Genomic DNA, 72,089 nt, shown 5'->3' on the forward strand with positions numbered 1-72,089 from the left:
GTGGGTATATATATTAATACTGCCCATAATGGGCACAAGCAATGTTCACCCATTTATTAATTATATGTTTTAAATGTGAGTGTTTCCTGTCCCCTAAACCTTCAGGGATGTACACAGTTTAATACTGGCAACTTCTTATTATGGGAAATACGAAAACGTCTTTTAAAACTACAACTCCCAGTAGAGACGTGCCATAGAGAACATGTTGCGAAACAGAATAGCCAGCATGTGTAGTTCTGGGGACGCGGTGGACCCGTTCAAATCCAGTTTTGGACAGTCTGCCGTGGTTCCATCCCATTTCAAGTGCTGTTCGAGAATCGGCTTAACCCTCGGAGCACACTCTCCAATCACAGAGCTTGAGGACTATCACGGGGTTTGTCAAGAGCACATGGTGTAGTCCAAACGATAGCTGGGGACTCTGGGTAGTGTAGTGTCTTCTGCCATCCTTTACTCCTGGGAATGGACGCTCACATTACCTTTAAGGGCAGCCGACATAAACGAATGCCGTGCTTCCATGAGCGTCAAATCCCGACGCAGATGGGAATACATTGCAATCAGTTGAAAGCTATTTGCGTCCCTTTATAACGCTGAAGGAGCCTAGGAGCGTCACAATTGGACGCCACGGACACTGACCAAACTTCGCTATTGGACGCTTAGGGAGTGAGAGTGTGTTGCCCAAAGCCAAGCACTAGGCCCTGGGTAAATTAAGAGGCTGATCTCGGGCACTTTTGTCCACTTTCCCTGGTGGTAGAAACTCAAGCCAGACATCCCTGGAATCGTCTTATAGAGTAGATGATCAGTGAGGCCTTGTTTTTACTGAATGATTTGTTTTTTTATGGGGAATTCAAATATGAGCTTATTTTTAGGATTTTCGGAGACTTTGCACACGTTTTCACAAACATTTTCACGCTGGGAGTATGGGAGTACATCCATTCGCTTTATCTTGATCTGTAGATGTGATGTGTCGTGTGTCTCCCAACTCCTCTCTAAAGTTCAGATACTATATAAAAATACTAAAAGGTAAATAAAACATAATGACAAAATAACAACCTGAAAGATATGTATTCTATCTACACATTTCATAATTATCTAATCTAGTGGCCTTATAAAAGTGTTGGCTAAAGTAACGCAGAATATATATATTTTTTTAATTGTAAATAATTAGAAACATTATTTATGTGCACAAGTACATGGGACTCCACCATAGCCAACCCAGTCTCACGGCATTTCGTGTTCACCAACACGATTTTTAATCTATTGATTCGTGTTCACCATCACGATTTGCCCCTTTTTTTCGTGTTGCACAGCACGATTTTAAAAGCAATGTATTTCTACTGGTAACGTGTTTCGTGCCTGCAGGCTGCAGCACGTCTTTTTCTCCGGTCGGGTCGTGGAAGACCGGAAGCTGTGTGGTTCATAAAAACATGTTCTTACTCAATATCAAGCCACAGTTATTGCTTTTATTTTAAATCGTATAATTTCGGACTTTTGTTGCCGTCTGTGAGGAAAATAAATGGAGCTCAGAGACTCAGGATACTGAAATCTGTATTTTTAAATATTTTTTTCTGTTACGAATGGGTGAAGCAGGTAGGACTCAAATGCAGAATAACGAAAAGCGAGCTTTATTAAATAAATTAAAGCTGTGGCAAAACAAGGCAGAATCCAAAATATCCAACACCAACGGGCAGCACAAGGAACACCGACCGTGGAATGACATGGAGGGGAAACAATGAACCGACATGGAGCACAGGGGAAGACTAGACTAAATACACAGAAGGGTAATCACAGAACAAGACACAGCTGGGCAGGGGAGGAGAAACACAAGGACAACAGGTGAACACAATCGGGTAATCAGGGAGGGAAACAGACAGAAAGCAGACAGGCAGGAAACGGGGGTGAACAGGGGGACCGGAGGGAGGACACATAACTAGGGCCAAGAAAGGGTGGGTGGAGGGGGTCTGGAGGACGGGTCTCGGGCGGACGGCCCGGGGGAAAGGCAGAGACCAAGGAGGGGGTCTCGGGCGGAAGGCCCAGGGGCAAGGCAGAGACCAAGGACGGGGTCTCGGGCGGAAGGCCCGGGGGCAAGGCAGAGACCAAGGACGGGGTCTCGGGCGGAAGGCCTGGGGGCAAGACAAAGTTCAAAAAGGGGCGAAGGCCACAGCACTCAGGGGGCCGAGCATAAGGGCGAAAGCAGCGGCAGGAAGAGTCAGGGGGCCGGGCCCGAGGACGAAGACCGCGGCACTCAGGGGGCCGGGCTCGAGGGCTAAGACCGCGACTCTCAGGGGGCCGGGCTCGAGGGCGAAGAACAAGGCTCTCAGGGGGCCGGGCTCGAGGGCGAAGACCAGACAGCTCCGGAGGCTGGGCAGGACCCGGTGTCGGCCGAACAGGAACCGGAGCCAGTGGGACAGGCTTCGGCAGGATCCCCCACGGAAGAGGACCAGGAGTTGGCAGGACCCCCGGTGAGACAGGCGATGGTGGGGCCTCCAACGGAACAGGACAAGGGGTTGGCAGGACCCCCGGCAGAAGAGTTGTCGGCGGGACCCCCAGAGGAACAGGACATAGGATTGGCAGGACCCCCGGCAGGAGAGCAGTCGGCGGGACCTCCAACAGCACAGGACATAGGGTTGGCAGGACCCCCGGCAGAAGAGTAGTTGGCAGGACCCCCGGCAGGAGAGTAGTCGGCGGGACCTCCAACGGGACAGGACAAGGAGCTGGCAGGACCCCCGGCAGAAGAGCAGTCGGCGGGGCCTCCAACGGCACAGGACAAAGGGTTGGCAGGACCCGCGGCAGGAGAGCAGTCGGTGGGACCTCCAACGAGATGGGACAAGGAGCTGGCAGGACCCCCGGCAGGAGAGCAGATGGCGGGACCTCCAACGGGACGGGACAAAGGGTTGGCAGGAGAGTAGTCGGCGGGTCCTCCAACGGCACAGGCCATAGGATTGGCAGGACCCCCGGCAGGAGAGTAGACGGCGGGACCTCCAACGGGACAGACATACGATTGGTAGGACCCCCGGCAGAGGAGTAGTCGACGGGGCCTCCAACGGGACAGGACATGGAGTTGGCAGGACCCCCAGCGGAACCTCCAATAGACCAGGACATTGGGTAGGGACTTGAGACGTGACTCGAGAGGGGAACTAGAGACGGAACTCCAGAGGGGACTAGAGGAGGAACAAGAGGAGAGACTAGAGGAGGAACTAGAGGAGGGAACTCGAGAGGGGAACTAGAGAGGGGACTCGAGAGGGGAACTAGAGGAGGGACTAGAGGAGGGACCTCGAGAGGGGACTGGAGAGGGGACTCGAGAAGTGACTAGAGGAGGGACTAGAGATGGGACTAGGGAATTGACTAGAGGCGGGACTTGAGTAGGGACTAGAGATGGAACTCGAGAGGTGACTCGAGAGGGGACTGGAGAGGGGACTAGAGAAGGGACTCGGGAAGGGACTCGGGAAGGGACTTGAGTAGGGACTAGAGAAGTGACTAGAGGTGGGACTGGAGAAGGGACTAGGAAAGTGACCTGAGGAGGGACTAGGGAAGGGACTAGAGGAGGGACTATGGCAGCTGGGACCAGGACTGGGGCCGGAACCATGGCTGCTGGGGCCAGAACTGGGGCTGTAACCATGGTTGCTGAGGCCGGAACCAGGGCCGGAACCATGGCCGCTGGGGCCAGAACCATGGTTGCTGGGACCGGCACTGGAACTGGAGCCGCTGGAACCGGAACCGAGGCCTGGACCATGGCTGTGTGGGCCAGGTAATCGAGCAAGGAACCATAGCTCTGCGGGCCGGTACTGGTGCATGGATCCATGGCTGTGGAAACCGGAACTGAAGCCGGGATCATGGCTGTTGGAGCACGGGCTGGAATCCTGGCCCTGCGTCTCCTAGAGGCTCTTTGGAGACTCCGTGGACCTCCAACAGGACCGTAGTCGGATCCGAGGAAAGGGTTAGATGTGTCGGACCAGTCCTCAGGACAACTTGTGAAAAGCTGTAACCACTCCGGCAACGAACTCCTCAACCAAGGCATTTCGGCCACCTCCATTCGTGCCCTCTCGAGAATAGCCTCTTTGTCCCTTCTAGAAGAAGTTCCTTTCCACTCGGTATGATAACATTGAAGGGAAAAGTCTAGATCGAACAGATCTAACTCAAAATCTTCCATATCCGCTGGGTCCATTTTTGGTCGGTTCATTCTGTTACGAATGGGTGAAGCAGGTAGGACTCAAATGCAGAATAACGAAAAGCGAGCTTTATTAAATAAATTAAAGCTGTGGCAAAACAAGGCAGAATCCAAAATATCCAACACCAACGGGCAGCACAAGGAACACCGACCGTGGAATGACATGGAGGGGAAACAATGAACCGACATGGAGCACAGGGGAAGACTAGACTAAATACACAGAAGGGTAATCACAGAACAAGACACAGCTGGGCAGGGGAGGAGAAACACAAGGACAACAGGTGAACACAATCGGGTAATCAGGGAGGGAAACAGACAGAAAGCAGACAGGCAGGAAACGGGGGTGAACACTTTACACAATAAAACCCAAAGACAAGAAAAACACCAACACAGACAAAACTACAAACGTGACATAACATGAGAATCGTGACATTTTCCTTCTAATTTGTTATTCTTTTCAAAATAACACACTGTTATTTACTCACCAATAACACACAATTATCCTTGCTTTTATTTATTGGTTTAATTCCATAATCTCGGGCTTTTTTGGTGTCCGTCAGGAACTGAATTTCAAAATAAAAATAACCAGAAACAGACGTAGGCCTATAAGGGACATTTCTGAGTTTAGGATGGCCGAAGACACTACACTACCCATAATCCCCAGCTATCGTTTAGGACTACAGTTCCCGTAAGGTTACGCAGAGCGTCAAACAGCTGTGTGAAATGGAACGAAACCACGCCAGACTATCCAAAACTGGAATCGAACACCCCTCCAGAACTACACATGCTGGCTATTGTGTTTCGCAAAATGTTCTATGGGACGTCTCTACTGAACGTTTTCGTTTTTCCCACAATTAGAAGTTGCCAGTATTAAAACACATTGGTGTTATCAAATGTAAAACATATAATTAATAAATGGGTGAAAATCACTTGTGTCCATAATGCGCAGCATTATATTAATGCCGTATATCCACATGACAGCTCATTGCTACTTTGTAATTCTACTCCACTACAATTCAGAGGTTAACCTGGTATTTTTACTCCACTGCATTTATTTGAGTTACTTTGCAGATTCTGATTAATTATGTGAAATATAAACAACCCTTAAATCAGACTTTAGTTACACCTGAGTAAAATTCAGGTAAGGTGATTGTCAAGTGCCAACAATCAGGAGAGATATTTGATAGTTGGTGCTTGAGAAGACTAAACATGTATCTGCAATTGACATGAATGGAAACAAGTAATAAAGTATATTCATTACTCGTTATTCTCTACTAATAGTTAATTAAAGACTGTATATTATGGCTATTTTGCACATCCCTTTCAAGATTTTCAAAGGTTTATTGACATATCATACACAACTACGGTGTAGTTATGCAATGAATGAAAAAGTTGGGTCACAGGTTCCTCAACAGTGCATTACAAGACATCTATCAATATGTGTGTACCTCCACCATTAAACTGTCATATTCTGCACATTTCTTATTCTATCTACATACATAAGAGTATAATTAATGTGTATAATATCAGTTAAAATAAGTGCTTCAACATAGTTAACATTGCAGGAAAGCAATATATTAGACGTTAATTACTTTGTCAGGCTTAATATTTAATGTTTAAATAAAGGTTAATCCGTTTTTCTGTTTTGCACCTCCTCCTATTAATATCTGTGTACATCCTGCACTAAACTGTTTTATTGTAGAGATCACTTATAGTATCTTCTTGATTTTTGATATTCTATATTTCTATATTTATACTTTCCCCCTATGAAAGTATGTACTCTTAATATTTTAATCAAATATAACACATAAAAACAATAATTCAATAACGTGCTTTAACCACTAGGAGGTGCACACAAGGTGCACACAGCCATAATAACTTTGTATTATTAGTGTGTATGTACAACATCTGAAGATGTATAGTTGTATGCATGCTTTCACATCATTTTACAAATATAACACATAAAAACAATAATTCAATAACGTGCTTTAACCACTAGGAGGTGCACACAAGGTGCACACAGCCATAATAACTTTGTATTATTAGTGTGTATGTACAACATCTGAAGATGTATAGTTGTATGCATGCTTTCACATCATTTTACAGCATATTGCTATACTATTACAGACTCAGTATTTACATTCTTACATTCAAAGAAAATCAGTAATATATTTGAAAACTACAGTCCTTTTCCATCAGCTGTGCACCGTTATGGTGTAAATATAACCTATCTATGAATTAGATCAAATGTAAAAGTCAGCCGAATTAGTGTTGATACTGCAAGGAGACGTATTGTGTGAAGAGAAATTGAAGATGTTGTTTAATTGTTGATATATTTATGATCCACGTCAAGTATTCAGTTTCGGCGCCATTTCTTCCAGTTTTTCCAAAGGTCTTCTCATCAGGGCTCTCTAAATAAAGAACTACGGCAGATCTGTAATATGTAATGCAGCCGAACCGTGTATTACAATGCCGTTATGTGATGACTTTAAAAGAGAAAAGCAAGAGCACTCGGAATTAAGTATTATTGTATACTTTTAAAATGTTTTCCGGATTTAATATAATATAAACACCAAATCCCAGCATGCATTGCGGCTAACACATCCAATCAGCGAGCTTAAAACCATAGCTGAGGATCTTGGGTAATCGCTCGAAATTCCTACGTCTGTTTCCGGTTATATTTATTTTGAAATTCAGTTCCTGACGGACGCCAAAAAAGCCCGAGATTATGGAATTAAACCAATAAATAAAAGCAAGGATAATTGTGTGTTATTGGTGAGTAAATAACAGTGTGTTATTTTGAAAAGAATAACAAATTAGAAGGAAAAAAAGATTTAAAAAATACAGATTTCAGTATCCTGAGGCTCTGAGCCCCATTTATTTTCCTCACAGACGACAACAAAAGTCCGAAATTATACGATTTAAAATAAAAGCAATAACTGTGGCTTGATATTGAGTAAGAACATGTTTTTATGAACCACACAGCTTCCGGTCTTCCACGACCCGATCGGAGAAAAAGACGTGCTGCAGCCTGCAGGCACGAAACATATTACCAGTAGAAATACATTGCTTTTAAAATCGTGCTGTGCAACACGAAAAAAAGGGGCAAATCGTGTTGGTGAACACGAATCAATAGATTAAAAATCGTGTTGGTGAACACGAAATGCCGTGAGACTGGGTTGCCATAGCACCCCACACATAACAAGCTGTCCCGAGTTCCTCCGGCTGCAGTTCCGCAGACGGCCGGTGTGGCAGCAGAGCGCTGGGAGCAGAGGGAGGTGAGTAGACGGATATGACGGACGACGGAAGCGACGGAAATACACCCGAAAATATCTGGTACCCCGAACACATCTGGTACTGACACCGGCCATCGGCGTACCGAGCCGGCCGTCAGCGACCCGCTGACGACCGGCCGTTCTGCGATTCTTCAGAACACACATATGGCCAGTCCTCCCTGGCTGTATTCCACCGGGTCACCGCGGCGCAGACGGACCCACGGCGCAGACGGACCCGGTGGAATACAGGGTCTACCGCGTTTAGGAACCGTTAAGCAGAACCGAAATTGTGTATTTTGTATGGGTACCCGGTACCCGGCATTTTCTTATCGGTTCTCATCTGGAACTGAATTTCGGTTCCCAACCCTAGTGGCGAACCAATGAAACATTTCCTTATCAATGATTTGTGGCCATCAGTAGAGCCATTCTAACTAACATATAGAGTGGTGCATTATTGAGGCCTAAAACCCATATATGAGTTAGCATTTCACCACTTCCGATTCCCTTGTCTTGAAGTCAACATTTTTTTGGTTGTGTTTTTGGTTAGATAGCCTAGTTAGCCTAAAATGTTCTTTGCCTGAAACAAAGGTCTGTGGTAAAGAGTAGCTAAAGAGATGTTCATGTTTTGTTCTACAACCTAAAATATGTCAGTAGATACCTAACTCGTGAACGTCCAAAACTTTTGTCTCTTTAAAACCTTAAAAGATTAGCCACCTTTAGATTAGCGTTGGTTACGCGCAGCCATGCCACTGAGGTAGATTGTTAATAGCCCAACTAGCTTTTTACCTCTGGCATTTGCATTTACGCTTAAAAAAAATCATACAGTTTAAGTTAGTATCATAAACATGTGTCTTTCGATCTTATTTCCTGCAATATTCCAAGAATCTAAAGGAAAAAACCCATTCCTTTTTTCAGAGGAACCTCTTGCGATGCTAACATCTGGGTCGGCCTAAAAAAGACGACACCACTCCACCACGCTATTGGTTGGCGTGCGATTTTTGGGCTGGTAATCGTTCATGACAAATACTTTTTAATCACCTCAAAATTCCTGCCTTCTTACCAATCACAGTCACATTGCAGCAGAGAAAGTTAAAGAATAAGAGACAGATTAGAAAATGTTGTGACACTAAAGATGCTATGGATATGAGAAAAACATAAAGATGTGTAGTAAATGATAGGTTTTAGAATGTAAATGGGCAAGAAGCATTTGGTTGAAAACACAACAAATGCAACCCCAAACCCCCCATCTCATATTGTCCCCTCTGTATCCTTTCCTCTATGCCAATGTCTGCACAATCCGTTGCAATGCTTCAGAGATTTGACACTTGAAGCACCCTTATACACGTATCCAGGAACACACACACTCACATGGCAGATATACAGAACATCAACTTTGTTATGAGGCTATTGTTTTAGAGCCGCTCACCCCAGAAAGCCATCCTGGCAGCATCAGTGTTTATGTTCTTAGAAAGGATTTGACAGCGCATCATATTTCTACACATCTCGGTGGACTCCTCCTATTAGAGGCTGCTTCGTGTTACAGATGAGTGATCACAAATGGAATAGAATGGAACATTGCGAGGTCAACAGGTGTGAATTACGCGTGTTTTATTTCTGTATTTCTGCACACACGTTACCAGAATATATCAGGTTACTTACAATGACAAGAGTTCCTTGTCGAATTTGTTCAGTTAGCTCTCTATACATGAATAAGGTCTATTTTTACAAAAGCTTTTATAAACATGAAATATTATAGACAGAATGCCTTTTCAGAGCTAATTTCAGGTCTAAATACCACTCAAAACACCTTAACACATGACAGCATTCACCCATTTATACTGTGATGGATGACTGAGTATGACCACATCCTAGCAACTTTTTTTGTGTGAAAAGAGTTGACTGCACTGCATAGGACACACTGCATTAGGTTTTCCATGGCCTTGAATTGACCTTTCATTAGCCAGGGGGATGGTTACCAATGGCAGACAGAAAAGCATAGTGAAAGCAAAGCCTTTAACAATATAATTATATAATCTTATATGATCTCAATGCAGATGGTGTAATTATTCCCTTGGTCACATTATGTCCATACATGTCCATTTTAATTGCAATCATCACCCTGCAGAACTAACAATTGTAAAACCAACATATATTTTCAGAAAACCAGTTCACTGCATTAACCCTTAGATGCACGAGTGACTGGACCGATACTCTTCCATAAGTGGGTCAAAAAGGACCCGTATTAGAATAATGTGTTTTTACGCCATTTGTCATTTTGGTTAAGAACAATCAATTGTATAATATTTAGTTGTGAACATATTTATTGTGGTTCACACTAGAAATATTATATATTTAATTTTTCACTATTTATAATTTTATAATTTTTTTTTTACATTTTGAAAAAAAACGTTTTGAACATACAGTATTGATGCAAATATCTCCGCTGTTCTGAGACCCTCACAGTATTCCAGTCCCTTTTCAAAACTCATCTCTTCTCCTCTTGTCTACTCATAGCCCGCCCCCCATCAATCCATGCCGGTTGATCAAGTTTGATAGTCCTATACCCCCTACCCTATAACCTTCCCTTATATTGTTAAGCGATTTTGAGCCCATATACAAATATTATTATTATTATACTGACAGGTATCAGATCTTGTTGTGTAAAATAATCTCCCTGAGAGGTGTCACTACAGTGAATGTATTCCTGACAGCCACAGGTGATAAGAATCAAAGGTTCGGATTCCATAGAAAATGTATGCGGGTCATTTTTGACCCACTTATGGAAGCTTGGGGTAGTAATACAAAAACTACAATTTCTTATCTTTTTTGAGAATGAGTTCTTATTTTATTTTATTTATCTGGGTCTACAACAGATGATACAAATGTATATGTCAGTACATGTGAACTAACAGAGGCAGGGGTGTGTGTGAAAAGAGTTAGGGTTAGAGCTGCTGTCAGACATCAGCTGTGCGGTGTCATCACAAACGGACGTCGCTTCACGTGACGCTCCGGAAGAAAGGACGTCCCATTGCTCTTAAAACTAATTTCCCTGCTTCTTGTGGTTTCCTTGCGTCTCTCCATGCTTCCCTGGTGGGAGGGACTAGTCGCAGGGAAACGACGCAAGTGAGGGATGCAAGGATTCCATTTAATCGACCTGAGATGCAGCCAGAGACCTTTGCCAAAGCCAGCAGTAGGGCTACTGCAGTTCATCTAAGGCAGATGTTGTAGTTCCATTCTGTATCCATCGCCTATCAGTCAGTACATTATAAAGTGGCCTTCCTCTTTGGCACTGGTAATGATTCGATGGGTCAAGTATGCTTTGCTGTGCTTGAATCCAAGAGTTACAGAGATGATGGGTGTCCTTGAGCAGACAGAAGTTTTATGATCCAACACTTTTTAAAGTGAACTTTAGAACATGGTTTCTAATGCGACATGTTTTACAGATAGGAAAGGAGAGTAAAACTGATGTATAAAGATAATGTGGAGGATTGAAAGTATTGCGATGTAAACCACATGTTAGATCCAGAACATCCCTCATTCTTTCATTAAGTTGGCCTCGAAGCACCCTAATTAAAACACATGCCAGGGTCTCTTGCTCGCCTCCTTTCTGCATCGCTGCCAGGCAGTGACACTGTTCTTCCTTGTGTTAAGCTGGTATACTTGATTTGTCTTAGATAAAATGACTGTTGGCCATTCAAACCTATGGTGTTTGCCAATACACACTGCTTTAGATGGAGGTTGAAATGGTGAACATAGTTCTATAACTAGTTTAATGCTTCACAGCTTTAAATTAAAGAAATCCTTGCAAGCAGGATTAGCCGTTATACTGGTTTTCCTTTATAGACATGCTGTAGGATAACACAAACATATTTCATTGGCTCCCGCTGAGTTGATATTTATGTCCGAAAAAGAGGATTATTTATTTATTTTATGAATGCTCTTCCCACACAAAGGTTTGATATTATTCATAAACCCCCAGCACATATACAGTATATAGAGAATCACCCAGCTAACCTTGAGCCAAAGATCCCTCCATCCATTATTATGAAAACACAGACCTTGAATCGCAAGGTCTAATATGGCAGAGAACAAAAAAACACAATGTGTATATGTTAATGTCTATGGTGGAGTAAAGACCACCTCTATACTCAACTAAAGGGAAATGTTGCCAGGCTGATGGTATAGAAATGTGTAAAAGCATGAGGAGTTCTGTGATTCCAATATCCTCTTAAAGAGCCTGTGACACGGTTTTCCCCCATCATCCAAACCCATCAATTTGAGTACATATTGTCCCCTTGAAAACCGTTACTGAACTGATTTTGGATATTTGTACTTTGATAACCATTAATCTGCCTTCAATGTTGACAATTTTCTGGATCTTCTCTGGGATTCTTCAAGTCCCGCCAAATGATGGGTGACGTCATTGCGGGCACAGCGCTCCAGCTGCACCGTCCAGGATCCCAGCATCTGCATGTAAACCTTTATATATATACAGTCAGATGTAAACGCACGACGGCGCACACAGCAGCAAGCTCAGACAGCGATGACAGGTTAATGTTGAACGTGTCTGAGAGCTCATATGAGGCTGAAGGATCGGTTTATGTTGTATCTTCTAAGTTTAGGAATGAGGTGCGTCAATATGGGCGATCATATGGTCATGTAGCCAGTGGTGGAATGGGACTAACAATCATCCCGGGTCTCTCGACCGGCCCACTTCGGTACCGCTAGTAAGCTGTCAACGGGGGGAGTGGGGGATGTAAAATACAAATATAATGTCTGTGTCTTTGACATTAGCGCTGCTAGCCACCTGTGCCCTGTACTACGAAGCCAGTTCAACAGACCCTGGATATGTTTGAGTAACAAACAAACTAACAACAACAAACTAACAAACGAGATCTCGCTAAGCGGTCCTACGACGCTGGTTATCAACTCGGTAAATCAAGCCAGGGTTTCTCTCTCCAGCTGAGAGCGCGTTCACGTCTAAGACACGAGTGGATCTGACTTTCATTACATTTGTCTCGAGTGTTTCGTCAACATAATGTGTTAAATAATACTTCTGCATCCAGTCTGTGACACTGTGAGTGTTGCACGGCCAGATGAGGCTGGAGAAGCTGACTCAGATAAGGAAATATATGATATATTATGATATTATCTGATCGATGATCTGATTGATGATGTAATATGAATGATAAGTGCGACACGTCGGCGTCTTCTCTGCATACGGCAGTTTAAACTGTATTTCCTTTATCCTGTAATATGACTTGAGAGATTTAAACTCCGCACACTGAGTGGATCTCTTTTCTATAGACGCCGGAGGCGGACAGCGTCAGGTAAAAGAAGTTATTTAGCCTTCTCAAACCTGAGCCTCACGCGCCGCCTATGGGGGATGTGCTAGTTACTTATCCGACCGGCCCACTTCGGTACCGGCCCATCGGGATTCGTCCCGATGGCCAGTCCGCCACTGCACCCAGCCCACGTAAACTGTCAACGGGGGGAGCCTCGCTGCGGGGAAACGGTGGACCTAGTGTCCCGATCGGAGTGGGAATAATAATAATAATCCGTGCATTTTATCCATTAATTTCCCCAACATTGTGGTAAAAAACCACACGTTTAATCCTACTACAACTACAAACTACAAAAAGCATCGGTTTGTTTTCTCATCAGTAAATGCAGACCGGCTCAAACAAACGATTTTTAATCATCATCCTCACTCATCATTTAATGTATAATATGTTCGCCGAATTGACATGAAAGCACTAATAAATGTAGTTTCATCCACTTGAGTTTATAACCACAAAAATAATCGATTTGTTTTTATATCACATCCGACGGGAGGAAATTCAGCAGCTCTCACTCCCGATTTGTAATCCTAATGTAATCATCATCTTCACCACGATCATTTATGTTTATATCGCCGAATTGACATGAAAGCACTGACAAATATGAATATACTGTAGTCAACTTCATTAAAACGTTATTAATGTGCCTAAACTCAGTAATTCACCATTTCTACGCATGACACAACACACTTTGTCCGTGTTTGGCTCTCGAAGCGTTCCCGCATTGACGTCACTTCCGGCTTCCCCCAAAACTTCAAAATGAGTGAAGGAATTTCCCCGCGATGTTCGAAATTATTGATATTTAACGAAACGGTATCGCTTTTTCTTTTTTAAACTGACGGTTCGAGATTACTAGTAGCCCAATATTTCATTGCACAACAGTTGTTGGGATGGTGTCACAGGCTCTTTAAGCAATATAAGATAATAATAAAAACACTCCAAATCAATAGTGAAAAGATCTCTTCGAAGCTGAGGAAAAAAATACTTTTGTGACAATAACATAAGTTATTTAAACATTCAATTAGAGCAGGGGTTCCCAAAGTGGGGTACGCAAGATGATTACAAGCGAAACATTTAAAATAAAAAAAGTGTACAATTTCTTTATCAATTTAAAAAATATATATTATTAATAATAATGTGTGCATAGACATTTTTCCAATATATTTAATTTCCACCGCAACTTAAGGGAAGGTGAATTTCAACAATGTTATTTCATTTTGCAGGGAATAACTTTAATTGTTGTATGAATGAATGAAATTGTATTTTATTGATGTGAATCAGTGCAGTTTTTATGTAGTGAAATTTAGAACTGGCTGGCTTGAACATAAATGCATGAAGCCTACTTCATCAACTAACAAATGTATTGTCTGAACCATTCCTCTGAAGTATATTGAACTAGAAGTAAAACGTTGTATGAAAAAAACATGTACTGATTTACAACAATTGAGTACATGTTCTTCTCACCATTCTTTATTTTAGTTATATTTCTTTCATTTTAGTTCTTGTTGTTAAGATTATTTTCATTAATAAGACATGTGCATAGGAGGAGTTTCATGTTCTCAATATTAGCCCAATAAAGATATTTAAAAAAGTTACCTACTTAGGGGCGGGGCTTATACAATTCGCCCGTGAGGCACCTTGCAAGTGGCTGCTAATTATATTCATGCCGCTTGAAAACGCTTCAGAACTGATGCATTTATCACAAAGAATACACGAGTGACAGACAACAACACCAACTGAAGAAATTAGTTGTGAAGCTGGGAGTTCAGAGTAACTGTTTTTTTTTTTGGAGCTGACATTGAAGCTAGCTAGCACTGGTGTTGACAACTGCCCCCAAAGAAGCAATCAACACACCTGTGCTAAGCTAGCTTTAGGACTGCACCTTCGAGAGGGCGAGAGGACAAGTTTTCCAGGCTGGGACAAACTAACACAGGATGTCCCATGGAATTGGAAATTGTAGTGAACCCTTCTGCCGCTGAAAAAGGCCCCAAACAACACCTGGTTCAAGGTAAGACAGCTCGCTTTTCTTTATGTTTATTGCTGGCTTAATGAGCACTGTAACCGTTTTGTCAGGCTGTCTATGGCTTTGCTAATTGGCTCTGCCTCTGGTGGTCTGGATGTACACAGTTTGTGACTGGCAGTTGCCTGTTAGGAGTGATTCAGAGGTCGCAGAGAGCACACTGATTGATTTGGATGGAAAATACTGCAAAAATAGATAGGAGAGAAGGTCACCAGATGGTTTGATGGTGGTGCGTGATTCACTAGTTTTGTAAAGGACAAGTTGCTGTCTTCTTGGATCCTGGCCAGAGGAAGATACATTATGAGTGAATTGTTGCCTACAACGCATCCATCCAATATGTGTCTTTTTGTTGTTGTTGTGGCATACATTTTATTGAGCAAGAACATTTTACATTGTCTGCACATACGTGTTGAACCCACTGTGTTCTGAATATGTGCCTCAATTCTTCACCTTCCAATGTATTTCTTAGTTTCTCTGTTAGACAATCTTGATTGTATTGGATTATTATAAATTATAAATCTAAAAACTGGGTAAAACACATATTACTGTACCTCACTTGTCACGACACAATATTATGCAATGCATGGGCATAGGAAGCATCCTGAATGTGGGGGGGACATTTTTAACGGGGGGTGTGGGGGTCTCCCCCCAACGAAAAAAAAAAATAGATTTCTTGTATTCTGGTGCATTTTAACAGGTGGTTGGGTACATTTTGTAATTTCATCCAGTAGTAAAGAAAGGAAAGATATTTGATTATTAATTCTATAACACATAGGTTTGAGCAAGCTCTCTGATTGGTCAATAGGCGTGTTTGATTCCACGATCAAACAACGATCAAATAGAACGTGCCTAATCACAAAGTATCCAGTGGCCTACACATGCCACTAGCCTACCGAAACTACTTCCATGAGCCTACATCGTGTGGTTTCCATAGCGACGTTTAGCGACACACAGCCGTTACACTGTTATACATTGTCTCTCGTTGGAAATCGGTAGCTACAAAATGTCAGATTTTAAAGTTAACTTTGATTTGTTGGGGGGCCTTAGTATTGATGAATGGTTGGACATGGACACAGACAGAAAGATGTGGAGCAACGCGCTTTTTGCCGGTCCGGGACACGCCATGAAACGGCCACTGGAGGAAAGCTCTTCCTATAACGTAGTCCTACCCGTGAACACCACAGCACCACCTGCAAAAAAGTCTGGCATAGAGTTCATGGAGAGCTGTTTCAAGAATTGCACTTTTAATGGCAGCATGAACATCCACCTTCATTCTGAACCCAAAATGTTTAAGCACCATGGACAGCCTGATTTGATTTGTTCCGCTATTCCCACACAGTGATTACTCAGATATTTAAATAGCCTAATTCAAGGATTGTTTTCAATAAATTGGTTAATAATATATTATTTACTATAATTATATCAATAACTGTAAGCGGGGTAGCAGGAGTGTTCGATTGATCGGCTATCGTTACCATGGTAACTACTTTCTAGGAACTACTTTCTGACGGAGATTAACTCAAGCAGAAAGCGTAGGTTTGGGAGCAAATTAGCCCACATTATGAAATTATTTTACGATATTGTTGATTACAATGATAGTTTGTGTTATAGAATCGCAATCATACACTTGAGGCCGTTCTTGAACGTCATTATTGGTACTCCAGTACAGACGTACGGACTGTCGTACCAATAATGACGTTCAAGAACGGCCTCTCGTGTATGATTGCTTAATTCAGAGCCGTCTTTGAATTAATAAAAAACAGTTTAAATGCCCATTTTTTGTACATTTATATACAACAATAAATATTTGTGAGTGCATTGAGAGATATTGTTGTGGAGAATCATTTATATATAAATCGCAAAATACATTTGTGAATCCTTCTGTGAGCATTTATTAATTTTAAGACTGATCTGACTCCATACCGATGTTAAGTTCACCTAGGAATGGTATCATTAGCCGCGTTCACACTACGGTACTTTTCCCACAAAGGTTCATGCGAACTTAGTTCATGCGAACTCTTTAGTTCGCATGAACTAAGTACAGATCACGTTCACACCAGAAAAAGTCCCTGGGGGTGGATTAGGCAGATGAAGCCGCTGACGTCACTTCTTCTTCTTCTGCTTTGGGTTTACTGGCAGGCCGCAAACCACTTCACGGCGTATACTGCCGCCCAAAGCCCCCGGCCGGAAGTCCCCGGAGTTGGGGACTGGCTTCAGTAGAAGCTGCTGGGAGTCCCAGCAGCTTCTACTGAAGCCTTCCGAGTAAATCGCCAGAACGCCGACACCTCCTCATCTCCACCGCTCCCATGTTTTATTTTGTGTTGCCATAAGTTAGTCTCTCTGCGTTTCTGCACTGGGCTAATGCTAATGCTAATAATGCTAATGCGAGGATAATAAAATGGCGGCTTCACAAAACTTTTTGGGAGTTTTACGGGGCGTGGTTTGCAATCCGCCCAGCCAATCAGAAATATAGCTCTTTTCTCAAAAAAGAGCCGCTTGAAAGTCCCTGCTTTCGAGCAGGGACTTTCGAGGGGGTAAAAAGGTTCGCATTAACTACTTTTAGTACCGGCTCTTTTTGGTGTGAACGCGATCATGAACTAAGTTCGCATGAACCTCTGTGGGAAAAGTACCGCAGTGTGAACGCGGCTAATGACTTAAATGTTCAAATAAATGTTGCTCTTCTGTCTATATTGGTCATATGCCCCTTGACTGAAATGTTTCCTGTTCAATATCCCCACTGATTTCCTTACAATTCTGGGATGAGAGTAGTGCTGCACGATTAATCAAAAAAAGATTGTGATCTCGATTCAGACACCTATGCGATCTCATTTCTAAATTACGGCGATCCTATGACGTCATGCTGATATTTTTTTTGGGGATTTTTTTTTTACATTTTTTATTATTTTGCTTCTGAATAATACCAACTTGCAATGTCAATCATAGTTAAACGATGTAAAGCAAATATACTCTATACATTTAACATTAAAGTACCATGATCGCATGCAAATGGTAGTGTTCTGTCTGTCTCTCCTCCTCTCATGCAGTGTTAACGCTGCAGCCACTAGGGTTGCCAGTTTTTGCGGAAGGAATAAGCAACCAGGTCTATGAAAACAAGCGCAAAAGAACATGAGCACTTTAAACCTATATATGTCAGGTCGGCTATTTGAAAATAACCTATCTACAAGCTCACAACCATTATTACTTACTACCAAGCAACTTCACAGAAAGATAAGCCCAATGTGGCTTATAATAAGTATACCTGGCAACACTCACTGACTGCAGCACGTGAGGGCAGGAGCCGGCAGTATGTTTACAGAAGCGTTAGCATCACTGATTAGCAAAGAGTGACGAGAGCAACTAGTAGTACAAGAAAAACAGAAATGAGTGACGAGGAGGTCGAGGACAATGACAACAACACCGATGGAAAAAAAGGGGGGAACATTGTAACTTGCCAGCGTTCCTCCCTGAAACCTCAGAATGTCGACATGTTGGTGTTCTTAGCCAATAATCTTAAAGTGCAGTAGATAGACTGTGCTAGTAGCTAGGCAGCTATAGCTTTATTTACATTTATTCTGAAGCTGTAACTTTATGTTCTGTTCCGTTTTTATATGCAGTACTGACTGCAGTATTTAAGTTAATCCTTTTGATTCAGTGACATTACTACTCAGTGGAGTCTAGCACTTTGTTTAAGTTTATGTTTTTTTCAGTACAAGAAACTTTAAGTGCAGTAGTTAAAAGTTAAAAGTTATTCTTTCAGTGAGACAACAGAGCAAGCTTCTACAGTTGCACTACGTTTTGTAACAGTTACATATTATTTTGATAATAACATATATTTCAATGTTGATGAACTTCATACTGTTCATTCATAATCTGATTGCTCACCATTAAAATAAAAAAAAAACTTTACAATTACAAAATAATTATATCTACAGCCCCTAAACACACAAACACACCGCTTTCATAAATAACACACTTGTTCTGCAATAATATGTTTCCTGTCATTTTTGTTAGGAAAGGACATGCCTGAAAGACACAACATGTTCTCCTTCTCTGAGGGTCAAGAAGAACATCCAAGAGGAACATTAAAAGCTGATATTATGAGATTTTAAGACCAGTACAGGACATTCACGAAGAAACTACTTTTATTGTAAAAACAGTCAGCTGATCGAATGCAGCTATTTCCACATCTACACTCCATCAGCTGATTATTTCTATTTGCCTCACTTTGAGCTTCACATCACTTGTGCCTTGTACCGCAGAGTTTGCAACGTCACAAATAAATGGGGCCAATCTTCAGTCAGATGTGAATGTGTAATCTAACATTTTCAGTAAGAATAATGGACAAAAGGAATGCAAATACAAATACAATTTATTGAAATGTGAACCAAAAGTTAATCAAATGTTTTAAATAAAAAGTACATATGGACAGAAGGTGTAAACCTATTAAATGTATAAGTAAACACATGTAGTCAAATAACGTGACAGACTAGGCCTGTGCAGTTGGTATCAGCTTTGCCCAGCATGGGCTCCTCCATCAGGCCTGGTCCTCCTCGCTGAGGAAAGACCCTCAGTCCTCTCCAAACCAACAGCCAGGACGTCCATCACACGGAGATTTCTCCCTGAAGTCTCTGCAGCCCTCTGGACACCAGGCTGTCTCAATCCGTCCACACTGAATATAAGAGGGAGAAAATGAAAAATAAGAAATACTTTAGACAATAAGAAACATAAAGTTGACTGTTGAGTTGCTCAGTTTTTTTAGATTGTCAATACTATTACTGTATAACTAATATCTCAGGTTAAGAGGCACCTTCAAATAAAGATTGGTCTTTAAATACATGTTGTCTTTTGAATTGTTTGTCTAAACCAAAAACAAAAACAACGCACGTGCCTTGTTTGCTACCGTCGACAGACTAACTAACCCCCCAGTGTCAGTAGCCTCTGAATTTCTATCCACCAGGGCGTGCAATGATTTTGCCTCCTTTTTCACTGACAAAATTCAGAAAATCAGACAAGCAGTCAGTGCCTCTGCATCAGGAACAGCAAATGTGTTGTCTCTGTATCCACTTAACATCAATTCAGACATCATGACACAATTCCATCAGATTAATGATAAAAACCTGGAGGACATTATACAACTTCTGAAATCCTCCTCCTGCTGCCTTGATATTATTCCAACAGGATTTTTCAAAGATGTTTTGCCTTGCATGGCCTCAGAACTACTTCATATAGTAAACAAATCTCTTCACTCAGGTATTTTTCCACAGGCCCTGAAAACTGCAGTCATTAAACCGCTCTTAAAAAAGAATAATCTAGATGCTTCAGTAATGAAGAATTACAGGCCCATATCAAACCTGCCATTTCTAGGTAAGATCATTGAAAAAGTTGTTTTTCAACAGTTGAGTAATTTCTTGCATTTAAATGGTTGTTTCGATGTGTTCCAGTCAGGCTTTCGTCCAAACCACAGCACTGAGACTGCTCTTGTAAAGGTCTTTAACGACATCCACTTAAACACAGACAGTGGCAGAACTTCAGTGTTAGTATTATTAGATCTCAGTGCTGCGTTTGACACTGTTGACCACAGCATATTACTGGACCGACTGGAAAACTGGGTGGGACTTTCGGAAAACAGTTCTAAATTGGTTTAAATCCTACTTAAAGGACAGAAACAACTTTGTTTCTATCGGTAAATACACATCTGAGTTGACAAATATGACATGTGGGGTTCCTCAAGGCTCCATCTTGGGGCCTCTTCTCTTTAACATCTACATGCTACCACTGGCTCAGATAATGAAGAACAACAAAATAAGTTACCATAGCTAAGCAGATGACACACACATTTACGTAACAATTTCACCAGGAGACTATGCTCCAATTCAAACACTGAGTAAGTGCATTGAACAAATCAATGACTGGATGTGTCAGAACTTTCTCCAATTAAACAAAGATAAAACTGAGGTAATGGTTTTTGGAGCCAAGGCAGAACGTTTAAAAGTTAGCGCTGAGCTTCAGTGTGCAATGTTCAAACCAACAGATAAAGCCAGAAATCTAGGTGTAGTCATGGACTCTGACCTGAGTTTCAACAGTCACATTAAAACAGTTACTAAATCAGCCTACTATCACCTAAAGAACATATCTAGGATTAAAAGACTAATGTCACAGCAGGATTTGGAAAAACTTGTCCATGCCTTTATCTTCAGTAGACTCGACTACTGCAATGGTGTCTTCACAGGTCTCACTAAAAAATCTATTAGAAAGCTGCAGCTGATTCAGAACGCCGCTGCTCGAGTCCTCACTAACACTAAGAAAGTGGATCACATCACTCCTGTTCTGAAGTCTTTACACTGGCTTCCTGTGTGTCAAAGAATAGATTTCAAAATACTGCTGCTGGTTTATAAAGCACTGAATGGTTTAGGCCCAAAATACATTACTGACCTCCTGCTAAACTATGAACCATCCAGATCTCTCAGGTCTTCAGGGACTGGTCAGCTTTCTGTCCCCAGAGTCAGAATTAAACATGGTAAAGCAGCGTTCAGTTATTATGCTCCAAATATCTGGAACAAACTCCCAGAAACCTGCAGGTCCGCTGCAACTCTGACTACTTTTAAATCCAGGCTGAAGACTTTTCTTTTTGTCGCTGCTTTTATTTGAACTATTCATATCTTAAACTGCACTGTAACTTTTATCCATGTACTTTTCCTTTTAATGTTTAATTGAACTATTTATATTTTAGACTGCACTGTAACTTTTATCCATGTATTTTTTTCTTAATGTTTATTTGATTAGCTTTTCTTTTTTAATGCTTAATGTCTTTCATTTTTTTTTTTTTTGTAAAGCACTTTGAATTGCCTTGTGTTGAAAAGTGCTCTATAAATAAACTTGCCTTGCATAAAGTCAAGGATCTAGAACTGGTACTTAGTTTTAATGATACAGTCTGGTTATTATGCTGTTTGGAGGAGGCCTTACAGGTAAGAGCACTAACTAGCTACCATCACATGTACCATAGCTTGACTTAAATGTATTAAACATATAGTTAAGTGATATCAAAATTAGGGCTGTCAAACGATTACAATTTTTAATCAGATTAATCACAGCTTAAAAATTAATTAATTAATTCTTGGTATGGGTGTAGCCTACCCCAGCCATACCCTGGCGCTGCCACTGGTGGCACGTATGGGGCGGGCCATTCTGCACATGCGTTAAATGCGTTAAATATTTTAACGCAATTAATTCAAAAAATTAATTACCGCCATTAACGCGATAATTTTGACAGCACTAATCAAAATATAAATAACTAATGTCATGCAAACATTAATATTTGTTTGATTCCAGTGTTGAATTTAGCACAATTGCATACAAACGTTAAGGGGTTTTAAGATTCTGAAGTATTATGCTAAAAACTCAATAACTTAGATTATTATTTATAGTTTTGCTGAATAGTTTCAAGGCCGCTTACCTTAGAAATGTAAAATGCGACGGCAGCGTGCAGCTGGGGAGCATGTTAGCTTAGCTTGGTAGCTTCAGCTAGCTCTGGAACTTCCAGCTCTGTGGCAGCAGGTCCCGCCTCAGCTCTGCCTCTTTGCCCTTATTTGGAGAAGGCGGGAGTTGAACTCTGGCGTCACTGTTGCGCCGTTAGTGGCCGACTCCGCCTACTAAGGGCTTCACGGCAACTCTGAAGAATCCTATGGGTGACGTCACGGACCCTACGTCCATTTATATATACAGTCTATGGTTGTAACAAGCACCCAGGCAGCAGCAATATCTTTATTTTAGTTACTGTATGTTTTGTTACCAGAGAGACTTGAGTTTAAGTCAAGCACTTTGTTTAAAGCCACAGTAGTTGGCTGTCAAATTCATTTTAGTTACTCTATGTTTTTGCTACAAGAAACTGAGACTTGGATTTAAGTCAAGCACTTTGATGTTGATGTGTCTGGTTAAAGCCACAATAGTTGGCTCCAGGTGCCCCATTTTGAATGTAGTAATGTTTGTTCAGTATTCAGCAACTACAGACTAACGACAAAGTTATGTTTTTGTTACAAGAGAGACAAATGTTGTCTGTTTAAATTCAATGTACTCACGTGACGTCTAAGAGTAAGAGTGCAATACATATTTTCATTGAAACGATGAGAATCGTGTGAGAATCGTGATCTCAATTCTTATGGAGGAAAATCATGATTCGCATTTGAGCAAGAATCGTGCAGCCCTCGATGAGTCCACATCACAATTTACTCTAAACTGTAATTTATCTTTCATCACTCACCTTAGCAACGGACCTCTCTCCACTGTCCCTGTGTTCTGCCTCTGACTCACTCTCAAGCGCCTAGATGTCAAGAGAGGTGGTGAAGTGATAATTATGTATTGAGCAGTATACTCTTTCACATTGAATCATAACAAGTCATACTGAATGTAAATACAACTGACTCTAAAGTAAGTCCCAGTCTGTGACATTGGACATTTTGAAGACTCAAAGTCCCAAGCAGTAGGTAGAATATTAGCTAGTCTATGTAATGTGCACAGAAAATAAATAGTTAACTGAATACTGGGATGGAAATTGCCTATAAGCACTCAGTAAAACATAAACACACACAAAAAGCTTCTGAATGATAAGAAGTATAATTAAAACATAATGCACATTACCATTTTGAGAGAGAGTAACGAAGTTAAAGAACAACTAGTAAAACACACTGACTGCATCTCTACAGTACATCATGGTGTTTACATGAGCAAAGAGAGATCGGGTTATTCATGTTCCCTGTTTACATGATAAATAGTAACCTGGCATTTCGATGCCTTTTCTCATCTAAACTATTCAGTATTTGTATCTCTCTATCATGACATAAAAACGAAACTCCTCTCCAGAAGTGAGACGCTTTTGCCACTGCCGCCATCACTGTTAACTGATTAACTGCTACCAGCTGAAGACTTACTTTCCTCTTCTTTGAATTTTTTTTTCTTATGTCCATGTTGTCTGGGGGAGAAAACATATCAAACCAAGAGATTGTCGGCTTTGATTTTCGCTGTATTAACAATGTCCTGAACACTTGGTGTGTGTGCCTTACCTCCGCTACCGGCATCGCTTCATACAACACATCTGAGCTGTCCAACTATGGCAACACTCCTTAAACATGCACGCTATGTGAGAATCTGCCCTGGTACAAAGTAGGGGTGCAACAACTAATCGACTTAATCGATTAAAATCGATTACCAAATTAGTTGCCAACTAATTCTGTCGTCGATTCGTTGGTGACGTCATCAGGGGCGTTTTACGCGCCGTTAAGCTACAACGTTATTGGTACTGGAGACATTTAAAAAATATATGTCATGTATTATTGATACAAAAACATTATATCGCAGTCTTAGTGTGGCCAGCTCGTTTATAATATGTAAAAAGACAAACAAATGCGTCTATGATGTATTTTCGATCAGACGAGATCTCTCTCCCTGGTCTGTGTGGGAGGGGGCGGGGCGGTTTACACACACGCGGCTGCTACATGCAGCAACACCAGGCCCGGACTGGCCATCGGGAGGACCGGGAGGTTTCCCGATGGCCTGGCCTGTTAAGTGGCCTGCTGGCCTGAGGATTTTTTTTTTTAATGTTGGCTATGAACGCAATGCTGCGCAAATGTGGGTCTGACTCTGCCTCACAGAGGGTAACTGGCTGTCGACACTTTCATACAGATCATACACTAATGCCCTCGATTGGTCTCTGTGTGTCATTCAAGCTGGGGAGGGTGTGTATGTGTGGCGCAAGCGAGAGAGAAAGCGCGCGCACCGGTTACGTGTATTGTTGTTGTTAGCATCTGGTGCTAGCTAGCGGCGCTAACGGATATAATGAGCTGTCAACAAGGTGGAGGAGAGTCCTCTCCTGTCAGACTGAGAGACTGATAACTACAGCTCAGGTGAGGTAAAGGACTCTGAGTGTTTAGATAGTTAACTTAGTCTAAGTTCTCTGTGGGTCTCAAACGGTTTGGTCACCATTTATGTAAACACATATTTACATTTGAGGGGGGAGTGATTAGTAAAATATGCATGAATAATAATAAAAAAAAATTAACGAGGTGAAAAAAGGCAAGATACACTTTAAAAACTTGTTGAGAGCTAAAGCTAGTCTTTGCTGCTGCCTCAAAGAGGAGCAGGGAGAGAGGGGGGAGACAGGAGAGGCTGATTCAGGAGCCCAGGCACACTCACAACTATAAATTAACCAAAAACAAATAAACAAGTTTCAATGTTTTTTCATATTGGGTATGGTATGTTATTGGTTATGGCCATGTTCTTATGATTATTTAAATGTCTACAGTTCTGTTTCATATGGATGTAGTCTCTTTGTTTCCCCCTCAAAATGCACCAGATTGATGCATTTAAGTCCAACATTTAAAAAAAAAATTTTTTCACATGGATAGGTTCCTAAATAGATTTGCACATTTTTTTTAAATAGTAACCCATGTCCATATGTTTATTCTGGGGTAGTAGATTTCAAGTTTAGGGCTATCACTATGGGCAGCAATGCTGTAAATATTGACAAATAAATCCAGGAAAATGGTACAAAAGAAAACTGGTAGTGGCCTGGCTGGGTGTATAATTCCCGGCCTGACTTATTGTCCCAGTCCGGCCCTGAGCAACACACTGCGGAGATGGCAGAGAGAACGCCGCTCCGAGGTGTGGTTAAACTTTACCCATCTCGATGCTCGTTGCCAAAAGTGCAATAAGAGTTTAGCATGTAAGGGTGGTAACATGAGCAATTTGTCTAAACATTTAGCAAAAGTGCTCCACATTCAGATGGAGAAATGCACCGGGTTCGACTGTCTTTCTAGTAGCTCTGTAGCCCCATCCACGAGTAACGTTTTCACGTCAGGTATGCTAGCAGCAACACACGGAGTTAACTCCATTATATAAACATGTAATGATTTGAGATAACTGAATTAGTTAGTTTGTTAAAGTTTCAGCTATTCTGTTTACAATTCTGTTATCACATTATTTATTATTTGCTAAAACACTGTTGTTTCTTTTGATGTGAAATATTATTTATTTAATTTAAATGAAAAGCAATGTTCATTTTGTAAACAATTTGTTTAGTTAATTTAATATGTATTTTTGAATCAAGTATTCATCTTTATTGTCTTCATTGTTAGTTTCCACATGCCTAAAACAACCTCAAGCTAAATCTAAAAGTTGATAGCTAAATAAGAGCGTTTGAGAAATTGTGCAAGGCATAATAGTCCGAATAGTCGATTAATCGTTTCATTAATCGATAGATTAATCGACTATCAAATTAGTCGTTTGTTGCAGCCCTAGTACAAAGTAGCAGTGAAAACATGGTACGGAGTTTCATTGATTTGGGCATTCTCTCAATAAGCAAGTGGAATGGATTTGATAGTGAAGCACTGACACAGCGCTCTACAAAGTGCGGCGAGTGGATAGACCGATTCACGGACTTTCCACATGGTGAAAGTGGGGGGGTCTAAACTAATCATTTGAAAAAGTGGGGGGGACTTGTCCCACCCTGATATAATGGCTGCGACGCTCATGATACAATGCCATAGTTCCTTGTATATCATTGTAATTCCATAAACAGGCCTGCGAATGGAATGTCCAAATGCTTGGTCGCAAATTTCGACAAATGTTTGAGATTTTCCAAATAATGGCGCATTTGATAGACAATTCTAGATATATTTCACTTTGCATCGATGATATTCGATCATCAAATTGAAGTGTTAGATCCTCTAATATGGTGACAAAAATGTGCTCTAGGAATTTCTAAATAAATCTTAAAGATGATATTAGATGTTTTATTTATTTGCACTGATTTTATATCAAGATAATTAAATCGACTAGTAAAAGTGTAAACAACATTCTGAAATGGTGACCGTATGCTCTTGACATTTCAAAATAAAGGTTCATCTTTAAGATGACGAAAGGCGTTTTGACTTTGCACCGATGATATTCGACCATAGTCATTGAAGCGACTGGTAAAAGTGTTACATATTCAGAAAGAGATCTGTTTATTTTCTCCAAGTGACTGGATAAAGATATATGTCCGCTGTGAACTCCACTTGAACATTGCTCTTGATATGGGCAGATAACCCCGGCACCTTACAGGGACTATATCCCTTTGTGAATAGAGATAACTAAAGACATTGCCCTAGATGTTCACCAAAGAAGACAGACATCAGTAATTCAAGGGTGAGCGTGTGATCTCTGTCTGAAGGTCGCCTGTCTGTCATCTCTATGAGCACCCATGGGTCTCAGAGATGTCTACCTCAAAGTTGCCATATATTCACTGATGGCCATTTCCTTTTTTCTCCTGCTGCACATTTGAATCTTTCATCCTCTGTCTTTTCTCTTTTTCTCCCTTTATGGTAATAAGGCCCAGCCATGCTCTTTCCATCTGTTAATCTCTCCCTCACACACCCTGACCATTTCACCTGATCCCATAAGCACAGTTTTCTCTTGATCTTACCCCTCCGGCTATACATTACTTATCATCCTCCTTGCGCCCTCCCCTCTCAGCCCATTCTCCCTTTCTCATGCTCTCTTCAACCCGTCACCTAATTGTTTTGTACTTAACAAAAAAATTGTTTCATTTCAATACACACATCTGGGCTACAGTCTCCACTGCCTGCCTCTCTTTCCTCTCCCTCTCCATGCTTGGGGCCCCCTGCGGAGACATCATTTAATATTCCTGGTGTCATAGTAAAGAGAGAGGAGGCAGTCAGCGTGGCGCAAGGGACCACATTGATTTAGCGCCGGCATCACAGAGGGAGCATCGCTCTTTATTTTATTAGTAGGTTACGGTCAATCTGGCGCAGTGACAGGGAGGTGGGGCAGCACCGCTCAAATAAACAGCTGCAAGGCAGGAGTGGATGTAGCAGAATGTACTGTCTTGTACAGCAAAAGTAGGAAGGCAGCATTTGTGGGGAAGTCTTTTAGGAGATACTTTGTGTATGCTGTCATTCTAGCAGCTTTCCCTCATTTCTAATTACAATGCGTCTGATGTCCATGCAGTCATTAACAAGAAGCAAGCTTAATGTCTGTTAAGCAAAAATGTATGCGCTTGACAACAGTTAGGCACTGCTTGATGGTAACTGGCGTTTGTGGTTGGTTGCAGTAGGTTTGGTTTAAGATTGTATTTCTTTGCTATGTAATTACTACCTGCCCTCCGACCCGTGAAAAATCAATATTTTCATTTGCTGGGTGTTATTTGAGCTGGTGTTCAGACATGCAGCAGACATGTTGGCAGGTACAAGTTTTATATATCTTTCTATGTGTGTGAATGTAAAGCTAAAACAATGCAGGTGGGAAACCGGGAGCAACAAAGCTTGCGCTGGTGACAAAGAGCCGCTAGCATGACCACTGTGACGATACCGCTACAGTGTTGCAAGCATAAAGCATGTTTTGTATAACAAACATAATTGAGAAAGATGTCATGCATACATTTCTTTACAGTACTGTATACTGAACAGTAGTGTTAATTTTGTCAGCTATTTTTTAATTTAGTTTTAGTCTTAGTCCTGTGTTAAATTTCCTTTTTAATTTGAGTCATATTTAGTCACCTTCATCCTGTTTTTATTTAGTCAAGTTTTAGTCTACTAAAGGTCTGAGCATTTTAGTCTTATTTTAGTCGACTAAAACAGTAACTATTTAGTCGACTAAAAGTCTCAGCATTTTAGTCTTATTTTAGTCAAAGAAAACTAATTTTAGTCTACTTTTTGTCAATGAAAACTGTTGAGTCTTTTTTAGTCATCAGATTATATAGAACATTTCAGTCAAACTAGTCTAGCCAAAACCAATAATTTGTCATTTTAGCATATATAAATAAATAAGATTATATCTTGTCCTTATTTGATGAAAAACACAGGTTGAATGATTAAGAATGCAGCTTTGCAGGTCAGGTTTGTGGTGTTTTTACCAGCTGTGTTATGGCCACATTGCTTCCCTTCTGATGAAACAATGCATTCGCTTTTTTTCTCCGCCTCATTGTAGCGAAAATGGGCCCAAATATCACATTGTTTCTTTCTCCCAAGCAGTGGTGGCTTTAGACTTTTTCGTTGTCAGTCATTTTGATGGACAGGATTGTAACATTTCCGTCATTATCCATTATTACCCGTCGAGTGCACAATATATCACTCACTCGCGCTGACGGGGGGGTATTTGTTTAACGCGAGTGCGACCACTGCTCCCAAGCCCTGTTGTTGCCATTTTATGTTAAATAAGGTTAGTTAGACCATGAGTTAGACCGAGTCTTCCTGACAGTTGTGCCGCTGCCCGGTGTAATTCAAATGTACCGCCACGCGCAGCACAGACACACAGCTGCTGCCCTGTCGCAGCACCGGAAATGGAACTGCTGATGTAACGTTATCTTTGATAATATTTCGTCTCCTCATTTTTCGTCAACGAAAGTAAAGAGAGATTTTGGCATAGTTTTTATTTAGTAAACTACATTTTCGTCTCGTCACTTTTCCTCAACGATATTGCATGATTTCGTTGCAGCTATTGTTTACTGCCGTCGGTGCCGTCTCGTCATCGTCTCATTGACGAACATATTTCGTCATAGTTTTAGTCAACGAAATTAACACTACTGAACAGTGCACTTTTTTATGACAATAAGAGTCCTTATTAGACCTTGGGTGTGTCGTTTCATGTTTGCTTCTGTTATATCAGGTTTTCAGGTAGAATCATACGTTGTGCCAAGGCTGCACCGTATACCATAGTTTGCATCGGCAGAACTAAATTGCACTTTAAAGTGAATTAATTTACGTTCTGTCTGTATATCGTCAGATACATGTGTTTATGGCAAATCTAGCCAATCAGACGGAACCCTCGCTGTTAGGTAATGTATGATTGGTCATGTATTACTAGTATTGCCATAGTTTTCTTCTTGGGAAAAGGAGGTAAAGGGTGAAGTCACATTGAAGATAACATTGTAGAGGGGAGAGACAAATCTTCCACCTTTTTTAGTGTTCTGGAACTGGACATGACATTTCGCATTCAAACGTATTCTGCTCTTTTCCTTTCATAGCCCTTTGGTAAGCACAAGTATGATCCCTTTCGGTCAATTGCAATCATCAGTTTACCTAAACGTTAGTATGTGGTTATGTGTGCTATTTCTAGGAATACATTTGCTCCTGTATTTGTCTGCCAGTGCCTGCTGACTCTAGTAGGTACTTTTCTTGCTGATTGCTGTCAGTCAATCGGAAGTGATTTGCTATTGGCTATAAAGTACCTATTACTAACCTGAACATAGCATCACTTGTGCTGAAATGACTTCTCTTGCACTGAGTAATACACAATTTTTTTTGTATCAATATGACTACTCATTGTATTTGTCAACTCCATGCATAGAATAGTAGTTGTCTCATGTTCTTTCACTATATATGTTCCACTTCAATATGAATAACGAATTATTGGCTAACCCTACTTTTCTAGAGGCTGGCTTATTGAAATAGTCAATTGGTTTAAAACAAATGTGATTTTAAAGTGTGACATTTGGAACTCCTGAGAATTGAATGATTTCAAGCTAACGTTATTCTAATAAGGTGTGAGAGGTTAAAGTTTAGGGGATCATTTAGCCAGCTGTTGCCAATTAGCCAAACCAGACAAAAGTCATGGCTCTTTGCTATTTACATGTTAGTGTCTTTATTCGTGCCAACTGCAGTTTCATTTTGTTATTCTATCTACAGTATTGTTGTTTTATAGTTATTTTTTCATGTATACAACCCAATTTGTGTTCTTTGAAATTGAAAAGGATATTGCATTGTGTTTGTTACTTTCGTTGCAGTTGTATGTCTTAAGTGTAATTTGGCTCGGCTTCCTATTTTGTATGGTCATGCTTTTATTTTGAAGGAGAGTTAGCGCTGTTGACAGGAAGTAGTTGTTGCTATGGAAACAACGTGACGGAGAAAAAGTAACATCTACATTATACAGTGATGCAAATTAGTCGCTTTTCGGCGCCTCCCGCTTTTTGAAAACTGATTTGGGTGACTTGTGTAAGGCACCGAAGAGTTTTCGTTTTAGGGGGGGGGGGGGTGCTCCCCACGTATAGCCTATTAACGGCCGCCAAAATATATTTTTGTATCCATCCGCGAGCACGACCAGTTAATTGAAGCATTATTCAGTTCTGTTTTATATGAGTGTTGAGAGATGTATCCATAAATCTCTTAATGTTGCCCTCAAAGTGAACCAGATTGATGAACTTCAATTTAACCTCTTAAGCCCCAAGGTCCCCCCAGTGGACCCCTCCCACCGTTTTTTTACGTGACTATGTCTCAGGGCTTCTTAACATTTATGAAACTATTAATGTTTCATACCCTTTAAAGGTAAGAAACTCAGCTAACGGACAATAATAACTATTGTTAGCTAAAAAAAACACAAGAGTAATACCAAGCCTTTGAATTAGCATTGAGCGAAAAAATGCTAACTAATGCTAACGCTTTTTTACACAGAACTCATGGTAGAAATGCCCTTATTACTATCTTAACTGCACAAACAAGATATACAATTTAAAGCTGAGACTCCACAGATTCCCCACATGTAATGTCATCAGTGTCCGACCTCGAATTCCTGGAGCTATCAGCCAGAAAAGAGAAAGTAAACAACATCCGGTTTCAAAAATATTACAATAATTACGTCTTACCTTTTTTGATTTGTGATTAAAAGTTGTGTTCAACGGAATAAAAACGCCGCTCAAGGTTAATCCAATGTCTTTGTGTTACGTAGACATTTTTACTGATAATCCATCATCATATTTATGGCAATATACTGGGTATAAAGTTTTGCCGTCCAGGCTTGTACTTTCAGATATGTTTCGTTTGCTTCTCTATTACGTCCGCAATGGTAATGTTTACGTGGATTTGGGAACTGCCCATCGATTCTATTGGATGTAATGGTTAAGAAAAAGGTGTAAATCACCCAAATCGACCAATGGGTTCCAGAGATATGGTCCTGCGTAAAGTATTAATGCCAGCCAGCTTAAGTACATTACGCAGGAGACTTTACTTATTGTTTACTATGTAAGGAAGCAGGAATTGCAGCAGGACCCGCTCTGAGCACGGAGCGGACAGTAAGGCTGTACCCGAATATTCGACTATTCGAATATTCGTTCGTTGGTCAACTATTCGGGTTTTAATTTCATTATTCGGATATTCGTTTTTTTATTTATTTTCAATTCAAAAATGTTTCCTAAATGTATGCTATCAATAAAGGCGCATTTCCATATTCTTATACAATATTTATACTTTTGAATTGCACTGTTAAAATGCGGAAATATATACAATCTCAGCCTGTGCTCCTGACATCGCGTTCACTCAGTCACGAATGCAAACGGCACGCTTCACCTCGCTTCACCTCGTTTCACACACCTGAACACAAAATGCAGAAGACTTCAGCTGTTGGACGATGGTAAGAAGAAGGCAGTGTGCCAAATATGCAACAAGAAACTGGCCTACCACGGTGGCACAACAACTCTGAAAAGTCACCGGATGCTGTAAGTACTAGCCTAGCTTAGTTTAGCTTAGCTGTTGTCAAGTTTCCATGATGAAGCTGCTTTATCCGCCGTTTAAACAGTAACGTTACACATGATACAATCGTGCACTTACTTTGCTTGGAAAATAGTTGCAAGCAAGCAACCAAATTCTTTTTTTATATTAGTTTTTCAATTTGATCCGAATAGTGAAAATAATAGGAGCAATGTGGGAACATCTGGGACTAAGGCAATTATTGGCATACAGTTCGTTCATTTATTTTTCGTTCTTCATTTATTTAAATACTGTTTACTGTATCGGTAACAAGTATTACACTGTTAGGCCTACTGTTACGGCTATGTTATTAAAAGCATTGTTGTTATAACATAAATATGTGTTTTGTATCTTCAGGTTGTAAAACGTAATTTGGAACCAGATTTGGTCCCCAGGCGCTGCACTGCGGCTCGGTTAAATGCAGAGGACACATTTAGTTTTAATGTATGCGAGTACTAAGACAATAAATAAATATAAATCGTAATAGTATGCTCTTTCTGCACTTCTGCTTAACAGCATGTTGTCAGGTGTCTCGGAGCGTGTTCTAACAATTTTTTGTAAAAAAGAAATTGTATTTTTAAAAAATCAAATCAAATATTTCCCTACCGAATATCCGGAGCCCGAAAAATGGTATTCAGGACAGCCCTAGCGGACAGCAGATAACGGAATTGCAGTTTTATTGCTTATAGATTATCAGAACATTTCAAAGGGGACACAGCCATATTGGATATTAACCTATGGATTAACTATATCATCGTTTTTATCGTTTTAATGCCATTGAAGACCAGCCATGTTAGCCTAACGCATTAGTGCTAGCGCCATTTGTTTTGATGTACGTTTTTGTTTATTAACGTCGTGAGTTTGTATCTTTCAGTGTTGAGGTGGGCACCGTTAGATTCTGTGTCTTTACGATCATAAACAATGTGTTGGATGTGCAGCTAGGAAAAGTAATAAGGGAGCTAGGAGTGATTTTCGGTGCAGTAATAGGTTAGCATTTTTCGCTCGGGGCTAATTCAGAGGCTCAGAGGATAACAGAGTAGGCCTATGTTTTTTTTTTCTTTTTTTTCCACAACAGTTGTATTTGGATGGAATGAATACCTATAGTGATAATTCAAAGTAATAACATGATTTTTACAGTGAAAAAGTTCAAATGGAACTGATGGTTCCCAAATTACCCAGAGGTGAGTCCCCTTGGACTTTATTTTTGTAAACCTCTCTAAAAAGGTCAAATTGCACTTGTTTTGCATCAATCTTGATACAGGGTACTTATTATATGTTATAGTTTGTATTCCTAAAGCTTTTAGTCTACTAGCCCATCATTCAAGGGTGGTTTTCACTATAAGTAATGGGTTTTCTTTAGGCGGACATTAGAATTGACATGTTTTTACTGTGTTCCATCTGAATTTACTTTAAAATAAAAACATCTATATTGATTCTGACACTTCTACATCCAACTCACAGATGTAACATTGCTTTGAGAGAAAAGATTATTAATGTACCCCTTTTAGAAGTGAAGATATAGTCTTTGTTGTGTTAGTGGCATTTTCGAGCCTGAAACTTGAAAAACAGGCTCAGGGCTTAAGAGGTTAAGGCGAGACACCCCAGGTGAATAGGGTATTTTCTTTTTAACTTAAAGGTATCCGCTAGACATTTCTCCAGTTAATTACTTACAATAAGACAATTATTTTTTGTATTACAAGTTTTCTGAAATAGCATGTTTAAATATGCAAATTATCCATGATCTCTTAAATATGCGCATTTTTTAACACATTTCAGGAATCGAAATCTGAACTTTGGATAAAGCCAGGTTCAAAATGATTGTTTCATTTTGTTTTCATATTAGTATCTAAGGCTTTTACAGAAGGGATATTGGATATCTCTTTCCATAAATCAGAAAATACTGGCAACAGCCCTAAAATATCAATTTTCGCCATGTATTTAGGTATACAATGTTGTATAATTCAGGCTATTAATGATATATGAACAAACCCTTCTGTAAAAGCCTTCATAATATTGATACGAATATAACTGGAAGGTGTGGTGTATCTACGTGCTACTGAAGTTGAAATTTCAAACTCAGAGTAGGAGAAAAAACTCATTTGGAGAAAACGACCATTAAAGATTGCAGTGTGGCGCGAGCTAAACCCTCCTGTTCTTTGGATGACAGCTTGCGCATCGACGCACTCCGTGAAGGTATTTCATGTTCGGGGTAATTTGTTTTTTGTATAACCTTGCTTTCGTGCAAGTGACAATTGTTGTCGTCTTCTCTGTGAACGTATTTTTCGCCGTTCTTTTGCCATTTTGAGATTTCAATTTCTAGCGGAAAGCTAACCAGGAAGTGTTTTAGCACACCACGTGACTCATCTGAACGAATCACATTGTCAGAAATTGACACCAGCCAATGAGATTTCATTTCTTGGTTTAAGACCCCTTTGTAATTTCACAGTTGGTTGCTGATACAAAGGAAATGACCATATTTGGATCCGATGAGATTGTGCAGGAGAGACACAGCTTTCCAATGATATCTCTGATGACATGGTGCACACAGCGGTCGCGGTACTTTATGTTACGTTAGAATGCTAACTTTTGGTGAATTTAGGAGAAATCAAAATAGACAACCTATAGTAAAATAAACACTTAAATGTGTATTTTGTACGTTTTCCTTCCAAAAGCCTGAAAGAAAACATGTTATAGAATCAAAATAGCACAAAATCTCAAAATTGACCAGTACTTGAAAAAATATGTTTCTGCCTGCCGTGTCTCGCCTTAAAGAAAAAAAATCTGCCTGGGGGGGCATACCCCCGGACCCCCCTAGAGGAGATGAGGCCCCCCACAAATAAACAGGTTCATATGGATTAGGGCTGCAACAAACGACTAATTTGATAGTCGATTAATCTATCGATTAATGAAACGATTAATCGACTATTCGGACTATTATGCCTTGCACAATTTCTCAAACGCTCTTATTTAGCCATCAACTTTTAGATTTAGCTTGAGGTTGTTTTAGGCATGTGGAAACTAACAATGAAGACAATAAAGATGAATACTTGATTCAAAAATATATATTAAATTAACTAAACAAATTGTTTACAAAATGAACATTGCTTTTCATTTAAATTAAATAAATAATATTTCACATCAAAAGAAACAACAATGTTTTAGCAAATAATAAATAATCTGATGACAGAATAGCTGAAACTTTAACTAATTCAGTTACCTCAAATCATTACCCCATGTTTATATAATGGAGTTAACTCCGTGTGTTGCTGCTAGCATACAGAACACCTGATGTGAAAACGTTACTCGTGGACGGGGCTACAGAGCTGCTAGAAAGACAGTGGAACCCGGTGCATTTCTCCGTCAGAATGTGGAGCACTTTTGCTAAATGTTTAGACAAATTGCTCGTGTTACCGCCCTTACATGCTAAACTCTTATTGCACTTTTGGCAACGAGCATCGAGATGGGTAAAGGTTAACCACACCTCGGAGCGGCGTTCTCTCCGCCATCTCCGCAGTGTGTTGCTGCATGTAGCAGCCGCGTGTGTGTAAACTGCCCGCCCCCTCGCACACAGACCAGGGAGAGAGATCTCGTCTGATCGAAAATACATCATAGACGCATTTGTTTGTCTTTTTACATATTATAAACGAGCTGGCCACACTAAGAATGCGATATAATGTTTTTGTATCAATAATACATGACATATATTTTTTAAATGTCTCCAGTACCAATAACGTTGTAGCTTAACGGCACTCATTATATATAATGATAATATATGTTTCATTGTGGAGGACCCCCTGTTTTGTGTGTCCCCCACTTCTTAAACCAAAGTTACACCCTTGATAATATCTACCTGTAAATAATAATAAAAGCCCTTGATTTATAACTTAACATCTCTGTCTCCTATTGATCTGAGTATATTATAAAGAATAACTAGTTAATTGAAGCATTATAGCACAGGCCTTTGTCAGATGGTATATTACGCTGTTTTTTTTCTGCTTTGAATAGTTCTCTCTTTTTTCACCATACCTGTGTTTGCATCCCTGATTATAAAGACGGAGAAAGTAAACGATAACGTTTATGGTTAAGTGTTGGCACCCCCCGAAGAGGCACAAGCTCTTACGTTGATATTGGAGTTTTCAATAAATTCAATTTGGCAGCCGCAGTTTTCTGCCAAAAGAAAACGAATATCCGAATAACTAAATTGAACCCGAATAGTACTCCAACGAACGAATATTCAGATATTCGGGTACAGCCCTAATGGCCTGTCAGAATCACAAAATACAGAAATACCTCAGACAAAAGGGGGATTCAAAAAAAGATCCATTTCCAAATTGATCATATGGTCAAGAAATTTAAATTCTATAATCTCGCTCCTAATCTGATTACAACGAAAGCGGAACACCTACAAAGCCCTCGGAAGACATAGCAGGACTTCAAGGTTTTGCTTGGACAGTGTCAATATATTGACGTCCATTGTGTGAACGATTCTCTGGAGGATGTCGGTACGGATTCAAGGGTACAGCAGGTGATTGAATATGTCACGGAGCATTCGATTTCATGTGTATTTGTGTCAAACGACTGTGGAGGGATCGATCCACGTGCAACATGATGTATGCGTGTATCATGTGATGAGGTACGGGGCCAAGGTTTTAGGCTGTGAGCTCTGTAATTCATTATGGCTGTGTGTGGGTGTGTGTATGTTTGAGTGCGAGACTGTTTGTGTGATTCATAAGATGAAACCCGCCCGGCTATGAGGGAACTCATTAGACTCCTGTCGTCTCGCCTCCCGGTAGGAAAAATACCTGGCATCTAGGAGTTTATATTCCCTCTTCTTTACAACTCCCTCTCTCTCCTCCGCTCTTTATTTTTTCCACACACTGTGCCACAAAATCCAAGAGCAATCACCAATCAATCTTGTACTCCACGCCGGCCCTCTCTCTCTGCTGCTAACCACCTCCCGCCTTCTGTTTTTCTTTCGCCACACTCTCGGTCTCCTCTTCAGCACCATTCAAAAACATCCTCTTGTCTTGCTTTTGTATTGTATCCCATTAAGCCTCATCGCCTCATCCTTCTGTAATCATGTCATGCGTGCATTCTCCCCGTCCGCCTTACTTCTGCCGAATCATCCGTCACACTTCTGGTTTGTCTCCTCCACACTTGGTCTGCTTTTCTAAAACTCCATAGTGATTGCTTGACACGGCTGATTGAATGACTCCGACAGCCTTTTCCCGCCTGCTCTCCTTTCACCTATACCTATAATTTCAGTTTGTCGCCATGTAGATCTCGTCTGCTTGTGCACTCATGTCGCAGGTTTAGAGCCGGTGAAACAAACGAGGGGCATTTTCCTGACAAATCTCACGTGAAAGTGAGCAAAAGGATGGAGGGCATGGGAGACAGTCACTTACTCTAGATCCATGAAATGCACTTGTGGAACATGGGTACAAGTTCTACCCCAGAGAGGACTTATTTTTGGAAATACATTTCTCTGATGGTAGTGAATCTTTTTTTTAAAAAGGGCTGAATGTGGGACACAAGTTATTTGACATCGACCAATCAGAACCACGGTACAACATTTCTTATTTGGGGCGTGATGTGAAGTTTATTTTTGTGCCATTTTGCTGGATTTATTTTTCAATATTTACAGCGTTGCTGCCCATAGTGATAGCCCTATAGTAAAGTCTATGTGTGGGAAACCCTGGATAAGTAGTGTAGCATTGTTCTAGATCTAAAAAGTCTACAGAGAGGATGTTGAGGTGGTTGAATTGGTGATGGGCAGTTTCCTTTGTACCTAGTCTTTTACTAGTATTTGACTGAAATACATTGAAAATAAACCTGTAAAGTATTTAACAACCACCAACTATTTACTTTTCCTGTAATTGACCTCAATGATTAACTAATTACCACACTTGTTGATTTTCTGTCGATCGACTAATTGTTCCAACATCATTTAATTGCAAATGAGCTTTGACACTAATGAGGTCACCACTGAAGCTATATGTGCTGTGCGTCTCATCTTCATGGCTTGTCCTGCTCTCTGTCTGGCTCAATTTTCCATACCCTTCACCCCTCTGCTCCCCAGTGGCGCCTCCAGAAATGTATCATAGGGGTGGCCAAATGGGGCCACTGAAAATCTTGGGGTGGCCCACCAAAACCAAGAATTGAATTGCTGTAAAAGTATAGACTAGATGAAAACAATGGCAAAGAGAATCACCTACAGATATACTTTGGTTTCTTATTTTACATTTTCTGATACTCTTCATCTGAAGTGAATATAATACGGATAGTTAACATTTGACTTCAAACAACATTTAAAAGAACCTTGTTTTGTGTTATGTATACATGTGTTGGTGATTTATTGTTTTGTTTTTTATAGATGCTAGTTGTTCTTTCCTTTTTAAAAAGACAAATACAGCTTAATTTAAATAAGTTCCTTTATTATAAAGGCACAAAATGTTCAGTATTCTCAACACAAACAATACACAAAGCAACACAACATGTTCTTCAGTTATATTATGTCTCTAGGTTATAAATTGTTTTAGACTGAACAAAGCTGTTTGTGTCACACTGATCAAAGATGATTGACATGACTTTATTAAATCAAGTTTTAAAACATGACTATTTTATTTCAACAGGACCCAAAAACACAAGGGGTATACAATGGTAAATACATACTGTGATTGAACACAAAAACACCATATATTATTGACCTTTATAGCAAATTCAAAACATTATAAATGATACAAAACACCACCTTTTAGTATTAGACAGAAAATAGGTGAAGAGACATTCTATTTTTTTTAGATTAGGCCACTGTGGTGAGAGTAATACATATAGCTTGTATTCCTTTTTTTAATTAGCATACAGAACATTATGAAAACAAACTTGACTAATGGTCGGCTCATAACCTCAGAACACAGAAGAGGAACAACTGCATAGATTCTCGTTTCATTTTGAAGGAGCTGCAGACCTAAAGTGTGTAGAAGACTTAAATGATTAAAAAGGTCACAATCACATTAATTCAACTGTATTTAGGTTTTAGTTTCAGTTTTACAAAACAGAGTTCCACATGTACTTTCTAGCATGTATGGCCATCTCCTCACTAGCCCTATGCTGCTGCTCCCCTGCCAGCTCTGTCTCTCCTTTACTCATCTTCTTCTTAAAATAAGAAGATATGTCTGTTGACTTTCTCTTCATTTTCTGCAAATTGACATTACACACAGTAGTGATTAATAGTAGCCTACGCATTACACCAGCCCAGCGTACTACCGACATCAGCTAACGTTAGCTTAGCAAGCTAAACTAACGCTAACTAGGATAGCCGCTAAAGTGTGTTTACAGACGAATTATACCTGAAGTCAAGCCAGCCTTTACTGAGCCCCGAGCCTGTTTTCCAGGTCTTCCAGCGTTTTTCTCGTTTTAATGCCATTGAACACACATTTTGATCAGAATAACAGCTAAAGGTAAGCATATCTCCGTTTTTTGCTACCTAAAGCTAACACACTAAAGCCTAAAGTCTTGTGGGGCTTAACAGGCAACGAACGTATATGACTTACCTTCTAGAAGTCTGTGGGATTTGTCAAGTCAGTAGAAAAGTCAGTAGAAAGAAATGTTTTGCTGCAACCTGCTGCTGTCTGTGCGAATCTCAGAGTGATGCGCACGAGTATCAGAGTGGTGCGCTGAGTATCAGAGTGCTACCATGGTAGCAGAGGGAGAGGGAGGGGCTGCAGTATGAGCGTTGGAAGCTCAAATGAAGCGACTCTCTGGCTGTGTATTTGTTGTTAAATATCAGATAAACTACTACGCATACGTGACTGGCGAGGCGGTGTGTGTGGTGGGGGGCCAGTGGGGGGGCCAACAAATATATCAGGGTGGCCATGGCCCCCCCTGCTGGCGCCACTGCTGCTCCCCCAGTTTCTCTCCCTACCCCCCCCTTTGCTCCTCAGTGCCCTCTCTTTAGCTGCTGCGATCCACAGGGTAATGGTGCTTGTCGTCTGGAGTCTGTTCCATCAATATGTGGCTCCTCTGTCTGGCCCAGATGGGTCACCCTGGGTTTGCACTCTCCTGTCCACTCACCCTTACTCTTTCACAGCCCCCCCCCCTCCGACATAATCATCACCTTTCCTCACTCTGAACTTTCATAATACTGTCAAAAACCAACAAACAAACACTGTAGCATCGGACAATTGGTTGTACGAAACTCTGAAACACTTTTTGTGAAGACTTTCCTTATGCCCTTTTCCTTTATAATGGAAATATCAAAATCCCTGAAGCTATCGCATCAAACAAAGAATCCTGTGGTATGTCTACAGACTCCGGAACCCACAATGGGACCTTTTATTGCCGTGAAGTAATCACCTGCAAGCCACACAGGGAGAGGAATAAAGCATGCCAGGCACAAAGGGAGAACTCATAACCATTAAAGTCAGTACAGTAATTGAATGAAAGGTGGGCTGCTGTTTTAGTGGCTTGGGGGCAGGCATGTGTCCTAACAAGATGGCAGGATGCAAGGCGTTTTCGGTTGGTACAGTAGGCGTTGCATCATTAGACTTTAAGAGCTGATTCAGTGTTTGGATCGGGCTTAGTCAAATGTGAAATGGCAAAAGAAGCCCAGAGCGCTATCGTTACGGCGGGTGATTTCACACAATGATGGATTGACAGAAAGCGCCGTTTACGTCCGTGTGTGTGTGTCTTTGGTTATTTGTGCACTGATGTGGCTCGGTGTGTAGGTGAGAACACTCCGCCAGGCATTTCTATCAGCTGATGCGTTCTTATCTTTCGCAGCCCACATAAACACAATCAGTATGCAAGAAAGGATATTTTTCGGCAGTAATGGGGACGTTATAAAATAGGGAAGATCTGTGTGCGTGCCCGAGCATATGTGTTTGTGTGCATTTCTCTGCATGGGCCTAGAGAGCAGGTTGTCAGCCCTCAAGGCATATGGTGTGCACCCAGGTGATGAGCCAGTCTCCAGTACAGGCCTTTTTTTATGTGCATATGTGCGCACCTCTTTCACTCTGATGACCATCTGTGCCCCCGCTCTTCAAAGCGGCCCTTTCTGCCCAGCCCCATAGACAAATGAATTATTAAACTGCTTTTGTAGGTGACACCCTGGCCACTTGTTACCTCCTCTCTGGCTGGACTTGAGGAAACAATCACTCGGCTACATCTGCACCCTCCCACCTGATTCCCCAACGTCCCCGCTTTCCCCTCTCTGGTCCACTTTCCCCGTTGCCATGTTCCTCTTGTAACTGGAGCACTCCTTCACCACCATTGTCTGCTCTTTCCATGTCTCTATGTCCTTATTACCCCATTGCTTTGCCTCTTAAATTACTCTATGCTTAATTTGGTCTCTCCCTTTCTTTCTATTCCTCTATCCTTTCGCACTCTCTGTCTGTCTCTTTCTCACCGTCACTCTCCTTCTCTTTCTGTCCAAAAAAAGTCAATCTCTCTCCCAGCCCCAGCCTCTGGGACTGCGACCGCTTGAGGAATCCAATAAGGTTGATTAAGTGATGACAGTATAATTACAGCGATGGCACTGGCACAATCAATCTCTTGCTTCCTGAATAGGATAAATGAGCCGACCTGGGTCATCAGCGTATGGGAGATATCCTAACTACTCAGATGGAGGCTGGGCGACTAAGTGAAAGAACCAAATGTGAAGAAAGTAAGGATTGATCGAGCATTGGCTGCGATATTCCGAATTGTTATAATGATCAGAATCATTATTTTCTTTTTATCCGACTGCAGATGAAATAAATGAATCTATTAAATGTGCTTTTTTGGCTCTGATGCAGTCGGTGTCTCTGAAGGAGGCTACAGACAATGTCCCGTCCACAGCACCATCTGATTGCTGATGAGTAATAGGCTAATGAAGGCTATGCTTCTGATCAAAGCTGCTTCTTTGAGAAAAGAGAGCTCTGTTTTGAGGCAGCATTTTTTTGCTGAAGTTGCAATACAAACATCACAATCGTCTCCGGTGAAGTTGCAAAAACCACCAATGTTTCTCTGGCTAAGTTTTGCCGTCACAGCAAAAACTCAAATAGAAAATCACAAAAATTCAAATTGTTGTTACTGGATATACATAGTGTTATGATTACAAGATCCATGACTGTGTATACAAATTCAGCACAGCGAATAAATAGACATGTTCATACATAAAACGTATATACCTTCCAATTTGCATTAAAACTAAACTGTTCTCCAGTCTGTTTTTTGTGATATCAAGAAATTACAAAATGTCATATAAATCTCAATCCCTTGTAAAATGATTGAGGTCTTTCAGATTATTACTGTAAATGTTCTTGACCATTAATTTGTACAATTGCTACAAAGTAGTATTTGAAAGAAATGAGGGAGTAGGCTACTTACTGACTCCACAAGTAAGTGACCTGGCACGTGCCATGTTTGTTGACAAGTCTGCTAATACCCCAGCTTTACATGTATGCCGGCTGAATCAAGATCCCAAGTCTACCTTTACATTTACACAAGGTGTAAATGTGTTTATCCAGATAACCTATCCAGGTGGCAATATGCATGTTAAAACCGGATGTCAATGGGATCATAGTCAAGCACATGAGATGTTGGCAAATACAGAAAGCAGCAGGGTGAACCCTTTCTTTTTTTATGTCACTGGCATCCGAGTCACTATAGCTAATCCTGCTTGATGAAGGCTCCCCGATACCTAACACAGATCGGTGCAGCCCTAATTAACAGCTGCAGATCTCCATCTCCTGAAATGAGATGCACGTTGGTAGAAGAAAAGAGAATTTTCTTCCAGAGTTTGATTTCCGGTGAATCTGTTGTGTCCCTTTTTTGTTGATCCCGACGAGATCAGACCGGAGAATCTTTTTCTCCCCGTTTGTTGCTGTTTCAGTGTGCGCCGTCCTGTTTTCTCCATGAAATCTAGTAGCAGGTGGCTTGGCATCTGGTCAACATGCTCATAACCTCAACAAAGCTCATCTCATCACTTCATCTCTCCGGTCCTATGGTCATCATTAGCAATTGTTTGCAGATATGGTAATCTCGCCTCTGAATTTCATTAATGAACTATAATGACATTTCTTTGTGGCTTATACAGATGGGGAAACCAGAAGCTTTGAACAAGACCAGATATGTTTACCTGAAAGAGGGTACTACATTTAATAATATCAATAATACATTTTAATTGAATTTCTATTTCTATTATATGCAGCACAAAATTCTTCACATTCTAAAATAGAAAGAAAACAGGAAAGGCATTAAGTTAAAAGGTAAACATGAAGTGCTCGACCCATTTGAAGCGACCCATTTAAAATAAGAAAATTAATTAAAATACATTCAAGACAAGATATTTAAAGTCGTAAAAGTTAACTTAAATCAGCTAACGAAAAGCATCATGTGGTACTCGTGTAAAATATGAATATTTAAAGAAGTGGTGCTAATAAAAGTCTTTAATGTCAGATGTTCTTTCGGGTGTGGTTTTGATGTCCGTATTCATGATTTTACAATACACGCTAAACAACTCCCAACATCAGTAGTGTTTTCAAAAACACTTCATTGATCATCAAAATAATTTGTTTATGGGTTTTACATCTGAATGTCTTCAAAAAGCCATTCATCTGCCACTAAGATTTAATATTAAAATCCATTCTGCACTGTAAAGGGTCAGGTGCTCTGGGTGTTTGACATGGAAGCAGAGGGTGCCTTTCATCTTAAAAGAAAAAGAGCCATATTCATGGTCATAACTCATTGAGACTCTCCCACTCCTTTTGAAGGCAAATTAACCACAGTTAAAAGGCCTTTGTCAAAGCCAGACAATCAAATAATTAATGACAGCTCTGTGAATATTTAAATATCTACAAAGTAACGGGACCCGCCATCTGTTTCACTCTGCGAGATAGTGAATAATGACCGTGGAAACCCATACTTCAACAAGAGGACGATATCGGTACCAACGGGTGATTAACACAGACGATAATATGGCGGAGTGTATCAAAAGATTTATTCAGAAAAAGAGATAGAAATCGGAAAAAAATAACTCACTTTGTGATGTGAGCCTGATATCAAAGCAGCCCCAAACATGAAACATATATACATATCAGACAATTAGTTTCTGATCCCGCCATACTTCAACACACACACACACACGTTCAACTCTACACTTAGTCGCTCATCAGATTTCCTGTCTGCGCCACTCCTCATGTTCTCGCTGCGCTCCGTCTCCTCTCTCACCGCTCCACCACGCCTTTGAAACGTCTGTCAATATTGACTTTTATTTATTTAATTGACATTGCTCGTGCTGACACCGGGACCTTGCATAAACAATGACGCAACGCTTTGGAAACTCCGTAGCCTACGATGAGCAGGAAAACGGGAGGGAAATAACAGGGAGGCAGCGCTCATTCCTCGCTCCTACCATCCTCCCTTGTCAGTCCGTTGGGAGGAGAAGCTTAAGTACTTTGGAGCTGCACTGTCTGTCTTTCACACATCAAACGATTTGTTTTATCCGGTTCATATTCTCCCCTTCAGACCCCGTGCAGGCTGATGGAGCTTTGATGATGAAACGTAGAGGACATCCGTGCATTATATCCGAATCGGCATGTACGGAGGGAGGTGTGCATACGCGCAAGTGTAGTTTGTTTTTCGCCCGTAACGTGATTTCAGATGAGCTCCTGCTCAGACAGCATTGCCAACAGCTAACATCATTCTCGCCACCTGTGTCACGCCAAAACTGTAATATTATCATTAAATGAAATTTTAAAAAGAGGTAATTACTGGAAGAAAATATTTTCTAAATGCAATCTTCAACATGTATTTCAGGTCGAAGGTCGAATTAACAAAGAGATATCTCCAGAGAGAGGAGTCAGATCATTTGTGTTCTCACCTTTTTTTAAATACAGTTGGCTGGCAAATGGGCTAAAGAAGTTTGCACTTTGAGGTGCACACTTCCTCCCCCAACCCTTGAATACAGAAACAATTATTATGGGGTTGAAAGATGAAAACTAAAGATCTCAATTTTTATCCCACTCATTTCTGAGCATATTTTGACTTGAAAGTCATTGGAATATTCACTAGAATCTTGACTTTAACATTATGAATTGTTTTCATCAGTGCCCATATTGTTCAGTTAAATATTCAATTTGTTGAATAAAGTGTGATTAATATTTGTAAATGCACAATTGTTGTTCTTATCCCTTATTATAGCTTTAAAGACATGCCTATTATGTAAGTAAAAGGCAACAATGTTACTTTAGACCTAGATGGAACTATGAACACTACCATTAGAGGCATGGACATACAGTATCACATATGAATTTTCCAATGCTGAACGTTTTTTAAAGAGATCCCTCACACATAAACTGACACTTTAAAGATACCTGCGGTAATGTGGTATGGTAGACATCTACAGGCTATCCTTGACTAAAGCAAGTATAAGTGAACTAACACTTGTACTATTTGGTCGTTATTGTAAAACTGAGTTTCTCCTTAAAGAATCCTGCAACAGCACCACTTGAAAACCTTGTGTTTACCAAAGATGTGCTCTTAAGTTTCTCGTAATTCAGCATGATATTGACTTATCAGCCTTGCTTCTCTCATGCGGCTTTCACACCAGCGCTTTTCAGTTTCTAGCTCCGAGCGGGAGCTTTTCTGGTTCAGCTCCGGTTTCCCTTTTCAGCTCCCGCTCTGTGCACACCGCCCACTGGCGCCCCAGAGCTGCCCTTGCTGCGTCATTACATCGCTGATTTGCCCCCCAACGGCCGCTCACAACAACAACTGCGTCGGGTCGATGATCGTGTTGCTTTTAATCACACGAAGCCAGAATAAATTGAATAACGACTTCTTCAACCTTATACTTTGCTCCAGAGTGCCGTGGTTCATTGTTTATTAATGTGTTTCTGCAGCATTTACCGACCGCTGCAGTATTGGCTGCTCTTCCACGGGAGATTACTCTCCCGTTAGCTCCCGGTTAGCTCACACTGCAGCGGCCGCTCTAAAGTATTCACTGTCCGACTCACACAAGCAGCTGATGCATATCCCCAGTTCCCCTTAGCCTAAGTGAATGTGTGTCAGTCTGAATTGACACTGTTTGGTATCACAACGCTGTTATGAAAGTTTCTCTGGTATAAAACGGGTGATGTTAGCATAGCAACCGAAGTTAAACTGACTACTTGCATCCGATAGCTGCAATAATACAAAACAACACGTCTGCCTCCCTCCACAATGATCGATAACAGTGAACGGATGGTCAAAGTAAGGTACAAATAAACAGAATCACACGAAGCCTGGTTAGTGTTGCCTGCCTTTATAAAGTGTGTTTATAGGCACTACTGCTTGTAGGCAGGCATAACAGTCGACCCATGGGAGGTGGGTTTAGTTTCCTGCACGCCTCGACGTAAGAGAGACGTAAGCGACGTCGCCTCTTAGCTCCAAAGCTCTTGCCTCTGGACCGACAATTTGTTGGAGCTGGAAATGAAGCGGATTCTGGAGCTAAGAGCCCGCGCAGCTCCGATGTGAACTGGAAAACCCGGCGCTTTTCAGGCTCTAGCTCCGAGCCGGAGCTGAAAAGGCGCTGGTGTGAAAGGGGCATCAGTGCTTATAACCTCACTCTGATGCTTAAGATGTTTGCTTATCACACTTTCACTCAGTGCAATTAGCTCATGGAACCACGGCTCCGTAATGCTGCTCCCCGCCGCTCGTCTCTGACAGGTCAATGCTGTCGTCAGCTGGGACTGAATGACAAGTGACCTGCCTCACCAAATGAGCAGCACCTTGTTAAGCTTGTTCATGACGGCAATTATGGCTCTGAATTGTTTGTTGGCTCTGCCCGTGTTTCATGTCTATCTGACAGCCTGCTAACTGGCATAGAGATCCATGATGTGACCAGCTAATGTCCAAACATAGATGTCACTACCAGAGTGTGGCATTTTTCTGACAGAAGGTGGTATGACTCTGACAGTTAGGGCTTCACATCACCCGACTAGCTCTATAAACCTCATTCATGTGACATACAGTGGGGCAAAAAAGTATTTAGTCAGCCACCAATTGTGCAAGTTCTCCCACTTAAAAAGATGAGAGGCCTGTAATTTTCATCCTAGGTACACTTCAACTATGAGAGACAAAATGAGAAAAAAAACATCCAGAAAATCACATTGTCTGATTTTTAAAGAATTTATTTGCAAATTATGGTGGAAAATAAGTATTTGGTCAATAACAAAAGTTCATCTCAATACTTTGTTATATACCCTTTGTTGGCAATGACAGAGGTCAAACGTTTTCTGTAAGTCTTCACAAGGTTTTCACACACTGTTGCTGGTATTTTGGCCCATTCCTCCATGCAGATCTCCTCTAGAGCAGTGCTGTTTTGGGGCTATCGCTGGGCAACATAGACGTTCAACTCCCTCCAAAGATTTTCTATGGGGTTGAGATCTGGAGACTGGCTAGGCCACTCCAGGACCTTGAAATGCTTCTTACGAAGCCACTCCTTTGTTGCCCGGGCGGTGTGTTTGGGATCATTGTCATGCTGAAAGACCCAGCCACATTTCATCTTCAATGCCCTTGCTGATGGAAGGAGGTTGTCACTCAAAATCTCACGATACATGCCCCATTCATTCTTTCCTTTACACGGATCAGTCGTCCTGGTCCCTTTGCAGAAAAACAGCCCAAAAGCATGATGTTTCCACCCCCATGTTTCACAGTAGGTATGGTGTTCTTTGGATGCAACTCAGCATTCTTTCTCCTCCAAACACGTCTCGTTGAGTTTTTACCAAAAAGTTATATTTTGGTTTAATCTGACCATATGACATTCTCCCAATCCTCTTCTGGATCATCTAAACTTCAGACGGGCCTGGACATGTACTGGCTTAAGCAGGGGGACACGTCTGGCACTGCAGGATTTGAGTCCCTGGCGGCATAGTGTGTTACTGATGGTAGCCTTTGTTACTTTGGTCCCAGCTCTCTGCAGGTCAATGACGAGATCCCCCCCCCGTGTGGTTCTGGGATTTTTGCTCAATCAATCAATCAATCAATGTTTATTTATATAGCCCAATATCACAAATGTTACATTTGTCTCAGTGGTCTTCACAGTGTGTACAGAATATCAGTATGACAATACGACACCCTCTGTCCTTAGACCCTCACATCGTACAAGGAAAAACTTCCAAAGAAAACCCAGTTTAAAGGGAAAAATGGGAGAAACCTCAGGGAGAGCAACAGAGGAGGGATCCCTCTCCCAGGACGGACAGACGTGCAATAGATGCCGTGTGTAAATTGAAAAGATAATACATTTGCAACATAGGTAGTCCAAATGTTTGGAAATGCATGTGTGTATAATAGGAAGATGAATCCACGAGGATATCCATCCAGGACCTATGATCCAGGACCACAGCCACGACTCAAGATCCAGCGCTCGCGATCCAGGACACAGGACCGCAGGATCATCCATGACTCCGGATCCCAGCGTATATAGACACCAAAAAGAAAGACATTTGGGGAAGCTGGGTTAATCGGAACATGAGTGTACACGGGTATAGACAGAGAGAAGGAAGAAGTAAGATGTCCCCCGACAAACTAAGCCTATATCAGCAAAACTAGGGGCTGAATGTAATCAGCCCTAACTATAAGCTTTATCAAAAAGGAAGGTCTTAAGCGCACTCTTAAAAACGGATAGGGTGTCTGCCGCCCGAACACAAACTGGAAGCTGATTCCACAAATGTGGAGCTTGATAAGAAAAGGCTCTGGCTCCCATTGTACTTTTAAAGATTCTAGGAACAACCAACAACCCTGCATTCTTGGAACGCAATGCCCTAGTAGGACAGTAGGGTATAATGAGTTCTTTAAGGTAAGATGGCGCCTGCCCATTAAGGGCTTTGTAGGCGAGAAGAAGAATTTTAAATTCTATCCTGTGTTCTATAGGGAGCCAGTGTAAGGCAGCCAGAACAGGAGTAATGTGGTCCCTTTTCCTAACTCTGGTTAGTACACGAGCCGCAGCATTTTGAATCAGCTGAAGCGACTTGATTGACTTCTTGGTACTCCCTGATAATAAAGAGTTACAATAATCCAGCCTAGAAGTAACAAATGCATGGACTAGTTTCTCTGCATCGTTTTGAGGCAAGATATGCCTGATTTTTGCAATGTTACGTAGATGGAAGTAGGCGGTCCTTGAAATTGATTTTATGTGGGCGTTAAAGGATAAATCCTGATCAAATATAACACCAAGATTCCTTACAGTCTCACTGGAGGCCAAATTAATGCCATCCATAGTTAGTATGTCTTTAGATAATTTGTTTCGTAGATTCTTCGGGCCAAGTACAATAACTTCAGTTTTGGTCGTGTTTAACATCAAAAAGTTTAAGGTCATCCACGTTTTTAAGTCCTTAAGGCAGTCTTGAATTTTATTTAGATGATTAATTTCATCAGGCTTGATTGATAAATATAGTTGAGTATCATCCGCATAACAATGAAAGTTTACAGAATGATTCCTTATAATATTGCCTAACGGAAGCATATATAATGTGAACAAAATAGGTCCGAGCACTGAGCCCTGTGGCACTCCATGGCTAACTTTGGTTTGCGTGGAAGATTCATCGTTAACACGTACAAACTGAGAGCGTTCAGATAGATAGGACCTAAACCAGCCTAAAGCAGTTCCCTGTATGCCAACTAAGTGCTCTAGTCTTTGCAATAGGATATCATGGTCGATAGTATCAAATGCAGCACTAAGATCGAGCAAAACAAGAATAGAGACAAGTCCCTTGTCTGAGGCTATTAGAATATCATTTGTGACTTTAACCAGAGCTGTCTCTGTGCTATGATGTGTTCTAAAGCCAGACTGAAAATCTTCAAATAAATCATTGTTTTTGTGCTCACCGTTCTTGTGATCATTTTGACCCCACGGGGTGAGATCTTGCGTGGAGCCCCAGATCGAGGGAGATTATCAGTGGTCTTGTATGTCTTTCATTTTCTAATAATTGCTCCCACAGTTGATTTCTTCACACCAAGCTGCTTAACTATTGCAGATTCAGTCTTCCCAGCCTGGTGCAGGTCTACAATTTTGTTTCTGGTGTTCTTTGACAGCTCTTCGGTCTTGGCCATAGTGGAGTTTGGAGTGTGACTGTTTGAGGTTGTGGACAGGTGTCTTTTATACTGATAACGAGTTCAAACAGGTGCCATTAATACAGTTAACAAGTGGAGGACAGAGGAGGCTCTTAAAGAATAAGTTACAGGTCTGTGAGAGCCAGAAATCTTGTTTGTTTGGAGGTGACCAAATACTTATTTTACCGAGGAATTTACCAATTAATTCATTAAAAATCCTACAATGTGATTTCCTGGATTCTTTCCCCCCATTCTGTCTCTCATAGTTGAGGTATACCTAGGATGAAAATTACAGGCCTCTCTCATCTTTTTAAGTGGGAGAACTTGCACAATTGGTGGCTGACTAAATACTTTTTTGCCCCACTGTATATGGATCGTCAAGTTAATCTCTTCAAAATACCCGATGTCTAAACAACATGTGTGTCAGAAACAGAGGTTGCGCTAGACTTTTTCGCTGCCCGTCATTTTGACGGACATGATCGTAAAACTTCCGTCAAAATCCAGAATTACCCGTCGGCCTTTACACAACTCTGACGAGGGGGAGGGGGGGAAGCATGCTCGTGAACTGTCAACGGGGGGGGGGGGGGACAGTTCACATGCACTCTTCCATGCGTTATGCATGGCTGCTGCACCTCGCGGGAGCGTGCACAGTGTAAAGCCAAAACCCACAGACATTTCATTGATTTGTACGACACAGTTAGGTTTGGAAACATCATGGGGACGGGTGGCACAGTGGTCTGTGCATCTGATCATCAGATCAAGGGGGGTGCTGGGGAACTCCAGTTCGAAACCTGCTCCTGCCGCCACTGCGTCAGGCCGTTTTGTCCTTGGGCAAGACACTTCACCCGGATTTGCTCCTGTGGGTAATGTCCACAGTACATGTATAATATCAATGTGTACTTGTAAAAGCGCCTCGATGACTTCGAGGCGTGAAGATGGACGGTGTGGCGCTGTGCAATGATCATCAGATCAAGGGGTGAAACCCGCCGCTGCTGCGTCTGTAAAGCCGTTGTGTCCTTGGGCAAGACACTTCACCTGAACTTGCTCCTGTGGGTATTGTCCACAGTGACCATTGCATGTATAACAAATATGTGTAATGTGTATCTGTAAAGCGCTTTGAGCACTGGAAAAGCGCTATAATAAATGCAAGGAATTATTATTATTATTATTAATTAATTATTATTTAAACGGTATCATTTCCTTTTTGGAGGGCATGCATAACACGGCATAACACCGGAGCCTCGCTGCGGGGAAACTTTGGCGTTGTTCAGAGTTTGTTCTAATCTGTCAAAATGACGGACTGCTTTCAGATTTGTCCGTCATTGTTAAAAAAAATCCATCATAGACGGAAAATATACGGTTAACGCGACCTCTGGTCAGACAGGTCTGATCCTTGCATGTTCATGCAACAGATACGCTCTCATTTTAAGGTTTTTTGTCCGTTAATGTTTAAAGTTATATGCACTTGATTATCCTTGTCTTAGTTTTATTCTGCGCTGTAATGGCCACCTGAAATGTTATCTTGGCAACATACATAACGCAGGCACCCAATGACACACCACGACTTTACCAGTTTACAATCTTTCGAATGTTTCCTGTCCTCTCTCAAACTCCGAAGCGACTTGTATATCGCATTTTGTCTGACTGCGTTCAAACTCCGGCCAATAGATGGCACTGTATACAATCATGACAACTGAAAACTGCTGTACCACCGAAAAAGAAAAAAGTCACAGCAACTGAGAAGATGCGTCACGTAACTTTCCAGGATGTTGTGGGATGGATCGACACAGCTTGGGCTTCAGTGACGACCGACACCATCCTCTCGGGATTCAGAAAGGTCTAATCGGAGCTGATTCTGATGGAGAGTCTGAGGACAGCCCGGAGCAGGACATGCTGCTTCATCGACACCTCTGTGTCGCTGTTAAACACTTCCACCGGAGTTGGCGGAACTTAACAGTGACACAGAGGATGAAGACTTCAGTGGATAAATGCGACTTATACACCGGAGCAACTTATGTTTTTTTCTCTAAACGACACGTTTTTTGATAAGAGCAACTTATACTCAGGTGCGACTTGTAGTCCGGAAAATACATTAGTGTGTTAGAACAAGTAAAAGTAGTTTTAAAACCTGCTGGCTAATGAAGCTTCCCACTGGGAGACACTCCAAATATGGAGCAGAGAGAAACATTTCAATATGACTGATGTGGATAGTGGGCAGACACTGGCAATGTTGCTAAATGTCAACATGCAAGAGACATTTATCTTTGACATTTTAGCAAACTAGGTGAAGGTAAGTGGGGCAGGTCAGGGAAAGGCTTGGTCTTCAGCATTTCTTTTGAGGAAGAAATACCCGTTTGCTCTAACATAACTAAGATTCTTAAGGGAAACGTTGTTTAATATAAGCTTCTGATTGACAATGTATGGATACAAACTTTGAGATGGATTAGAGAAGGATGTAATTTCATTTGGTTCAGATAATGGCCCCCGTCAACTTCAGTTTGTTGTCACTGGTCTGAATTGTGTTTTAATTGCTCATTGGGTTTTATATAGTCCTTTTTGCTCGTATTCAGTACATGTTGGCTCTTTGGGTGTAACTGAATCCGGGGTCAACACCGAAATTGAAAAACATCTGAAAAATAAGTGTAAAAAAACACACTGTCTCGTGTAAAATAACACAATTAGTGTGGTAAAATCATGTGGTGGTGTTGTTAAAATTAGATTGTCTCTATGGCATTCTAAAATATCACAATTTGTTCAATATTTTTCACAGTGATAATACATGCATCAATGTAGTGCTAAAACACATTGTAATGTGTTGTGAAATGACTATTTAAAGCTTCATAGAGCTACAGAATACACATTTACTTTCTTTCACAGGAAGAGTAGAAGTTTTGGCTTCAATAATAAGTCTCCTATTTATGTAAAGATATGTATAAGAACTGTTTTGCCCTGTATGAACTGAATGTTTTACATTTAAATTTCAACTAAACGGCTATTTCCTTGTTTTCGAATAGTCCTATTTTCAGACACGGTTATGTTCTGATTCCGATAGTTACTGACGCACAACATAGGCCAGAATGTCCTCAATAAATCTAACGAGAGCATTTCCTTTTTTATGTGCCCCCGTCTCGGATTCTTTGTCAAAGAACATACTAAGAATCGTTGTGACAGCGTTTGGTTTAGACCTGCTCCTGAACCTAGGAACACATCAATCCCAAGTCCTCCTTCGGGAACAGTTTTTAATCCCGCCGAGGAAATGGCAGCCCGCGTCTGGCACTTGAAATACCAGCTCATACGTCTCAGAGCTATCACTGCATGAGACACTACATCATGACCATGAGTCAGACTCTAACTAAACCTGCATGGCCTAGAGCTACTACATGTGTCACTGCGGCACGCTGGAAATATCACAGCGCTGTACCCTTGCCACCGCTGTACTTTGGCATGACAAAGAGCCAGTGTTCTGGACGTGCACACAATCAGAAAACGTCCGCAGCTAGTCACATCACGGCATAACACTTCCTCGCCTCGGCACACCCCTCCCTCCACCGCATTCTTCCATCCCCGTTTCTGTCAAAAGCCCATGATCAAATGCACTCGCTTAGATTTATATAGTTCCATTGTGCCGTGGCAACGCTTCCATTTCACCCTTCCTCTTCCCCTCCTGCGCTCTCTAGCCTTTCCTCCGTTTCTCCGTCATCATGCATCTCCCTCTCACTATGGGTCGTCAGGTGAACATATGCATTTTCTCCGAGAGACGCAGTAATATTCAGACTTTTCAGCTGTTTGAAAATGGCATTTGCCAGGAAAGTAAGGGAGCGCAGCAAGCACACTGGCTCTCTCCTGGTCATCTTTTTGATTGATTTACCCTGCGTGTCAGAGATTGCATGATATATGGTCAAGATGAACAGCCTCAGCATTTCCCCTGTCACTATAACAGCATAAAAAATAATTTAATTTGTCAGGCTCTGCTCTAGACATATTTTTTTCTCCAATTTGTCAATTGCCAGCACGTGAGCAAGTTTCATTAAGATTGCCCATAATGGAAATCATTTTAGTTATACAAAATTAGGTTTTCATATGAGCAGTGGCGGCTGGTGGAAAATATTTTTGGTGGGGCTATGGAAATGGTGACCAAACCATACTAGGGGTGGCCGGGGAGATGCTCCCCCGGAAGAACATTTTGAGAAATGACCCCTTAGATTATGACTTCTGGTGATGTTAGAGAGGGGGGGGGGGGGGGGGAATTGAGGCTTAAAAATATGAGATAATCCATAATCTTCAGTGTGGTTAGCTATGAATCTTCCAACACTTCCAAATACCTTGTCCTAGACATAGTTTCTACAGTATAAACTGTGCAACAGTACAGTAGGCCCACACAAACTGCAGAACACCGGGGTTTTGGGAACACTCAAATGATTGAATTCCCATTTAAAATCAGGAGACTGAATACGAACATTATGTGTGTGTGTGTGTGTCGTACTTGCCAACCCTCACGATTTTCGCGGGAGACTCCCGATTTCATTGCCCTCTCCCGGTTTCCCCCTGGGGTCATATTTCTCCCGATTTCTGACGAAATCATTTTTACTCACAACTGTTTCCACTCGGACTTTAATACAGCTACACCATTGTTTGGTTTCCATGGTAACGCATCTCTATAGTACCGCGTGCAACTCAAAAGTCTGAGAGGGTGAGGAGTCACAGAAAACTGAACAAGAATCGACAACTCTGCTCACTCCTTTCCTGTAAAATACAGGTCCAGCCCACACATATGCTCCATGGTGCTACAGGCATTGCACTTACAACTACAATAAGCATGTAAATGTTAATCTACAGCTCCGGCGATCCACTAGCACCGGAGTCTCCACCTGCAGACGCAGCCATCCTCATCAACTATACTGTAGCGTCACCTTAGATACGATTCCAAACAACTCACAGACTGCATCGGGCGCTGAAATTGCCACCCTGTGGCCATTAGATCTGACGACGCTGATTGGCTGAAATTATGTTTTGGCGGCATAGTTTACAGATAGCAACAGTCAGCAATGTGTTGGCTGCTGCTGCTCTGGCTGAGGGCTCCTTTCTTACCGCCCAGACGAGAGCGGGTAATGATACACGCTGCGGCCAGGCAGCAAACATGTGACTTATCAGTAACTTTAGACATCGCAACACCATTTTAAACGAGATTTTATTGAAGATTATACATTTTAGTGATGCCAACTATATAATATTTTATTTACCTTGTTCATTAAAAATGTAAAAACATATTTTTTTAAATATATTTTTTTATTCATGTTTTATTTTGAATGACAATCAAACATGTGGGAAGAGGGGGGGGGGGTGGCGCCCCTAGCTCCCCTAGCGCCCCCATGGGCCAGCCACCACTGTATGAGTCTTTTTTGCTAAAGGATTGAAGAAGGAAAATTTGAATAAAAGGAGTTCATGTTCAGTGGAGGGCACTCTTAATCTGCACTGCAGTCTGAGTGAAAGCCTGTTTTTCAATACAGAAATGCTCTGAGCAGTGACATTAAAACACATGTTCCTCACTTAAAGTTTAATTTGCACTGGTTAAGAGAAGCATTCATGTCTCTTTTTTTCTTTTTGATTCCTCTAATTTTTCTCAGACTTTGAAATCCCAAGTGAACTCCACTACAAACATGTGCTTCTCGAAAATGCCCCATTTGCTTTCATGCTGTCTGCTGAAAAAACATCAAAACATCACCCTGAAAACATCTGATCCTTATTAGGAAAGGAGAGGTAATGCACTGCACATTGATTATACCTGTAGCTTTTGGTGCCTGTTGACCTTGATATATCCACATACCAATTGATGTTGTTTGTAGATCCTCTTAAGACGTGCTCTATTGCTTTACACACGAACAGATTGCCTCCGTTTAGTCAAAGCCCACTCAAAAGCGGTTGGTCAATAATACACTCACTGCAAACGGGAACCACAATGCTTCAGGAATGTAGGGCTGCATGAGTTGGAGAAAAAATATCTAATTGCAATTATGTCAACTGATATTGTGATGACATTATTGGGATGTATGAGGGATTGATCGATTGTTATTATGTATGAAAACTAGGGCTGTCAAACGATTAATCACAGCTTAAAAATTAATTAATCATGATTAATCACCATTCGAACTATGTCCAAAATATGCCATTTATTTATGTATATTGTTGTGGGAATGGAAAGATAAATGAAAGAAGGCGGATATATCAATTTAACATACAGTATCTATGTTTATTATAACATTTTTCTGCATGTCAAAATGAAAGACAAACCCACACACCTATCAATCATCAAACCGTGGGGTCTTAATTCATTACGTGTTGATTTCTATCAACGGGGGAGTACTTCAGGAAAGTCGACAGAGGGAGGGGGAGGGTTAGTGGAGTACTTCGTGACCACAGAGTAGGCTTGTTTGAGACACATTGCGGCTCGCCTCAAAAGTAGACGAGAGTAGCCGATCGCAGCCGGGGGAGGTGTCAAAAAGCTCGCCTGAAGTCGGACAGCTCCGAGTCGGCTTCTTCTTCTTCTTCGCATTCTTCTTCTTCTTCTCTAGGTTTTTTGGCAGATTGCAAACAACTTTAAGATGCATACCGCCACCTCCGGAGTCGGCTTGACTCGGTTTGCATTTATAAAGAATGCACACATGTGTTTAATCATTAATGTCAGATATGTACTAAGTAAATACATTTGTTCCTGCTCAAGATTAGATTCAACTTTATTGTTATTGCACAGATTACAGGTACTGAGACAACGAAATGCAGTTTAGCTTCTAACCAGGTGCAACAAGCAGTAAAGTGAAAAGTAATGTACACAATCTACAGAATAAAATATAGAATGAATTGAATGATGAATAAACAGTGGGGTATGAATACACTAGATATCAGCCTGTGAGCAGTATGAACAGTGAATATGCTAAGATATATAAAGTATGAAAACGGTAAGCAGAATAGTATAAAATATATAGATATTAATTTCAAGATGATAAACATTGTGGAACAATGATGAAAAATTTGAATGGATGTGCCGACGTAAAACTGACACAAAACAACAACACACTTTTGCCAGCCAATTGGAGAGTTTTATAAGCAGCACGTGGTAAAAACCACCAATGAGCGCTCAGCTCGAGATACCAGCGAGCCGTTTCCCATCAAGCATTTCGCTTCCGCAGCTCGTGGAGAGCAACTGCGCCAACTCGCCTCGCCTCGCTCTCAAGGCTGCGGGCGTCTTTGTCCCGCGAGATTTCAAAGTCTCATGTGGGCGAGCCTCCAGAGCAAGTCGGACAAAATGACTAACCATCATGCAACGCACTAGCAAGACGTTGATCGCAACTGCGCAGGTCTGCGCAGGTCTTGCTTGTCTCAAACAAGCCTAGTGTGAACGTTGTGATCAGCTGTTTTAGCGCAGTTCTCCAGTGAAGGAGGGAGTCTCCCTCCGCAGCCGGTTGGCGTAGTTTTGGCACAGTTCCGTTGTACAGACCGACGTTAACAGCAGCCCTGTCTGTGCACACGGAGACCGACTCTGTCGTCCGGTGATCTAACCGCCTTCTGGAAAAGCTTCACAAGTACGTCGGTACGCAAATGCGCTTTGTGACACAAGTGACGGTACGCATTTCAGATTACGCACATAACCTGCGTACCAGTTATGTGCACCCCTGTACCAGAGCCATATTATTACTATTATATGGCTCTGCCCTGTACTACAGCAAGAGTATTCTGCGTCGGGACTTCCTGCAACAACACCACGCCGTTATCAAAGATGTTCTATTGAGAAGACGATCACTACGTGACAAAAGTTTTCAAAACCGTGGCTATTGAAATCAGTCTTACTAACTGCTGTCTGTGCCATTTACTCCGCGCGAGTTGGCGGACTTTATTTTGCTTACTTTAACATCATTTTTCATGGTGGGGCTAAGCCATTTCTTGGTATGGGTGTAGCCTACCCCAGCCATACCCTGGCGCTGCCACTGGTGGCCAGTGATGTACCTGAATGCGTTCAATGAACGATCGTTCATGAACGCGTTCATATTTTGGTCGAACGTGAACTGAACGTACTGTATTTCCGCTAGATGAACGTAATTGAGAACGCGTTCATTCTCAGCGCTGTATAACGGCGTTCAAAAGTGCGTTCATTCTCAGCACTGTATTATAACGGCGTTCAAAAGTGTGCCAGATTTCATATGCCATTCAGCCGAAAACCTAGTTAAAACACACCGTGAACAGGCTTCAAAATAATGCGGAAAACCACCCAATCTGGCAACAGCAAGCTGCCTGTGACGCGTACACGCCTGTCACCCCTGGCTGTCGCACTAAAATATAAATATACTAAATATATCAGACTCCTCACAACAAACAATGTGGAACCGGCGAACATTGAATGCATGAATGAATTAGTATGGACGAAGCCGAGAGCAGCTGCAGCAGCACTTGCTCAGAGTGAGACTCTACGGCGTCGGCGTATGAGCATTTAAAAGAGTTGTACGTTAAAGTCAGTAGCCTACTGACTCAGACGGAAAAAATCAAACGTTTGCCTGTAAACTGTGTCCGCCCAGTTTGAAAAAGCAAGTCCGTACATCGACGACGTCGACAACAAACCTTAAACGGCACATTGAGAATAAGCACACGACTAGCCTTTCACGGTATGTGCGAGTGGCAAATAAAAAAGAGAGCCAAAACAGATCCACTACCACCCAAATCCCATTAACATCGTACAGGAGACAAATAATAGCTCGCAGCAACGTATTGAAAAAATAACTATAAACTATAAATTAGTTCGTTTTTGAAACCATGAACTTTAGTTCAAAATTTTGAACTATGAACTGAACTAGTTCATTTTAAAATGTGTGAACTGTGAACTGAACTAGTTCATGTAGAAAGTGAACTTTCCCAACACTGCTGGTGGCACGTATGGGGCGGGCCATTCTGCACATGCGTTAAATGCGTTAAATATTTTAACGCAATTAATTCAAAAAATTAATTACCGCCGTTAACGCGATAATTTTGACAGCACTAATGAAAACATATATAAAATCTTGGTCAAAAATGTTTTGTTAGGTCATACCGTTTGTAGCCAGAGACTACTCGGTTTCCACATTACTTTATTTCTAATGGTTTTTTAAAACATATTTTGCCTTTAAAGGGGACCTATCATGCCAAATGCATTCTTGTACGTCTTTTATACATGACTATGTGTCCCCGGTGTGTCAGGGCACTCACCAAGTGTCAGAAAATACAACCCTCTCTCTTTTCCTCCATACCCAAATCTCTAAAAAAAAGGGGCTGCAATGGATCTGATACAGATTTGAATTATTTTCTACATAAACAAAAGGGGTGCTCCGCTTAGTGGTCAATTCTCCACCTATCAGGGGAATGAGAGGTTCATTTTAAGGACATTTCGGCCAGGGGTGTAGAGCTATGTTTTTTTAAGCACCGGATCGGCAAAACAGGAGAGTGTGTGCACCGGTCTGCCTTGATCTATGAATTCATGTCCGTGACACTCACAGTATTTTCTGCCCACAGCTGTTTTATTGAAGGAACACCTCCTTCACTTCATGAAATCTCTGCAGCACCAGGAGGCAGCGGGAGGGTTAACTCGCGCCAAGCAGTGCCTTTCACGCACCGCCTTCACTGTGTATACCTTCAGAAATAATCATTAGTAAGGCTAAAGAGCGACCGCAGGCTGATGTGTTTTAACCACACACACCTATATATACGCACACACACGCGATGTAAACGCAGACTTTTGTTCCTCTATGTTTCGTTGTTATTGTTTCACTGAGCAAGCGGATCCGCGATTTTTTTTCAAACGCTTTTTTGGTCCATCTGCGGCGGTAATAGGTTTTGTGGGCTGTGATGATTCGGCTGTACCTACTAGTAATGAATATTAAATGTTGAGAGGAAATCTTTCCACCAATAAGTAATCCAAAATGTATTCACTTCAGGTTTACGAAAGTAACTGTAATCAGATTACTCGTTTTTCAAATGTAACGCGAGCTGAATACAGTTACTTGATTTTTGTATTCTGATTACGTAACGCCGTTACATGTATTCCGTTACAACCCAACCCTGAGTACATATGCCAGGCCTGTAAGTGGCGCTGTAGTCTGCCACAAAAGCCGTGAAGAAGACTTCCCGCGCATGGTTGCCATGGTTCCCCTTCTGTTTATTCTCCGCTGTGGCTCTTTTTCTCCCTCCCTGAGGCAAGCGTTTGCGCCTCCTGCTTTAAAATAAATGAATAATGACTCTATATAATCATATATAATGTGCAGCGATGCGACGCATTCATGCCGATCTAGATCCCTCCGCTTCGGGCTCCTGATCAGCCTGTTGGTGTTCTTTTCCCCATAATGACCAAGTCGCTGCACATTATCCCGCTTATTACATGGCCACATTCTCAACAAAGTAACGACATGACTCCCAATATTAATTGAAATGCTTTTATGGATTTAGAAAATTATTTTATTGATTTAAAAAATATTTGTATGCAAGGTGTAAGGGGGTGAATAGTTAGGACGATTCTCAGGGCCCGTGACTGACAGGGGCCCCAAACATTTTTAGAACATTAAGAAAAAATGTCTAAGTTACCTTTGATCAATCATAAATAATTAACATTAATATAACGTTATATTGATAATGTACTCGCTAAACTTACGATTCATTTCACTTTTTTTCTTTCAAAAGTTAATTATCCAAAGCCTCTGTACACCCCCCACTATTTACATGTAATGGTTTGGTCCTGCCTCCAAAATGCTGTGTGGCACCGCTCTTTCTAGCAGCAGAGAGTGAGAGCATGTTAGGAGCAGGGATGCTAGTAGTTACGTGTGTACGATGTCTCAACGACTAACAAAGTCAGGCTTTCAAAAAAGAAAATAAAGGAGAGAACGACAAGAGAGGGACTAAAGGGTGACAGTATGTCACCCAGTTTTTCAAAAGAAAAGGTGGGTGTGGTCCATGAGTGGTGGCAATTAGTCCGTTAGCTAAGCTTAGTCCATTGTAAATAATAATTGTAATGTTTTGCTGACATTAAGTTCTGTCAATATCTTCACAGAAAATTCAGAGGTTTTTCATTTCACTCCTCTTTTAGCTGACATTTAATAAATGCAGGTACATTTTTAGCAGCTATTCATACTAAATCAGTTGACCCTCCCCCTGGTGCCAGGACCAACAGATCCATCTTTAGGCCCCGCAGCCCTGTCTTCCCATAAGGCTTTGCAGTCTTGCCATGCTGTCCATTGACAGCCAGTTGGCTAGAAAGCTGGACTTCAAGGACTTGATCAGTGACTTTGCCTGTAAGAAGGCTAGGCGCTGGGCTCTTGGTGACTAACCCCCTAAACGTACCAGGAGCGCCTGCGCCGCGTTACGTTGCGGCTGCGCCGCGCTGCGACCTAACACACCAGGCGCGTTTCAAAACGTTGCGGAAGCAGAGCGTCGTGTGTGCAGCCTGCAGTTCTTCTTCTTCTTCTTCTTCTCTTTAATGGCGAATCGCTTCCACTTGGAGCATATATCGCCACCTACCGTTGAGTTATTAAATGTTCATATTAAATCCTTATCCTCAAACTAGTGCTTTTGAGGAATTTGAAGATCAGCTTGTTTGCTTCATTTCTTGATTTACTTTACTACTTTACATATATTGACTTGAAATCCATGTCCTTGATGTTGAGTTGTTCCAGTGCAGTTTTCAGAATGAGTCTTTGCCTTGTACATTCCGGGCAGCTAACAAATACATGATGTATTGTCTCTGGTTGTTGGCAACCATCACAATTGCCATTTGGATATTTTCCAATCAGATGCAGTGATGAGTTTAACACAGAGTGACCCAATGTTATCCTGCTGTTAATGCTCTGTTCTCTTCTACTACTCCCCCAAGTGCTTCCTGTTCCCACTTCCCTTTGTATCTGGTATAAATGTCTTTGATGTTAGCCTCGCAGTTGTTGTTGATTTTGGAATATTTCCTGGACATTTGTACTTCTACAAGTAAGTAGGCTACGTAGTTAAATAGTTTATGTTTGTGTTTGTTTAAATCGGGTTTATTGTTGTTATTTCCTATGTTGTTGTGTTGTAGACTACAGACACAGTTAATATAATAATTGTAATATTCCAGTTATAAACGACATGAATCAAAGATGTGTTGCTGTATTTTAGTGGTAAAAAAATATGCATTCATCATCATAATTATTCTATATATATAATTTACAGTGCCTGTAAACCGGAGGAGAACGCTGGCATGTATTCTCCTACTTGAAAGACTACGGGGGGAGGAGGGGGAGCCGGTTTTGGGTGCACCCCCTCAACCAGCAAAGGAGACAACAAGGTGATTTTCATCACCTCGTGGCTGAGCTGAGGCTGGACAGCCAACGACATCACCAGTATTTTCGGATGAGTGCAGAGCAGATGGATGAACTGCTGTCCCTCCTGGGCCCTGAACTGACCAGACAATCCACAAATTACAGAGCTGCCATTGAACCCAAGCAGAGACTGGCTGTTGCACTTAGGTCAAATGCACATTTCACAGACAATACATCACTGACCACAAATTTAATAAACGTTTTCTTTTTTAACAATTTCACCCCAAACAACACTTTAAACAGAAACATCAAATATAAACAATCAACACAAAAAAAGTAACTATTTACAGTAAAAAAAACAATGAACTCAATTGCTCAACTATTGTTCATAAAAAGGCTACTGCTGGAGGACAGCATGTCTGATGGCCTTGTAGGTGTTGATTGGGCGCGTGGGGGTTGGGGTACACTTGGCCGAAAGGCTACTGGCCTGGAGGTGTGAATGGAATGTTGAGATGGTCAATGGGCTGCCAATGTTGCTGGTGTTGGGTGTCTCTTTCCAAGTTGTGGAAGGTGTTTAAAATACAGACTTTTGCCTGATGTTTTCTGTCTTTGTCCAGTCTTTGCAACATGGGCACAAGACTGAGAGCAAAGTAATAAGACTCCTCTAATTCTGAGTCTGGCATGTGTGGTGCAGTTGGAGGTTCCTGCAGTAGAGATATCAGCTGCTCTCCAAGGTCTGTGCTCTGTGGCCTCCTCCTTGTGTCCCGTGTGGAACGCTGGGCCGCTGCTGGTGTGGAAATGGGATCCCTGGGGCTACGGGACCTAGAGGGCCTTTGCCTCTCTGCAGAGGTTGTGGGTACCAGAGGTGGTGGGGCTGGAGATCCACATGCTGTCCTGGCATGTTCCTCTGTTTCCAATGACAGGGGTGTAGATGCTCTCTCCATGTCTTCTACAGGGGAAGGATTGCTCAAGCTGCTTTTTGAACTATATGAAAAGAAACAACATGAAAACAATTAAAACATTTTTTCTGGGGATTAATTTATGCAATAGGAACATATTTATGTCATTTAAAATAAAGTCTTTCATACCCTTTGCAATACATCATCACAAATTACAAAATTATATAAATTAAATGTAATATGTGCATACATACCTCCTTTGCTGTACATAGGGCAAAAGGAAGGACATTATGTCTGTATACTTCCAGCCCTTTTGCGTGCCGCCTGCAGATCCACTTGGGAGAGATTTCTTCCTGTTTTTAACAAAAGCCTCCCGGAGTGACTTCCATCGTGCCTTGCAAATGTCGACTGAAACAAAGAATAGATTCAGATTAATAACATGATTTCACATATTTTTCTTTGCTTTTTTTTACCCTTCAGATACTTGGCTTCCAGGGACTCATTGGTCAGCCTAGCATTCAGCTATCGCCTAGGATGCGCTACTGTGTATGTAATACAATTTATAATAAATGGTTTTGTCTGACAAATGACTGCCAAATTATTCTTGTCTGTCCTCACAATTTATCTGACTATAAATGCAAGATTTTCCACCACAGCATACTGTATTTAAACATTATTGAGAGTATTTTGGGTAGTTTTTATAACACATGAATAAAAACAAATTATAATACAAAAATATAATATCATTATAAAGAGTTAAACACAACTGTATTGATCCCTGGGCGAAATTCACAAGATAAAGTATAGTTAAAAAACCAATATTTATAAAAATATAAATACAAAATAATAATAATATAATAATCTTGATATAGGAAATAAGATCTTACTTTATTGTGAAATGCAAGTTTACTGAACAGTTTTTTAACGACTTTCACAAGATGTTAAACTACTGAATGGCTCTGTACTGTACCTACAAGTATTAATTAACTTTAAAACATTAATATGTAGTTGTTACCTTCCACTCCACAAACTGCAGCGACTAAAAACCAGGCCTTGTCCTTTCTCATGTTGTCCTTGTAAAAAGCATTGGTTACATCGTATAAAATTGTGTGTTTCTCCACTTCCATTATGAACACCTCGTCGTCCATTGTGCGTATCGTAGTGGAGGTGTTGTGATGAAGGAGGGGGGTCTGCTAAATTAGTATATATGCGGAATGGGCCTGGCCCGGATGCTCACCTTTCCACTTCCTGCGAGGGGGGGGCTGCCTGCCCGACCTTACCTTACGGCCGCGGCAAAAATAGGATTCATCCTAATTTTAGAGAAGCGCTGCGCCGAGCCGCTTCTGGGACGCGTCTGAGCCGTAACGCGGCGCGTGTGGTGGAACAGCACCCATTGACTAGAGTGGCCGCGATCCTTACGACCGCCGCGGCGCAGCCGTAACACGGCGCAGACGCTCCTGGTGCGTTTAGGGGGTAAGACTGAGCCAGGGCTCGTAATATCTGTTAAAGGGCAAGGCTATGGTAACGATATTGGATCACTACACACCAGATGCATGATGAGAAAAAGACTGAGAACAGGTAATAGGCTCTGATTTAGCACCACCATCAGGCCTTTTCATTTCCATTTCCGTTTTTTTGTCCGTTTACACTTTAATATCCGCTTATTTTGTAGTTGGTATGTATATTTAATTAAAACATCTGCTGCTTATGTTATCTTTTTTGTTATAGCATTTTTTAAATGATGATATTGGTGTTAATGGTGGGGTAGGTAATTTGAGAAACCAGCTCGAGTGCGCTAGAATTTGAAAATACACAGCCGGGAAAAATCTGTCACTTCCTTACAGAGCCCCTCCTCCAACACACACGAACGCGCACATGACCAATGAGATAAGTTTGTGCACAGATGGAAGGCTGACAGGCAGGTAGGCCATCCATTTATTTTACCCGGGCCGGCTCAGATGATTGGTCGTGCTTTTTACAGTCCTACGGCTTCCACAGAAGACATTTTCTTATGGATTTTTTGTCAAAGCACTTAAGATATTCATTGCTATCGGGATGTTAAGAGCATTCCATGGAATATAACAAAAAGTGTACCTCGAGCCGGTTTCTCAAACGTACCTACCCCACCTTTAATGTTCACTTTATTTTTATTTAAGAGGTCATGTATATTTAAGTTATATTTATTTTGATTTATGAATGTGCCATTCAAAAATGTTATTAAAATGGCATGTACACCATAAAAGATGACTATTAAGGTATATTGTCAGGAATGTTAGTCTTATATCAAATAGTGAATTCTGCAGCAGAATGTTGTAGTAGAATTTTGCATGTCTGCACAGTGTTATATTTGCACCGCTCAGTGTCAGTAAATATTGTGCAGTTAGTATTGGACTACAAGATAGATTTAAGTTTAAGAGTTATTTAAAGCATAAATGAGTGGGTTGGGTTCTGGAGGTGTGGTTACAGCAATTGTGCTTGGTTGGCGTGGCCTGTGCCTGGTGGTGGGGCCCAATGTGATATATTTTCATGGGGCCCAAAATCCCTGGCGGCGCCCCTGGTTGTATGTATTGATTTAAATTGACATGCATCCGCTAAGAAAAATAGTCCGTTTGAACTAACGTAGCAATGGCAGGAACTGCTTCGATATCGTTTTTGAGGAGCTTTTTGATTACGGATTTGAAAACAGCATTGCTTGCTTTAAAAGTAGCACAATTCATTATGTCAAACCTTGGAAAGTATCTAGATATCCCTGCCCTAATGCCAAAGTAACTGGAAACTGAATATGTGTCGCCGTTTGATGTCTATGTCTGGACCACTGCGTAAAAAGGAGGGTTTCTGCCCCATTACTTCTCTTCTTACTTCTATAAGAATAAAACATGGAGGACGGAGATCTCTTTTTCTCCCCCTCTTCTCCCCGCTGCAGCCCAGCAGCTGATCTCAGAGCACGCTCCCCTCTCCTGCAGGGGGGTGTGGTCAGCTGCAGCTCACAGAATCAGCCCCCTGCAAAAACAGCTCAGGAAAGAGCAAATAGAGCGAAATGAGGCATGGCTAAAATGCAGGATCTGTTTGGTATTTTGAAAAAAAAAAAAAATGTATATACTTTATATAGGTATGGCCCTACAATATATTGTTCAAATATAGCATGATATCTCCTCTTTAAGTTAATATTGTGCTTACTGAGATTTGTATTCCCCCAGTCAAACTACGATTTCCATAACATTTCTGTGTAATGGCTAGCTCTACAGACAACTGCAAGTTGAAGAGAGGGAGAAACCCGCTACGGCTTAACAAATAACTTGACAAAGAAGAGCAAAAACAGGTAGTTAGTCACACTAGGAACCAGATCCACAATGGAACCTCGTTAAAAGTCAACCATAGTCGCTTCGCTTAAATAACTCTGTTATGCCATGTTTTGAGGCGTGCATTCCCAGGGCGCCTCATCTTATGATCTGTTGATGCGTGTGACCTTTTTAAATCTAGTTCAAGTTGTTTGGCATACACAAATCAGATCTGTGGATGTACTACACTCCACACATGTGTTGAAGCTAAGTGTGAACATGGCTTCACATTAACAGTCTCTTCCTTTTTTTCACGTACACATACCTACACACATTTTAAAAAGCCACGTTGAACAGTTGCTAATAAATTGTGGTCGGACACATTAATCAACCTCTGATTCCCAGGGGTTCGCCACTGCAGTCTCAGTGAAAGCAGATGCAAATTGCCTCTATTATAAAATGATGGCTAGAGCTGGCTTTGCACTCTCAGACACAGATTTCAACCGAGTAATTATCATGGAACAAAATGGGTATTTCTACCCCAAATCCTGAATATCGAAGGAATCTAAGATGGGGAAACCTATATAGTGAGTTATCCGGACTCTTTTTCTGTCTTTGAGCGACTTCCGAACAAAAAGGCCAGCATCAAAGCAACACTGTGATTAAGGGCACAATGAGAACACACTCTGTGGCATTTAAGTGATTCTACTTTAGCAGAGAGATCTCAAGCTATGGCTTATGCAATTTCTTTCATTTGCAGGGTGGGCTTTTGAACAGTATGCCCAGAAGCGATGAAAACCGCCACTGAAAAACTAAATTGAAATACTATTTTAGGGACTCAAAGCCAAATGAAAGCTCATGCACAATTGAAATGCCTTCTCCTCTTTCTGCTTTAAAAAACAAACAAACTGTGTGACACCAATCATTGATTCAAGCCTAATGTGCGAAGAAGGAAGAAGCTGTTTGAATGTTGATCAAACACCACTGTACTGCATGACTTGCGAAGCTAAAAAGAAATATATTTCCACCAGCTTCAATCGGTGGCAAGAAGAGGGCTGCTCTCATTACTGCTCCCTGTGATGGGTGTGAGCACCCACTCCATGGCAGTGAGCGGTCATAGCCCAGATGATATGGGACAAAACTTCCCCTTTAATCAGGAACCATCACATCTCCTTTAATCAACTCAACTGTCCAAGTCATGTCACTCTCTTCACCGTCTGTACGCCATGTACACATGAGGATTACCTCTTCCGCAAGAATCAAAGCTCTGCCTCATTAAAAACAACATGCTGGATTCAGAACAGAGTTGGCTGCTTTAAAACAAGACAGAATTCAAAGGAGGTTTTGGACTGTCAAAAGTACATTTACATCGGGATGAAAAATTGCCAGACTTAACCTGGTCAGAACACTAAGGGTGTGATGTTGTGAAGTTGCACTGAAATAATACTAAAGACTTGTTTTTGATTTTAAACTAATTAAATTTGAAGCTTCAAGAAGCGAAAGACATATTATTCCCCATGAAGAGCCTAAGAGGTAGAGTTTGTCCCTTCAATATGTCTTTGGAAATCTTTTTAGTAACACCCCGGAGTGCATCAGGACGTGTTTGCATATTTGGAGGCGGTGATTTTCTAATCAAAGATATTTGTTTTTTATGAAGGCTCATGTTAAATGGATGCATAAAATTCAGCGATGGCTTTCATGTTTTTGTGTTTGGGCCCTTGCATTTTGAACACATTCAATTGTTCTCTCTTTTTTTTCATTTTATGGTTGTTGGAAGCAACATGGCCACAGTGTACAATGTTTCAACCCGTGTTCTCCTTCACCACCATCTGCTGTCCACAGCCATGTGGGTAGCGACAGCTCGATGTAGCGCCACTGTGGCTATCTCGCGTTAAATGCAGCCATTTGTCGAGACCCTGCAGCTGCTGCAGCTGATTAAATCTCACCAGTTGCTGACTTCTCTGCCAAAGTTCAGGTCACATCTCCATTACCACAGCAAGACCCTAATCTGCACTGCCACCTTCAAAAAAACCCTCTCCAGTCCTACAAGCATTTAAATGATAATTAACACTTAAGCCGCCAATTGTTATGGTAACCCACAAGAAGGGGAACCTGCTCTGTGCCCAACTATTTCGCTCGGAGGAAGAAAACACACTAAGGCTGACAGACAGGCTACTTTTCAGGCCCCATGAATAACAACTAGCCATGGAAAACGGCGTGGCCTCACTCAAGTAGGTGTCAGGAAGTCAAGTGGGTTTTGTGTTATCTCTTCGTACTTTCAGCTGCCTATTAGCATAGCTATTCAGACGGCACGGCCCATGGCCCACAATGGGAATAGAAAGGGGAAGGCAATCTCTCTCTCCCTCTCTTACTCCCCTCTTTATGTCTTTCACTCTTGAGTCTTTCTCGCTCTCTCACTCCTTACTAATCCGCTAAGCCCCATGGGGGGCTAGAAGTCGTTGAGTTTTGAAGTGGCTTTTTGTCTTTTGGTTTTGTGTTGGGGAAAGTGGGAAGTCCACCTGCTCCGAAGAATTTCTGAAAGGTAGTGTGAGTGGACTTTGTGTGTGTGTGGAGTTCAATGGGTGTCGATGCGTGCCTATGCCTTGCTGGGAAAGTTGAGCCAGGCGAAATACTCTGTGAAGTGGACAGACTTATCTTCAAGGGTAGCTTGTCATTTCTATGGGAATGAAAGTAGAAATGCAAGTTGTGTCCTTTTTTTAAATGTAAACTGGCTCTACATGTGTGGTATTTCTTTATCTAATGGGATTTAGTTTTATCTCTGAAGGTAGGTAGGTAGGAAGGAAGAAGAAAAGTTAATTCACGTTTAAAGACTGATCAACAATGCTTCTTTTAGCAAACATACACAGTGGTTGTGAATTTAATTTGAAGGACTCATCACTTTTTATAGTATTTGTAAAAAAAGACAATTATAATTTACTATTATATCGCTAGTTCCCTTTTAAGAAGATTTAAAACAAGACAATCGCAACAGCAATGCCTTTCTTGCATCTACTCCAACTGGTGAAATGAAAACAAGCACTTAGTGTTCAGCCTTTTTTTCACTGTTTTCCTATTTGTTTGTTTTGCTCTGCTGAATTAAGGAGACTCACATTTTAAAGCATTTTCAAACAAACAAAATAGCACATATAACAAAAGAAGATCGCCCGAGTGAGTTCCAGAATGGGAAAATATGGGGATGAAGGACATGCAGATTAAAAACAATTCAAGCAACAGTTCTAAACTGTTGAAGTGGTTAAAATCCAAGTAAATGCTGTATTTGATTAATAAATAGAAAAAACATGATTCAATTACCAAATACCTAAAAGAAAAATTGCAGTGCTTTTAACTAATAGGGCTGCAACTGATTTTTGTTCACAAACAAACTGCCAATATGTTTATTTATGTAAGCTATTTGGTGCAACTTGTCCAGAGGCAGTTATGAACCCTAGACCCGGAGCAGCTCTGTGTGGAATTTGGTGTCATGTGGGTGATTTTCATGGTCTGGTCTGTGAAGTGTTGGCTACTAGAGAGAGCCTCCTAACAGCGTCTCTCATTTGTTCTGTGTGTGAAAGCAGAGTACACCCTCTGTCTATTAGCATTTAGTGAAGATTTGACTGCCTTTCTCTTGTACCAACCTTTTGTGAAGGTTTCTCTTTTATGTCGGAACACAAATAACACTCATTTCAGATTTGAATGGATGTAGGGAAACACCCATAACATAATTTCCATGCAGCACTGTTGTAGTCAAGTCACCAATTCACGAGTCCAAGTCACTCTCGAGTCACCACTCTTCGAGTCCGAGTCCAAGTCTGAGTCACCAAGGGGAGTCGTAGTCGAGTCCGAGTCCAATACCGAGTCACCCAATGAGTGTCCGAGTCATCATTACCTGTGTTCGAGTCCGAGTCCAAGTCTGAGTCACCTAAGAAGAGTCCAAGTCAAGTCTGAGTCACAAGTCTTGTATTAATCTTAGTGGATATATGCGTTGAAATGTAGCTGCTCCTCTACATTGCTTTTATCCTGTCATGTTATACTAATCTGTCTATTGAACTGCTGTGAAGCAAGTTTGGCTACCATTTTTGGAATAGGTCCTATACAAATATAAAGCTTATTCATATTATTATTATATATAAATAAACTATATTTAAAATGAGTTACCTTTTAGAGAAGTGATTATATTTGTATGCCAATATTTTCCTATGGTAAAGTTTTCGTTTTGCACTTTTATTTTGATAGTAATAAGATCGGGACTCTTATTTTGAAGGAACTTTTACCGGTTAAATCGGTTTACTGATAAAGATTTATCCCCAGAAAGCACATGGCTACTTAGCATGCAAAATGATGTCATTCTGCATGTTAAGTAGCCATGTGCTTTCGTGTTATCGGCTGAATCTGTTATTGATTAGATCACTACTCTGATGATAGTGTTCAAGACAGCCTATGTGTCTGAACTCGATCCTTAGAGTAATGTGTTACGGAGCCTTCTCTTCAATCTTGTGCTGCTCTTTTCCAATATGGAAGCAGAATGTGTGAAAGCATACAGTACGGTGTGTCTCTAGACATCTTTAGACTGGAATAGCGGGGAATAGCGGGGCACAGTACGTGAACTCGCCTCACAGGTGCACACGCCAGGATAGAGGACATCAGACTCCAGAGAAGATTTGCTCGATTCCAAGTCGAAGTGTCAAATGTACAAGTCGAGTCCGAGTCATCGTGGGGGGGAAAATTCACGAGTCCAAGTCAGCGTACGTGATAATTCACGAGTCCGAGTCGCGTCAATCAGTGCGGGAGTCCGAGTCGAGTCCCGAAAATCGGCACTCGAGTCCGAGTGGAGTCCAAGTCCAAGACTCGAGTACTCCAGCGGTGACAAATTGGTGTGCAGGAAGAGGCCACAAGGTAAAGTAGATTGACATGTATTAGTCTTATGCCAGACAGGGTTGAAAGTAAGAACATGTTGGATATCTATTAGATAAATAACATTGATTAATCATTCGTATACCTAACAGAAACTAAACCTGGTGTATCTGAACTTCACAAACAATGGTACACCAATGGGGCCTCTTCTCTTTAACATCTACATGCTACCACTGGCTCAGATAATGAAGAACAACAAAATAAGTTACCATAGCTATGCAGATGACACACACATTTACGTAACAATTTCACCAGGAGACTATGCTCCAATTCAAACACTGAGTAAGTGCATTGAACAAATCAATGACTAGATGTGTCAGAACTTTCTCC

Source organism: Pseudochaenichthys georgianus, chromosome 1, assembly GCF_902827115.2.
Source record: "Pseudochaenichthys georgianus chromosome 1, fPseGeo1.2, whole genome shotgun sequence".
NCBI lineage: Eukaryota > Metazoa > Chordata > Actinopteri > Perciformes > Channichthyidae > Pseudochaenichthys > Pseudochaenichthys georgianus.